The following is a 72089-nucleotide window of genomic DNA, read 5'->3' on the forward strand; positions in this document are numbered from 1 at the left end:
AGTTTGCATCTCTGAATGAATAGAATAGATAATAGACTATCATATTAGAAGCAGTAGACTAGGATTGTTTTCTTTTGGTACTTACAACTGCACATTTCTCTCAACAACGTATCACTTTGCTGAAAGCGTTTCTCTCTCATTTTCAGGACCGTCGACAAGCTCATCTTCCACTCCGTATGACATTTCACGACCACCATCACAGAAACTCAAACCGTCTCTACACGGACATTCAAGAGGTTCAGCGCAAGTACAACTTCTTTGTCATACAAAGAACACGTAGCACGTTCCCGTGAGAGATGAGAATCCAAGTGTAGCTCTAAATGTCTTTCTAAGAGGCCTGGTCTTCCGTAGAAGGCGCAGAAGTTAATGGAACCTCTTCGTCTACTAACTTTAGTAATGACTCTGATGAACTGCATTTTCAAGATTCCAGTGACGCGGAGGTGCAACCAACCAGAAAATTGAGATGTTACGTGCATCTTTTGTGACACTAAGTTTTCGGACGATATTCGTGGGGAAGTGTGGGTTAAGTATGTGATTTGCAGAATGTGTTTTCATGAAGATTATTCTGGGTCCGACAAGGACATTTACATCTGCAATTTCTGCAGATAGCAACGTGAAGAGTATGTTAATTGAGAAAAGCTGCACAATGTATATGTATATTTTCTAGAAAAACATAAATTTCTAATGTACTTAGTTACTATTCCATAAACTCCATTTTATTCAATGTCCCCTACCTTTTCTTCAACATTCAGTATTTTAATTTTATGTTCTTCCTGTGTCTGCTATTAACTTCTAGGTGTCATTATAGTACTCATTTCATTTCCTTCAAGCCAATATATTAACTATTTATTTAGCATGTATCTTCGGACAGTTATTTTCACATATGTAAACGGTATTCCGTAATTCCTTGTTTATCTCTACCAAGTTCTTCAATGTTTTATTTGCCACTTCACAGCAAACTGTATCATTTGTGTTAAAAATGCTGTGTAATTATTGAAGTTTTACAGGAAGGAGAAAATCAGAACTCATTGTACTACGCTAAAAGTCTATATAGTAAACTTCCACATCTATGTAACATCGCGTATGTATTTGCATTAACAAAATGTTTGAAATGACGTACGTACTGAGTGAATTTCTCCAAGATAAAGATATTACTCTAGCAGATGCTTATGCATTAATTACTCCAGAAGAAAGAAATACTAGAGGAAATACATTCAGGAGAGCCTTTGCTAAATCTTTTCCAGAATTAAATTGAATTTGCTTGTGAAAATAGCATTGATCTACCAGAATATGAGTCTAAGATAAAAGATATTTGAAAGCAATAAATTTTACAGTTTCGTTATTACTACCAAGATCTGAACAAAAATATCAGCACATGTTGAAGAAAACAGTTTTCATCTATTTTGTTTCTGCTGTGTTGATGCTATTGTAAAGGAGCTATGCCAGCGCTTTAAAAATTGTATCAAAAATATTTTGTTTAAGATGTGCAAGCTTGCTACCGTAAATAATATAAGTAAAGAAATAATGGAAGCTTTTACGAAAAAAAAGGGAATAGATTTCAGTTACCTCGAGATAAATGTGGGGCGAAATTATGTCAAAAGTATAGAAATTTCTCTGAAGTCAATGATTAAGCTTTACTGATAACTTTATTTTAAATTTCGTTGTCGTCAGCAGCATCATCATATGCACACAAACGACTCATTAGTGTTAAAAAAATCCTGCCTGTGCAACAGATCAGAAGAGGACTGGTGTGACTGATTTGACTGTTTTACAAATCTTACAAAAAATAACCATTACCTTATCTGCTGATGAAACAATTGCTACCCTTGCACCGACAACAATAATACAATATGTTTTCCTTTCAAATTCATAATTCTCAGGGAAGCTACTCTTGTTTTCCTTTCACAACTAAGCATTCTACTAATTCTATATTTAGCTATCTATTATTAGCTTCCATGTTCAACTCTCCACCAAAACAAATGTGTTAGAAACGATCTATTGCATTTGTTTCTAATGTAGATCCAGATAGAACAAAAGCAATAGGAGACAGTAAGAAGCATTCTCTTGGAATCGATTTAGCATTCTAAGATAGGATACTCTTTCCTAGTCCCGTATTTAAACCGAAATATGTGGAAACTACTTTCGATTTCGGCATTGATAGAAACAAATCAAAGACAACAATTTACAGTGCAAAATATTTTCTGTAATCAATGAAGTGTTCCAAGAATATATAACGTTTTCACTGTCTTGTGTCCATTAAATTCAGAATTTGACATAAATAAAGCATTTGAGTGTTATGAGATAAAAACAATAAGAAATAGCAAAGTACGTTATTCTGTAGTCAATGAAACGCCATAACGTATGTATTCCAATACCTTTCAATTCTATTGAAACCAGTAGCAACATAAATCAACCACATTAACACAAATCGTTTTAGAGTAGAAACGGTAATATGTAGAGATGAGCTGTTCCTTGTAATGAATTTATCATCACAGGAAAATATTTAATTCTCTAAGAAGGTCACAAGATATAGAATCACCTATCACCTTTGGATTCAATATTGAGAAAATCACGCAATACAAACCAAACTCTTTCAGGTGGTGCACATCTGACACTGTTACTTGTTTTGTTTATTTGGAAAAAGTGAAGCAGTAATAAACTTCTCAGAAATTGTATACATGAGAAAAGTCGTATCTTAGCAAAAACTTAGCAATATTTCCTAAGATGCTGAAAAATCAGATAGGTAAGCAATTGGCAATGAAATAACAAACTACCTTCCATAAATTTTAGTCAAGAAATTTGTGGGAATAAAATACGAAATATCATGAAGTGAGTTTATACAATTTATACCTGTACATTTTTAATTTCAGTCTAATCATTTTTTGATAATTGAGATAAGGGAAATGCAGAAATTGAAGGGATACTAAGGTAACAATGATAATTTTCAACTCAAAATCAGACGACATGCAGACTCTTATTTGTAAATCGAGGCGAGTCAAATTCTGTATGGTCTAGTTCAGTTTTGAAATGAAATGGAATGAATCCCACGTTTTTGCCCTGTAGTCTAAGGGAGGCGATGATTTAAGCAAGTATGATGATGGAAGAATTGGTTTAATGAGATAGTGGGAGGAAACGGAACCCGACCAAACCGCTTGGCACAATGTCGTCCACCACAAAGTTATATAGTCTGAGATCGAACCAGGGACTCAGCGCACCAGAGGTAAGCATTCTACCACTGAGCCATGGTGCCCCTTAGTTTAGTCTTGCTTCTGTTCCTTCATTAAGATAATTGTTATATGCTAAGATTAGTTACTTCTTAAATTAATAAATTTTAGTAAATTTTTTACTCAATTCTATTATTTAGTAGCATTAGTGAAGATACTATAGCCTATATACAGATCTGAAAGTCACTATCGAGCTCAACATGGATCATAAAGAACGTAAGAGTTCTCAACGTTGATAGATAGGCATGTATAGTACGTTACAAAAAGCTGTTACTATTTTAGGGGTTTAGTAACAATACTACAGTAATATATATATATATATATATATATATATATATATATATATATATATATATATATATATATATATATATATATATATATATAATTATAGCAGTGCATCAAGACGAATCTATAGATAACATCTCACACAATTTAAGAATTACCGACATAAACGCCTGCATTCTATATTAGACATCACAGTGCTCACGATTCACAGCTAAGTAACTATTTAAACTCTATGATAAGTATTGATATTCTAGTAAATTTTGGAATTCAATAACAATAACTTCAATGTAAAATATTACTTCTATTTTATTTCCTTAGAATACATATGTGATGATGTTTAAGATAATTACCCAAGATATCCATAACCTCCGACTCCAGCGTGAAGATTGCCACCAACTCTTCTCACAATGGCATTGAAATCATTGATGTCATCGGCTCCATAAGTAACAATTCTTCGGCTGCCATCGGGTTCAATAAGGCTGTATTGTCCTTTTACAACTGGACCATCACGAACTTCAGTCTGTTGCTTGTTGTCTTCAGTAAGGGCATCACTCACAGCATAACCAAACTGGTATCGTGGATAAGCCTTAAAGGAAAATAATTCACTTATTATCTCAAATGTTGTATATTTTTTTTCATTAAGATAATTAGTAGTTTATGATTCTCTCATGTATCGTGACGTACTGCTAAAATAAGTGAAAGTGAAAATCCTCTACATAATTTTAAGAAAAAAGGAAATGAAATATTCGAGTATTACGTCCCACAGTTATGCCTGTTATATTAAAGGAGACAGTGATGATGAGAAATGAATGAAATAGTGGAATGGAGAAAGTGCGAGGAAACGGGAGAACACCCGAGAAAACACAAAACATGATGTTTGTCCACCACAAAATCCACACGGCGCGAGCTGAGTTCGAACCACGGATCCCAAGCACCGGAGGTGAATGCTCGACCATTGAGTTACATAATTCTAGGATTTAGCTAAATATTATGTGATTTTACAGCTGGAAAATACGAGGGCTATCCAGAAAGTAGATTACGTTTTCGTCTGTGTCCGCTAGGGGCGGGGCTAGCGCGGCCATCTTGGGGTCAGAGCGTTGCGCAGCTCAGTCGGCATCTAGCCGTGCTAGTGAGAGGTTCGTGCTGTGCTCCGTTAAGATACTGTGACGGTTTGAAATGTCTGCGTTAATTGAAAATCCCGCGAGCTGCGAGGTGCGTGCAGTAATAAGGTTTCTGACAGCAAAAAACTGTAAACCGATAGAAATCTATCGGCAGCTGTGTGAAGTGTATGGGGACAACATTATCACTGAAGGTGGAGTGCGACAGTGGGTCATAAGTTCTAAAAATGGCCGAACCAATGTTCACGACGAAGATCGAAGTGGGAGACCCAGCAAAGTGACTGCCGAACTTGTCGAAAAAGTCGATGTTAAAGTCCGTGAAAATCGAAAGTTCACAATAACGGAACTTTCTTTGAGTTTTCCACAAATTTCGCGAAGTTTGTTGCACGAAATCATCAGCGAAAAGCTTGGTTACCACAAGTTTTGTGCAAGATGGATTCCAAAAATCTTGACAGAGGACCACAAAAATCAGCGAATGGCTGCAGCGTTGCACTTTTTGGACGCCTACAATAAGGATAGTGACTCTTTACTCGATCGCATCGTTACTGGTGACGAAACATGGGTGAAACACGTGAACTGTGAAACGAAATTGCAATCAATGCAGTGGGGGCACACAGGTTCTCCCCAAAAACCCAAGAAATGCATGCAAACAATGTCGGCAAGGAAGATGATGGCGACTGTTTTTTGGGACAGAAAAGGTGTGATTTTGGTGGACTTCCTGGAAAGAGGCACTACAATAAACGCTCAAAGGTATTGCCAAACTCTGCAAAACCTCAGAAGAGCAATTCAAAACAAGCGCAGAGGAATGTTGAGCTCTAAGATCTTGTTGATTCACGACAACGCCCGGCCCCACACGGCAAATGTCACGCGTGAAGTTCTTGAATCTTTTTAGTGGGAGTTGTTTCCTCATCCGCCGTACAGTCCCGACCTGGCACCGAGCGACTTCCACCTATTCCCAGCAATGAAGAAGTGGCTGGCTATGCAGCGTTTTGATGACGACGAACAGCTGCAAGAAGAGGTAACGAAGTGGTTGAAGTCGCAGGCGGCCGAATTTTTCGACGAAGGAATTTCCAAGCTCGTACATCGCTACGATAAATGCCTTAATTTGAATGGTGACTATGTCGAAAAGTAGTATTTGTGTGTGGCTTTCATCTGTATATAATAAAATTTGTTTCCTATACTTTGTTGAATTTTTATTCCAAAACGTAATCTACTTTCTGGATAGCCCTCGTAGTTATTTTGAAGCTTTACGAAGTATCGGAAATATTATAGTAAGAGACAGTAAGATTTAAAATTATATATTCAACATTCCTGGGAAATTACCACTGAATTCACTGCTTTTCTTGTTTTTTTTTTAAAGAAACATTGTGGTCGTGTTAATATATTTTCCAATATTGCATCTACTTAATACAAAACGAATATATTATAGCTGGAAACAATCTCTGATGTGATTGCAAAAAGTCAATGTAGGTTTAACCTTCGTTCTCAAGGCATTATAGCTATTAAATATGTAAGCGAATTTCAGGGTGGAATTCTTGTTGTTCTGAACCACATTTTAAATTCATAATGCGAAGCAGCACTCAATTGTTTGAAAATAAGGTGCGGATGTATACTTATTATTTGTGTAAATCACTTATTATTCAAAATACATATGTATTTGAAAATAAATTGTTAAAACAGTGCAGAAATGTCCACAGTGTAAACATTAGCAGTATATGTTAGTATTATTCTTATATATCATTGTCTTTTTCGATTGGTCAAAAAGCACATATTTCAAACACCAAGCTAGCAAAATACCCGCTTTTTACAAAATCAAATGTTATATTCGTAATAAAATCGAAAGTCCAAAAATTAGTTTGCAATGTTTTCAGGGTACATAATATTATTTAGCAATCTACTATATATATTTTTAGAAAGAATAATAACCCCAGGATACCAGAGTAAAAAAAATAGATTAGCCCAGGATCGAAAATGTTAACTCAAAATCAGTAGATACTGATATATTGCTTGACGTAAAAATGCCTTTTCCGTGACGTTTTTGATCTTTAAAGACGATCAAGTGGTATTATTTTTGTTGTATACCTCCTCAAAAGTGTAATTATTTCCAAAGCAAAGAGTTAGTCAACGTTAGGAAGATAACTCAATCATGGTTACATTATTACCATCTGCGTATTTTGCATGGAAGACCTAATTTTGATTATAGGGAGTAGCTCATGTCCTTCGGATCCAGTCTTCAGCTTAAAGATCATCTCTCATATGACATTCATATGCTGAATGGGACACGCAATTAACCAACCTTAGGAAAAGTCAGATGAACAAATACTAATTTCCTAAATGAATATAAGTTTATATCTACTATTTTTTAAACAATATAACAAATCAAGTACCGGAATATGTTTGAATTTATAAACGGTATGTTGATGAAAAATATGCTAATTCAAACTAATTACCTTAATTTAATTGACTTCAAATGAAAGATCAATTTGTTGTACAGTAAATGAGGTTGGAAAGTAAAAGTGATGAATGTAACTTAGTAATGCAAGCAAACTACGCAAACTCTAAGAAATATTTGACCTGCATTCTCATTGTACTTACATTATAATCAAGTCCTCCACCAATTCCGCCAAGGACACCAACTGCGTAAGCAGAGGACGCAAGAGCAATGAGAGCAAAGATAACCTTAAGTAGGAGTGAAATAACATTTTCATTTATTTATGAATTTGTACAAAATACTGAAATACTACGTTCAAGAAATATTTACTTACTAAAGAATTTAGTTTTGATTCAAAATTTATTTTTGTCCACAATTAGTATTGCATATGAACAGTGCATTGTTTCTATGCGTTACGCTCCTGATTTACACATTCCAGTAAACAGTTTTTCTAACAATCAATTATAATTTAGAATTAAAATCCTTTAGAATAGAAGTATTAAAGTTTTCGAACTATTGTTGAAATTGTTTTCAAGTTATTTCTAAGCCATGATAGAAAGTAACAACTTCTATATGGTCTCAAGGAAGTAAACAAAAATGTTGATTGCGAACATTAATTCTTCGTACTAATGAAAATTTTCTCTTGGCATATTTTAAACTTGTTATAACTGGTTTCGAAAAGCTATCGCATGGCAGGAAACAATATCCAACAATTTTATGTCGATGTGGATTTTCGTCACCCTTATAGCACATAAAGCAAGCACAATTGTTATTTTTAAAAGTTGTAGAGTTTCTCTATTTTATACTATTACAGCCTATTCAGTTCACTGTATTTTTCCTGTTCTACTGCTAATCACATCATATAGAGTTTCACTAGCACAACACTGTTTAAGATTGTGGTTTCCAAAAGCGCTCAAACATGATCTAGTGCCTCGTTTTGTAATTGAGTTACTTGCTATGAAGTTACGCCTTGATAACATCCGATGTATATCAATGTTTTAAAGGAGAGTCCAATATCGAGGAGTATTTGATAAAGGTAATTGTACTCTATATGACTTGTGTTTTGAGTTTAAAGTGAATATTCAATTTTCGAAAAATATATCGATTTAGGACTGCTTATAGATCATACGAAATTGATATCGGCGTATCTTGATGTCGGAGTGAAATGCCATTTTTCTTAGTTTTAGCATGTTATAATATTACAATTTAACGAATGCCGCATGTGTTCTGGTTCCATTCTGTTTGTAATGTATGTTATTGGTACGAAATCTATGTTTGGTAAGTTGGAAATTCACATCTGGTCAGTTTAGTAATTTGAATTTCTATCACGAGTTAAAGATATTTAGAATTCTTTGTATGAAGAAAATTCAGTTTGAAATGTATGAGGTATTATCTCACTACCTGGACTATTTTGTTTTACTGAATGAATAATTGTAGTATAAAGCCCTTCAGGCAAGTTGTGAGGAACTCTCTGACTAAACTGATGATTTATTATTCTTGTTCGATATTCCCAATGATATTGAATTTCATCTTTAAATTGTTATTATATTTCAAGATTATAGTTTTCTTCATATTACAGTTTGAAAATGAGAACCTGTATATTATAATTGATTATTTTATATGTAATGTGGATACTGTCCTCGTATGATTGAGGTTCTTGGTTTGATCCTATTATATGGAATTTCTTTTTGGATTTGAAGTTATGCCAACCCATTACCAAACCATCCCCTTGCATACCTACTCTAATTGTTATTATTTAATATAAAAGGTTGATGTTTTATACTATCGGTGCCAGTGATGATACTGAATATTATTTACTTAAGAAGTAGGTATGTTCCAGTTTGGAGTAAAATTTCATGCGAGAAATCAAGTATAACACGTGTCCATTAATTTAGGATTATCTCTTCGCTAAAGATGAATGGGCATAATATTTTGCGTTTTTGAAAAATTCTCTTTGCTGCAAGTAGGATTTTTAACAATTTTTGCAACATTGTAATCAATCTTTTTTCTTGCCTTTTACAGTAACACTGAGGACAAACCCAAAATTTACTTTTCAGCACAGTTAGTGAGAACAGAACTACTTTGTCTTATGAAATCTTATCGTTCAAAATATATATTCTAAGAAGGAATGCTGACATATTTACGTTACACAAAGTATAGTATCTCGCGACTCTCCTAAATTCGGTTGCACAATTAAACTCTTTATATAAATCACATATTTCAAGTAAACGGGAAATTATTGGAGCGTTCTTGAAAAGTTTCGCTTTAAGCAGGTGGGAAGGATATTTTCTACAATACAATTACAATATTGAAATGCGCTTTTTGTGTGGTTTTCAACAAATCACAACAACACAGATGAATAGTTTAAGATAAATTTCTAATCATCGTCAACCCATATTTCGTTCTAGGAATACGTATACGACCTATACAACCTTCATAGAAGGACGTATCTTAAGGAAATTTTGTCATTTTTTTGGCTTTAATCATTCAATTTTCATTGAAATGAGACTCCTATGTGAGAAGAAGGCACGCGTAGTTTTCCACGAATCAGTTCTCTCTAGCCAAAGAACGGCCCTTTTTGCTATACAAACACTGAGAAACGACTTAATCAATCGAAATTAATTTTTCAATATAGTCATCATATACCTCAAACTGGTATGTATCCTATGAGGAGTAGGCGCTGTCAAAATGTAAGCTAAACTTGACTGTTTCACAGGTTCGTCAACTTGAAAGATTTATACCAGCTGGTCTAGCGTTTTGAAAATTACTATATAAGTAGAACAAAGGGTCATTTTCTACTTTTTCTCTCTACAATGAGAGTGACTGATTGATAATCGTTTTTTGCATCAGGGGAAACTATCAAACAATTTAAAACAAACTATCGAACAATTTAAAATACATTTCGAACCACATTTATTGTCTTCCTTAGCTAAGTTGTTGTTATGGTATCCAGCTTAAAGATGGGGCGACAAAAACTGTTAAGGAGATTCGAAGTGTATGTAAAGGTGTCTCTAAACTCTCTCAAGCTAGAAAGATTAAACTTGGCAAATATATATTGATTATAAATAGGCGGTCAGATGTTCGAATATTTTCAAAAAAAAATCAATCGTTTTTTATGCGCACATTATAAGTAATTTTGACTGTTGTATTATGTCGTATAACAAAAAAACTGATGATTTGTTACAAATAGTTTTAACTTATAGTTAGTGTATCATTCAAGTTGGTAAAGTGTCATGTCAGTTTGATTGCAAAAATGAAATCCTAAGGAAAACTCAGGGTGACATTTTATGCTAAAATACAGTATAGTATAGATATTAATCGGTAATCTTTAATTAAATCCGGGGTCGCAGTGCCTCAGTGGTAGAGTGCTTACCTCTGGTTTGTGAGTTCCCTAGTCCAAACACCGGCCAAATGAAATTGTGGTGGACAACATTGGTACGTGGCTTTTTTCGGAATACTCCCGTTTCCTCCCACTTTCTCATTTCAAAAATTATTCCATCATCATTCACTTGCTTCAGTCATTGGCTCATAATCAAAGGAAGTTAAACAACAAGATTTCGTTTCGTTTCATTTCAACACTGTCTTTAATTAAATCATGCATGTTAAAAAGGGGTTAATCTTGTTTCTGTTCGAAGAATAGGCATTAAGGTAATTATTTTTAAAGATAAACTGTAGCTCATTCATAAAAAGACTTTTGATATCTAATGGAGTAAAATACCACAAAGAGTTCGAATAATTTTAATTTCTTACTGAAAAAGAGCGTGATAATCGGAATTACTTTACACATTGCTAGTTTTCTCAGTTAATGCTTGGTTGACGAAGTCATGAAATATATTCTACAGATTAAATACTATGCACATGAATTCACAAACAATGGCATCTTATGTTATGGTCATCATTTCAACATATGATAATTTACGACTAACAAAATTAAATAATGCTAACATTAACGAATTCAAGATACTTACAGTAAATGCGTTCATTTTTGTTGTTGTTCAGACCAGATTGTCTTAAACTGTAATTCAATAGAAGTAAATCGGGCAGTTTTATTCTTTAATGAACGGAAAGAAACCTGCTAGAAGCGTGTTGGTATGTACAAGGAAGTTTCTAATAGTTTTCCGATTTATTTAATTTAATATCAGAAGTTTTCAAGATTTAAAATAGTTTCATTCCACAATAATGCATTGATAACCTTCTAGTCCAGATTCCTAATAACACCCATTTGAAGAAATGCAAAAGAAAGCAATTTAAATAATTAATTAAAGGAAATCAATCGCTTCAAAATACCATGATCATTTTTTGCAACACTATAATAGAAAATGCTACAGCAGAGAAAATATTTGTTATATCTTTTGTAATTTCCTTATATATTGACACATAAAGAGAGCAACATGGTTGCCTTTTATAGTGCAGATCCAACAAGAGAAGCTATATTCAAGGAAAATTAAACCTTAACAAAATGGTAATGTACTGTATATTAATCATAATAGGATGGAACCTATTTGGTGTAGGAATTAATTCGTGCGGTTTTTAATAAAAATTGAAGCTTTATTTCAAAAACAAAGTAAATGAATACGTTAACAAAAATATTGTCCATCGCTAGCCACTACTTTCTCCCATCTTTCAGGCAATTTACGGATTCCGTGTCGAAAGAATTCCTCATCTTTTGAAGCAATCTAATCAAAGATCCATTTTTCGATATTTTCTGAAGAAGTGAACCGCTGTCCAATCAAATCGTTATTCATGCAATCGATCAAGTAGTAGTCAGACGGAGCAGTGTCTGGTGAATATCGCGGGTGGAGTAACACTTTCCATCCGATATTTTCCAAATAGGTTTTGACTGGTTTTGCGACATGTGGTCGAGCGTTATCATCTTGATAAATAAGTTTATTATGCCTGTTATTTCATTCTGGTCGTTTTCAGGCCAGAGCTTGCTTCAAACGCATTAATTGTTGTCGATAGCGGTGTCCATTAATAGTTTCACCAAGTTTCAGAAGTTCATAGTACACCACACGTTTCAAATCCCACCATATATACAGCATAATCTTTGCACAATGAATATCTCGTTTCGGTCGTGAAGGACCTGGTTCACCTTGCTTCACCCAGGCCTTTTTTCGTTTAGGATTCTCGTAATGAATCCACTTCTCATCACCAGTTACAATTCGATGCAAAAATCCCTTCCTTTTCTGTCTTTGAAGCAGCAATTCGCAAACGGTTTTTCTTCTTTCAACGTCTTTCTTTTCAATTCATGTGAAACCCAATAAGACATCTTTTGAATCATTCCTATGGCTTTGAAACGTTTGGAAACTGTTGTTTGCTCAACTCCAAATGCTTCTGCAAGTTCGTCCTGCGTTTGACACGAATCCTGATCAAGCAATGCTCTCAATTCTTCATCTTCAAATTCTTTTGGCTGTCCAAATTGCTTTTGGTCTTCCAAGCTGAAATCACCACCTTTAAACCGTGCAAACCACTTCTGACACGTTCGCTCAGCTAGAGCATGGTCACCAAACACTTCCACTAAAATATGATGACTTGCGGTAGCACTTTTCTTCATGTTAAAGCAATGAAGAATAACTCCCCGCAAAAACACTTTATCAGGCACAAAATGCGCCATTTTCAGTTGAAGAAAAAATGTTGTTGTTTCCGCTTCAAGCAACTGACATATACTAAACAAGATGCTCAATGACAGTAGTTTTAAACGCATGTTTGGATCAACGAAACTATGGGACAATAAGCTAGTTACGCCATCTTTTGTAAAACCGCATGAATTAATTCCTAGACCAAATAATATATTTCTTGTAACATAGAAAAATGTACTTTAAATCCACATAATATTACACTTCCTTTTAAAATACAAAAATGATAATTATCAAGTGCATTTTTGCGTTTTTTGCCAACTATCAGCTTCTGGTCATTTGTTGGATCTTACATCATTATTCTTCATTGCTCCTAACCTATGTTGATACTTTTGTAATTTTTTCGATGTTTTTTTTATATTTTTTCATTGATTTGATTTAGGGAGAAAAGTTTTCAAGTTTTATTTAATGTAAAGAGTTTTCATTTTCACTAATTATTTCCAAACTTAATGTGTACGTGTTTGCTATTTCATAAATAATTTCTTACGTTTAAATTTCGTAATTTTCTATGATCTGTGTATTTGAAAAAAGATATAACTTGCCTTTCATATCCCCTTTTCCGACTATGACTCTGATTTTCAGTTCTGGCAATTTTATATACTAATTATTTCTAAGGAATAATTAGATTGCATACGTTGAGGCATCATTTCTTTAGTTTTGGAGAAACGTGCAGGATGTGGAAACCAAAATGCCAAATGTTATGCTGAGATGTGGGAAATAAGTATATTTTACGCTGATAAATTTGCTGTAATTGTTTTAACTATTAAAATTGTTAAATTTATATTTTATTTTATTTGGATATTTCAATTTAAAACGAAACCTTAATATTAGACTAAAGTCAATTTTTTTAGTTTTTTTTATGTCGTGGTCACAATGCTCATTGTTTGATATGTCAGAAGTACTGGCTGATGATCTTCCATTATTTTGCTTTAAAGTTATATTGTATATCTTTCCTTTGATGACCAACAATGATATCCGCCGCATGGATTATGCATGTGTGAAGAATATAGGGTTGGATTGTCCAGCCAATTGATGCATATGGTCTTAAATAACTTGACCATATATATATTCGGCTTTTAGTGGTATTTCAGATACACTTCCCTGGAGACCCTCAATTTCTTTCACTACCAAACTTTAAAATCACTCAAGAATGATGGAGTGAATTTCATCTTCGCCACCCCTATTATGGGTTTACAAAATAGTTGTCCCGATAACATTAGTAACCGAAAATTGTATTCAGTTTCAGTAGAATACGATCTCTAGTTTCTTTGAGTTCCCACCCTCCCTGGATCTTAGAAAGAAATAATAAATTACACTCGCCGTAGGTGAAATAAATATTTCCCGGAAATTCCGTAAATACATGCCGACTTTTATAAATATAGTAGCACTACTACTTCTTCTACTACTACTACAAATAATAATAATAATATAAACTTTTCATCGCTTCTACAATCTCCATATCTACGTTTTCAATCTACATTATAATAAAATACGTCTTTATTTTTTTAAACATGATTTTTTCTGCAAATTCTCATTTTCATTTAAACATTTAAGCTAAAAAAATTCAACCTGACTGGAAACTTAAAATAATTTTAACATTTACATTTGCAACGCGGATGATCTGTAAATAGTTATAAAATTTTTTAACATCCTATGTTCTTCACTAATTAAACCTATATCGATTTATACCAGGCATGCATAAAAAGCGAACACAAGAAATTCATATAAACCATGAAAAATTCAAAAAGCGCCTTAGCAGTTTAATATTTCTGTATTAAACTTAAAAGTTATCAGAAATTGCAACGCCAATATATGAACTTCTGAATACTAATTATAGGTTTCTTTTGTGTCTAGATTTAACAATAACATGAGCAATAATATTGTAGATTTAATGAAAATATATTTTCTCGTTCACAGATGTCCTCTATTATCTTTTTGTGCCTCGCCTTGTTCTTCGGAACTTCTTATGGTATGTATTAAATAAATTATTTAACAATGAGTTAGTTATACATTACACTTTTGACATACGTATGTACAGTATTAGCTCAGTGTTCTCTAGTATATTAAATGTGTTACGAACATTTATTACCGGACAATTGCAGTCAAGGAACAGTTGTGTATGTTGTAGTTCTATTAATGTGATAATTCGCGATTGACTAATGCCCCTATGCAATCACACTGCTGCCTTTGTAAGCAGGGCACGCTTTACCACTAAGCAGGTACGTTCTTAAAGGCACATATTGGCTGAAAATTTAATGAGCAACAGGTACAGAATTTCAACAATTGAAGAAGAATAAATATAATTACAATAATAAAGTCATTTTCTTATATTGTTTTCTAGTTTCATTTACTTTTATGACTTTAATGTGAATAATGAAAAAATCAATATTGAAAAATGTTGCCAAGGAGATAAAAATACTGATTTTGTATTACAGTAGATAGTTTATTAATAATATGAGTGCATGTGCGAACGTATACATCGAAGCCGTAAATTTAAAGAATTAAAGTAAGCGAAATAGCAGTTTTTAAAGTATTACATAATAGTAACATTCTGTTCTCATTGTGGACCTATTAACATAACAATTGGAAAGTAAGGAATACCACATAATGGAATTTGGAACCAAACTTTGTCTGGCCTTTTCTTAAAAGTAATGTTTGTAGTTTATTTTAAAATCGCATCAAGTCAGCACACTAAACCGGACCTAGAAATAAACAACAGAGTTTGCTACATTGACATATTAGTGAAACCAATAAATGAATTTAAGCTTTGAAGATTAAGTACGCACTCACTTTAACTTATCTTGTAAAGAAGTTTAACACTATTTTTTTTTTAATTTTAGATATTATTTAATTCATTCATACCATTTTCATGTTTGTATTTTTTACAGCCGTTCTCTTCAGCAGTGGAGTCAGCAGCCAGAATAATAACCGTATCTCCATTGCTACAATTCCCGTAGTCGGTGCTTATGGTGGCTACGGACTTAGTGCTGGATACGGTCTAGGTGGCCGATATGGTATTGTAGGATACAGGCTTGGTGGATACGGTCTTGGAGCTTACGGACGTGACGGATACGGCGCCTGGGGATATGATGCACAAGGTCTCCGTAGAATCGGTTATCTTGGTTAGGGGTTTGACGAATATGTAACAATGTTCATTTTCTAAATAAAGTGAAAATTAAAAGCATCTTAAAATATTCACATGTTTTTTTTCTTTATTTTTTTTCTGTTCGAAATTTAAAATATAATCCTTAAACTTATGTATACTGGTAGGGTGTTGTGTTAAATAATTCATGTTTTGTGGTTTTGGAAATTGAGAAAGAGATTCATTATCAAACCTTTTAGCGAAATGAAGAATATATAATAACAGCACAATCACGGAAATCTTGTCTTAGTGAAGTTCCTGTCATATGCCATTTCTCGCCCTATCTGTAACGTGTGTTACTTCACTGTCTCCTTCCTCTTCTTACCTTTGAAGTTCACGTAATTGAAGTTTCTCAACCGTACTTCAACAGTAGTTTAACCCTTAATGTTTTAAACTCTAATGTGTTCCTGATTTCCTGAACTTTGCGAAAGTTAATGACAGTGAGAAATCCAGAAGGGGGTCAGGGCGGCAAACATCTTGACCCTGCAACAAAGCCAACACCCCAAGAAGGTCGTGTTTACTGGCCATTGTGCAAAGAGACCACTCCCATACAATTGATGTTACACTATAAAGAGTGAAATTGATAATGACGTCATTAGAGGGGGGACCTAGGTTTCTCGGGCACGCTAAAGTGTAACGTGCCCCCAAATGAATTTTAGTTTATTCGTTTATCATTAGTTCTCTTGTGACTTCGTTTCTAATTCATCTTTAGAGTTTAGTGTACAAGGCTTAGAGTGTAGGAAACAATTGACTCAGTACTTTCTCTTTATACTTAGAGATATCCATCAATAATACATAAGTTGATCTAGGGAACTAATTTCGAGACCTTCGGTTTTGTTTTGAGTGAGTTTGAGAAGGTAATACTTGTAATTTCAATTTATATCTACGACATCCAAGACCGGATTAACCCATCTGGAAGACGGGGCTAGAAAAAAATTGTGGCCAGTACTGATCTTGCCTAATACTTTTCTATGACAGTACAGTAGGAAAGTTAAGAATGTTAAATATTTTTGGTCATATTGATGATTGTATCATTATGGTTCCATAACCGTCACCATCTTATATAAGTAATTTTTTTGGACACTGTATATTTTGGAAAGATATAAATCATTCTTCAATTTATGCTTTATTTTTGCGACGCAAGGAACTTCTTTTCTTCGGCGGGAGCTGCAATTAATTTATTTCTTTACCACGAAGCAACAACAAAAGAGTCTTTCATAATTTACCTAAACATATATCTGAAACGTTTTTTAACCGTGAGAGAATTTATGTAACAAAGGCCACATACATTATCTGAACTATATGTATGATAATAGTATTTCTATTACTTGGATCCTCAGTGTTTCTTCCTTATTCCTTAATATACAAAGACTACGTTCTGTAGTTATTTGGAACTGAATTAAGTGTTTTCTTCAATTATTTATGTAAATACTGTGGCAGGCCAGAGCAGACCATGTGTTAGAACGACTCACCGGCGCCAACCATATGGCTCAGTCCATTTTTATCTCCACGTTCTCTCGACAAGTTATCTTGTTTTGCTCCATTGTGACCAGTGACCTGTAAATGAATGCAAATTATTTCAGCATTTAATTTGCATATCCATACAAGTGGCTTAACCTGATCACACTTTAAAAATGAACCGCCAGCATTGACCAGTCAGTCAATTCAGCTTACATCTGGAGCACCTCAAATCTAGGAGCTTTTCTTCGCGTATCAAGGTAGCGAACACCATCGTTTAAGTCGCTACAGAATTTAGAAAAGGGGCACACGTCTTGTGATTTATCAACATCTGCTATTATGGCTAGCCCCTGTTTAGTAAAGTCCCGGGTCCGCAGACCCTGTGCGTATAATTAGTTAACGGAAGTGTCAATATTCTAATTTACATAGTGCGACTGTCTGCATTCATCCTGCTGGATACTACTATCAACCTTTTACGAATTCTTCCCGCAGCTGCCAGTAACTTACGTCGTGAGATTGCTTTAGTGTTACCCCTCAGTGTTAACCCCACCGTGCATTAGTGAGTGGTACGAGAAAAAGTGTTTGTGGTGAAACCTTAAATACAATCTTTCATTCATCTATATGCGTGATACAAAAGGCCATTATCTCGCGAAATGTGAAGTGTAATTTTGTTTGTGGAAATAGTCAAGTGTCTGTATCCATGTCAATGTTTAGTGTTGTGATTGCTTTTCTTATATATATTGTATTTAATAAATAAGCATAGTATCGTTTTATTTAATGTGTTCTCGTTGCATGTATGAATGATATTTTTGTGTGTCGTGGTCTGAGCGATCATCTGGATGTTCGTGAGGATATCGAGACGAGACATTCAAATCTCTCGGTGCTTGATGCTCATATTGTTGAGACCCGAGGACGATCCGGGATGTTCTTTGATGTCTTAACCAGGTAAGTTTGGGTCTCCTGAAAGCACTCGTGGATGGGACAGCAGCTGGATGCAGATCCGGAAAGCGGCTACATTTCCTTTTAGATAGCCAATTGATATTTTGATCAGAGTTGAGGATCCTATGCAACTACAGGCCCGGGACTTCAGCCCTCCTAAGCCCCCTTTAATGTGGCCCTAGATTCATCCCATTTACATTTGATCCCTTCCTGAAAATATATAGATTCCGAGGAAATTCAACCCATCTTTCACATAAAAGTGAAAAGCCCTTATATTGTGTTGCGTTAAAGCAACGAATGAAGTTATTATTGCAGAATTACTTTTAGCAGAAAATTTCTGATGAAAGCCATTATAGTAATATGAAAGGACAGTTTAGTGTATGCTAAAGCTGATAAGCCAGTGGAATGTTTTCTTTCTTTCTTAAAAATTTGCAAAATTCAAGCAATTAAGTATCCAGGTAATATCAAAAGCATTTGTAAATAACTTCCGAGAGTGCCTTTCTTCATAAAGGCTAAACCTGTTTGATATTGCTGGCATTATGAACAGATATATTTCACAAGTTTAAGCTATTATCAGAGAAGATAATCCTTATCCTGCCAATGCACAATGTTATCATCATCTAGTTAATCTGGTATTATTGCAACCTTTTCAGTTGGAAAATGAAGGATTTTCTTTTAGTTTTGCACAGAATTTATAATTATTTTCAATCAGTGTTTCCTCGCGGGTGCCTTCAATACATGGAAACATCATTTGATCTTAAATACCTAAGTTATAGAGTTCTTCAACATTGCGTTGACCATTTCCAAGCAAACTGTGACATTCATGTTCAAAATACTGTAATTCTTGAAGCTTTACGGAAGGAGAAATTAGAATTCCTCGTACGACGCTAAAGGTTATACATCTAACTCTCATATCTACATTACATCGCGTATTTATTTGTCTTTACACAATGTTTGAAATGACATACGTACTGAATAAATTTCTGCAAGGTGAAGATATTACTCTAGCATTTGCTCATACATTCATTACTTCATTGGAAAAAGAACACTACAGGATGTACAAACGGAAGAAATATCACTAAGCATTTTTCAGAATATAATTGAAGTTGTAGATAAAATAACATTGATATACAGATCACCAGACAAAGAGAAACCAAATTATCAAACAACAAGTATTCAAGATCTCAACCAAAATATCGTGCCATCTTAAAGAAAACATTTAAGAAGCTATCTGAGCGTTTTAGTGATGGAGGCAAAAATATTTTACAAGGTGTGCAAGCTTGTCATCATACGTAAATGATTTTACAAAAGAAGGAAACATTGGAAACTTTTATGGAAAGAATGGAATATTACTCAATAAACCCGAAATAAATTTGAAAGGAAATAATTTTTAAAATGTGGAATATTCATTTAACACAATACCATTTCTGATGTGTATACTTTAAGTCGCAAATCGCATTTCCCCAGCGATTAACCTTTCTTCAAATGGTATTGACACCATCAGTGTCATCATGAGCATGCATGAAACACTTTTGTGTTTAGAAAAGATAAACTCCTTACACGCGCAACAGACTGGGACAAGTGGGAATGCCTGCTTTGACTGCTATACAAATCGAACAAGAAATAGACACTAATTTATCTGTGAATCAAATAGTGGATGTCTTGTAGAGAATATCAGGCTTAACACCTATTTCGAATTCTCCCTGTATGTTGTTGTTATAATACAAACCAAAATTGTAATCATTTAACAATAAAAAAAAGAGACTACCTCCTGTTCTCATCTTATCCTAATACAAATTCCTGTTGGCCATTCTCTTCCTAGTTTCTGTAATTTCTTCAAAACAAACTCAGTCACACCCTTTCAGCAATTCATAGACTTCCCCATTAACCGAGATAATTTTGATGAGCACGTGCAGAGGACCAGGGAGAAACTAAAGCAGAAAAGTCGAACAAACCAAGGAGACACAGAACACTCGAGGTGAGAAGTGTGACAGAAGTCGTTAGGAACACACTTTTGGACTGCTATTCTAAAGAGTAGTCATGACTGCGATTGGAAGTCCGTTTTTACCTCTGGGCTTTCACCATTCATTTCAAGCCAAAGGTGCCATTCCAAAGAGGCCAGGACATCTAGATGCTGTTGCCGTTAAGACGAGAGGCTCTTGATTCCCGAATGCGAGGTCCGGAATCGATTCCCAAAAGGAAACAATCAACCAGCTTATTTTAGCCGATTGGAGGACCAGGCATCACCAGGCATTAAGGAAAGCTCATCACATCGACATGGCAGAGGTAAATTAAAACCTTTCCTCCCATAACCTTTGCGTGACCTTTTTCATTAGAAAACATGCATTTCATTTCATTCATTCCCAGTTAATTAGTTAAGTGCTGTATTATCCAGATCCCTATGCGCTTTCTCTCTCTCTCTCCCCATATGTATTTAGAAAAAAATCTAATTGAGATAATTAACTGTGGTCGTAACCCCACATTACAGTACAGCGTGAATGAAAAAATGAAATGAAACATTTAAGCTTTACGTCCCACGCTTATGCCGTTTAGGCTAAAGGAGAGTTGTGATGATGAGAAATTAATAAAATGATGGAATGAAGGAAGTGGGAGGAAACGGGAGAACGCAAAGAAGACCCACGCACACGGCGTTTATCCATCACAAAATTCACTTGGGACGTACTGGAATAGAACCGAGGACCCCATGACGAGAGGTGAACGCTGTACCACTGAGCCACTGCGGCCTGTTACAGCAAAAGTGTTCGAAACGCAAACAGTAATACATTTTTAACAAATTCAAACAAAATGTAAAACTCATAGCGGATTTTTTCTTTTATTTCAATCGATTAATCATCCCACGAATTCATTTTATCTCCATGTTTAACTCTCAAGTAAATACAAATGTGGCAGAAATGGACTATGACTCCCTGTTTCAATGTTGATGCAGATAGAACAAATACCATAAGAAACAGCAAGAAGCGTTCGTTTGGAATCAATTTACCATTCTAAGAAATAATATTCTTTCCTAGCCTCGTAGTGGTACCAAAAGACCCGGAAGGAAACTACTTCCGGTTTTGGTGTTGATAGTCATAAATCAAACACAGCAGTATATAGCGGGAAGTCAGTTTTTGTAGTGAAGTAAGAACATATATCTCTTTCATATTCTATTGTCTCTACTAAAACCAGAATTTGCAAAAATAAGGCACTTGTACTGTTACAGAATAAAAGTGATAAGAAATAGCAAAACACGGTTTTTCGTAGTCAATGAAATGTCCCTACCATATATTTCATTACTTTTCAGATCTCTCAATTGAAACTGGTAACGACATAAATCTACCAATTTAGCAGTAATCACTGTAGAGTAGAAAATGTAATGTGGAGAGACAAACTGTTCCTTGTAGTCAATTAAGAATCACAGGAATGTATTTCCTGTTAAATCTAATTTCTCTCAAAATATTTGAAGTGAAATATTATGATCACTTTTGAAGTCAGTATTAATTGAGAGAATATTACGCTTTGCAAACCGTGGTCCATCACGTGGCACACACATGACACTGTTACTTGTTTTGTAAATTCAGAAGGAGTGAAGCAATAATAAAACATAAAACAAAATTGTATATATGAGAAAAGTATACAAGTATCTTACCAATATGTCTTAAGTTAGTGAGCATGGTTTCCTTTGGTGAATACTACAGTAAAAATATAACTTCCATATAGTAATGCTTGTATCTAAGTTACTGTGTTGTCTGAAAAAGATATTAAATAATGCTAATTCAACTGAAAGTAATTAGTTACAGTAACGGGAGAATTGATTAGAAATAACAGTCCCATTTCAGCACCAATGTTATTAGACATTTCTAATTATTGAAGTGAATTCCGAACTAAAATTTAGGATTTTTAATCCGAAACTTCTTACTCCTACTCGAGACCAATTTCGAAATAACGTGCGCACAACACAGTAAATTTCGTGCGTTAGTAACTTATTCACAAAATAACACATTCCTCATAATAATTTTTCAGTGGAAAATAAAGTGAGAAAAAGTACGAAACATCACGTAAAAGTTAGACAGAAATTTTAAGTTTTCAATTTCATCCTAATTATTTTTCGATAATTCAAATAAGACTGACATAAGCAAATGCATAATCCGAGGTGAGACCAAGACCGAAATGACAATTTTCAACTCTAGATCATTTGAAATAGAGACCAACATGTAGACGAGTCTCATTCTATAGAGTCTAGTTTACTTTTGACTTTTTCCAATTCCTCAAAAATCTTCATATTTTAACTTTCACTTTTTCAATTATAACATTTTATTATTATTTATTAATTGCTCCCAATTTTATATTAATTAGTAGTATTAGTGAAGATAATATATAATATAATACTGAGAACTTTTAACGAGCTAAACATGAATCAGGAAGGATTAATATTTTAGATGGTGTAGTGGAAGTAAACAAGTTCTCAGCGTTGATAGATGGGAATTACTAGAACTTTAAAAGTAATATTGCTATTTTCAATATTTAAGTTAGAGTTGTACTGCTTTTTTTACTTAGCTTCTTGAAAGAAGGTGATGTTTATTATTGAGCATTATGAAAAATCGGCCTATAAATAATTTTAGCAACGCGATATGATAATTCTATGGAGAATCTCTCACACACTTTCAGAATTTACAATATGATGGCCTGTATTTTACGAGTATGTCGGACATTATTACTACAGTGCTAATAAACTATTGAAACTCTATTAAATGTACTCTTATTCTAGTAAAGTTTGCAATTCAACAATAATAGGTATAATGTAAAACATTATTTTCATTTTATTTCCTTAGAATACATATATGATGATGTTTAATATAATTAACCAAGATAACCATAACCTCCGACTCCAGCGTGAAGATTACCACCAACTCGTCTCACAATAGCATTAAAACCATTGATGTCATCGGCTCCATATGTAACAATTCTTCGGCTGCCATCGGGTTCAATAAGGCTGTATTGTCCTTTCACTACTGGACCATCACGAACTTCAGTCTGTTGTTTGTTGTCTCCAGTAAGGGCATCACTCACAGCATAACCAAACTGGTATCGTGGGTAAGCCTTAAAAGTAAATAGTTTATTTATTATCTAAAATGCTGTATAAATATCTCATTAAGATAATTAGTATTTATGCCTCAATCATGTATTATGTCATAGTGATTAAATAAGTGAAAATGAAAATCATCTGCATAATTCTAGATACTTTCTAAATATTATCTGATTATATAGCTTTCAAAAGAGGCATTTAACAGACATAGGAGTAAGAGACAAAAAGATTTAAAAGTTACATATTCGGCATTGAAGGGATAGTATCACTGAATTCACTGCCCTTGTGTAAAATAACATTATTGTATGTGTATTAATTTATTTTCCAATACTACATTCACTTAATGCGAAACTATTATAATAAGGTAAACATACTCTTTTGTGATGGAAAGTTCAAGGTAGGTTTAACCTTCGATCTTATACTTATTCTCGCTATTAAATTTGTTAATGAATTTCAGGATTTAGATCTCGCTGTTCCCAAACGTCTTTTAATATCATAATGAGAAATAGAATCCACTTGTTTGAGTAAAAGGTGCCGATATATTCGTTTAAAGCAAAATGGTTTTAGAATTACGCGTAATAAACTTACGTGTCCGAGATCGAAGACTGATTACGAAATATGAAATGGATTGTGCTTCTTGTCTACGTAACTTCGTAGTATTATAGTGGAATGATATTAATAGTAATCTCTGCATTTACACAACTTTGCTAATTTCTTAAGAACAGTTTCTAAAATTTCAACTCATAGTTTAATTCAACATGAATCATTCTCATTACTAGAAAAGATTTTTTTGAAAATAGTTTTAATAAGAAGTGAGCTGGAGTAATCTACGCCTACATACATTTAATGCTGATCTCTTACAGCAAATTCAGAGAGAGCATTCACATACTCTCCTCTCGACTAAAATTCTCTTCCACAACCTAAAAGTTCATCTAAACGTATTCGCCCTCTGGAGGTATTATAACTTCAAAATAAAATCTTTTTGTCTCTTTTTGTCTCTTAGATAAAATGTTAAATGTTATCGTAATATCATTGCTATAGAACTTCAATACTTTCTGGTTTAAAAAAAGTGACATGTAATTCAATTCACACACTTAAACGAATTAAACTTTACATCATTCTGCAGGGTCAGCAACAAATGATAGTCAGAGTTTCCAGGTTTGGCCTATACAGTGTATGCATCAAAACCTTCCAGTCAATTTGTCTTTATTTCTAAAGGGTCCTTGAAAATGTATTTGTTCTAGCGTTGTCAACGAGATGTAACACATCATTTGTATTGACCAGTTCAGATCCTTTCTTTTCAATTGCTAGGTGAACTCACGCCATTTGTCAAGAGTACAGTTTGTGATGTATGTGAGACACGAATCCTCTCCAAGGCAACTGAATGCACAGTAGTGTACGCTTTCAGATTTACTGTGGCGATTCTCCTCACTTCGACCACAATATTTTTGACCTTTGCTTTGGGATATTACAAATTTTTATCATAGTGTTGAATCAGTTCAAAAATATATTTGGTTCGTTTGCGCACCATTACTAACTTTATGAAAAAATTGTAAAAACTAACGTAGTTCTAAGAAAAGTTCACTAGTTTTCACGACGCAATATAGTATTTCCGATTCTAAGAATTCCATCAATTTTGCAGATTTACTATTTTGGCTTAACGTCTGCTGTCAAAAGACGTTACGCTTGCAAAAAATACACCACAGAATCTATAATTTAGGACACTAATGCCATCTCGTATGCCAAAGACTCAATACTTTTTAGACTACCGTATACACCTTATTTGTTTTCTACATGTTATGTATTTCAAAATGCGAATATATTGTTTTTCTTTTTTATTGCCTTGTTTCTTAAGATTTTGATATGATACAATAAAACCAATGCATGTGATATTAATTAATCAGGAAATTTAAATCATTTCCTGATTAGGAAATTTAAATCATTTCAAAAGCGAGAAACTAATCAACGTTGAAAAAGAAATAATGTAATCACTTTTACGTTATCCCCATACACGCATGTGGCACTTCATATCTGGGTTTAATTATAGGTAGTAGCTCATGTCTTTCGAATCCCGGAGTTCAGCTGTAGCTCATGTCTCATATAGATTTTATGCTAACGGGACACCCAATTCGAAATAACTAACGATCGTCGGGAAAAGTCGGATAAAGACTTACTATTTTCTTAAATACATTCAACTTTATAACTACTATTTTTCTAAAAAATATATATGTAAAATTGAATACCAGAATACGTTTGAAATTATAAACAGCATGTTGATGAAGAAACGATGTTAATTTAAATTAATTGTCTCAATTTAATTTACTTCAAATAAAGTTGGATAGTAAAAACAATGAACGTAAATTAATTTGCAACGCAAGTAATCTACTTAATGTCTAAGAAATATTTATGACCTTAATTCTCATTTTACTTACGTAATAATCAAGTCCTCCACCAATTCCGCCAAGGACACCAACTGCATAAGCAGAGGATGCAAGAGCAATGAGAGCAAAGATAACCTTGAATAGAAGAAAAATAATTTTCAGTGAAAATTGAATTTCTACAAAATATCCAAATCAAATATACAAGGAGTATTTAATCACTAAAGATGTAGTTTTGATTTAAAATCCACTTTTTTACAATTAGCACTGTGTATAAACACTGCTTAGTTTCTAGGCATTATACCCACGATTTATATGTTCCTGTAAACCGTTTCTCTAAAGGAGTCAATTTAGCATTAGAAACTTTTGCAACAGTAGTATTAAAGTGTGATGAGCTACTATCGTTAAAATTGTTTCTAAGTAACTTTAAATCCATGATAGAAAAAAAAAAAACAAGGAAGTGAAAAAGTAATTGTGAACGCCACTGCTTAGCACTAACGACACTCTTTTCTTGGTATTTGCATGTTTTAAATTGGTTGTCGCTCGTTTCCAAGACCTACCACATAGAAAGAATCACCATGCAACAATTTTATTCCGTTGTGTTGTTGAACAAAGGCGCAACTGTAGAATTGTTCACAGGATATGGTGTCTTGACCATCAACATACATCAGCGAACGGCAGTTGTTTAGGGATGGACTCTGTAGACAGCACTACAATAAGCTGCTGGGCTATACTGTATGTGTACGTATATGAAACGGATAATCTTATGAATTTTTTGGTGAATCGGTATGAAATATGTTTTATCATTGAATCAGATGCAAGAGTAAGAGTTGAACTGTCAAACGTTTCTCTACAGTGAGTTTCGGGAAATGTACTAATTACTTAAAACAGAAAAAATATAACTTGCTGAAACGCTTATATGAGTACCATGAATGTTAAGGTGATAGGATTATTTAACAAAATTGTCACGGTAATTGAATTTGGCACGCCATTTTGACCTTGGAAACAAATGCTTATCCATGCAGCATAAAGAAAAAATCACCTTCACAAAATAGTTCAAAGCGGGGCCTTGGCAGACAAATGTATGCTTTTAGTCTTTCAGGACGTTTATTGTATAGACTTCTAGGACGTAATTCCAACCTGCAGATTTTACAAATAATTCTGATCAGATCTCTTAAACGCTTTTAAAGTGAAAATCACGAATCTATAAGTTTAGTGTGTCAGCTAGCACCAACAAAACCTGAGGGCATTAAGCGTTTTTGTTTTACTGCATTACATAATCCTCTACAAAGTCTATATCTGGATTCAAAAGATTTTATCTTTGTCCCAACCATAATGAGCGTCTAAGAAAACTTCATTTGGTTTCAGTATTACAGCGAAACCGGACGTCAGGCTGTTTCCATCGTGTTGAAAAATAACTACATCGACAATATCATTAAAATAACATCTTAGGAAGGCGTGTTAGTCACTTTCGAGATTTTGAGAAATTATAATTATTGTGACATTTAGACCTAAGTTCTAGCGGTGTACACGCATTTCTAACTTTTATTTTTGCAGAGGAGATAGAAGGTATTAGTTTTATTTCACAGTACGCCGTGGTAGCAATTTCATAGAATGAACTGGTCGTGGCATGAATGCAAAAGAAATTTTACGTTACATCTTTCAGAAAATGTGTTACTACGAAGTACATGATACAAGAAGAGTACTAAAAAGGCGTAAAAATTATGCATATATTTTTCTTCTCACCACCATGCCTGGCTACTCGCACTCGATGAGTGCGTTTCAGTTCCGTATCAGTAATTCGAGATAACCATTTACGAACAATGAATTCATAAGATATAGCCTTAATATTTAGAACGAAAGTAAGGAAACGGGAAGACCCTTAGAAAACCCACGCACAGGATGTTTGTCCATCACAAAACTCACTTGGCCCGAGCTGTTATCGTGGAACCCCATAAAATAGGTTTGAACGCTATACTACTGCGCCACCTCTACCCCCAGTCGGAATATAGACCTATTTAATGTACACCATGAACTTAATTTTCATTATTTCACTGTGAAGTGAAACTTCATGCTGGAAATCAAGTATACTACGAGACCACTAAGTTAGAATAAACTATTCACTAAAGATAAATTGGTACAATTATTTTGAGTTTTTGAAAACTTCGACAAGGAAATCGACCATTCTCACTCAAATGAGTATCCTCCGGGGTAAGAAGGTACACATATTTTCCATGAAACATATCTCCCCATGCAGAAAGAAAAGAAAACATTTTTGCTATAGACTCACTGGGAAACAACTTCATCAATTGAAGTTAATTTTGTAATATCGTCATCACATACCTCAAATTTGGTAATAAGCGGTGTCAAAATGTAAGAAAAACTTAAAAAAAATGGCTGTCTCAGACGTTCTTCAAGTTGGAAAGATGCAATTTGGTACTTATAGGACTATATCAGGTGGTCAGATGATGCAGCTATTTAAAAAAAAAAAAAAGTTACTGCATACGAGGGAAAAGTGTAATTTTGTATTCTTTCTCTCTACACTGATACCGACGTTGTCTGGCGCTTGTGTTGGAATCAGTAGAAATCGTCGAACAATTTAAAATACATTTTCAAACGCGTTCATTGACTTTCTTAAGCTAGGGTGATATCATGCTATCCAGGTTAAAGATGCATTCCCAACACGATTTGAGGTATTTTAAAGGTATTACAAACGTATCTCAACAACTTTTTAAGCTTGAAAGATTAAAGTCGACAAATAAATTTATTAAAAGTAGGTGATCAGATGTTTCAATATTTTCAAAAAATTCGGTTTTAATTAGCACACTATAAGTAATTCTGTCTGTTGTTCCTGGTGGTATAACAAAAAAGGACGATCTGTTATAAATTGTTTTGATTTATAGTTAATGTAAGTTGAAGTTGGGAAAATGTTATGTGACCGTTATTGAAAAATGAAACCCAGAGGAAAACTGAGGGAGAAATTTTATACTAAAATACAGCAGCTTATACATGTTGGTCGCTATTCTTTAATTAAATCCTGAGTGACTGAAAGGAGTTCAATTTTCTTTTCCGTCCGAAGGATAAAAATTTAAGTAAATTACTTTTAAAGTTAAGATGTAACTCGTGCAAAAAATAAATTTTGACTTCTAATGGCTACAGATAGAAATAACAGAATAATTTTAATTAATTGCAGACAAAAAGCGGTAAAAATGAAATACTTTACACATTGTTAGGTTTTCCAGTTAATGCTTCGTTGATCAAGTCATGAAATACAATCTACAACTTAATATATTTATGTATATAATTCATAAACAAGTGCACCATATTAAGTCCACCATTTTAGCATGTGATCATTTAAGTTATGAATAAGAAAAATATATAATGCTAACATTAAAAATCAAATACACTTACGGTAAATGCGTTCATTTTTGTTGTTGTTCAGACGAGATTGTCTTACACTGTAATAAAATGAAACAATTCTGGCAGTTTTATTCAGTAATGAACGGAAAGAAAGCTGTTAAAAGCATGTTTTTACAAGGAAATTACTAATTGTTTTCCGATGCATTTCAGTTAATTGTCAAAAGTTTCTAACATTTAAAATATTTTCACTCCGCAATAAGACAATAATAACCTTGTAGTCAAGGTTTGTAATCATGATGCCATTTGAATTAATGTAGAATAAAGTAATTTACATAATTAATTAAAGGAAATCAATCGTTTCAAAATATTTTGATCCTTTTTTTGCAACACTATGAGAGAAAATGCTACAGCAGAGAAAATATTTTATATATCTTTTGTAATTTCCTTATATGTTGGTATATAAAGAGAGCAACATAGTTACCTTTTACAGTGTAGTTCGAACAACATTAGCTGTATTCAAGGAATATTGAACATTAACAACATGGTAATGTACTGTATATGTAATCATTATAAGGCGTTAGTTGATGAATTGCCATATCCTTTTCTGGTATTGAGGACACAATGCCCATCAAATGTACATAATGATGCACTTCGTTCCGAAATGGACAATGTAATATAAAGTGCATTTTTACATAATTTTCCAATTTTCATCTATTAATTGATTTTTCCGACTGTATGATATTTTTGTCTTTTTCCTAAGTTCCCTGAATTCGTTTTGACATTTTGGTACGTTTCGTTATTTATTTTACTAGTTTTGCCATTCTTTTGATTTTGGCAGTATACTCGGATTTTCTTACAGACCTAAACACATTTTCTCATGAGAAGACAATATACGAACGAAAGAAAAAGTATGTGAACTACAGCATTAGTCCCTGTTTATATGTTTTCAAGACAATGAGAGTGTACTCCAATCATAGGCAAACTCAATGAAAATAATTTGAATTTACATTTTATTAAATATTTCTAAAATGAATATGTATGTGGGAAATATTTTACAAACAACTTCTGACATTTTAATTTGCTACTTTTTCGAAGATCTGTATCTTGCCGGAAAGAGACAAAAGGCAAAGAATGTTCTCTCCCCCTACCGAGTCCCTGCTTTCCATTTTCCGATATTCAATACGAAATTGTTAATTATAAAAATAATCACACGATTTATATTGAGAAATTACTTCTATATATTTGCTGCAAGTCATGGAAACACATCGTGTTACATAACAGGCCGCCAAACGGGAAATAAGTGAATTTTACGATGTTCAAATTGCTAAATTATCTTAAACATTAATTTCTTTAAATTTATATTTTATTTTATTTGGTTGATTTCACTTAAAATAAAACTTGAATACTTTGAAGAAGACGCTTCACTATTTTCTTTTGATATCGCGGACATGATGATTATCATCTGATATGTTTTTTAGTATTCTTTCAAAATTACACTTGCGAATTGTAATCATGTTGAAATTCTTGGGTATACTTTCATAACTTTTAAGTTTCTTTTTACATATTTTAAGAGCATTTTGTAGGTCATATATCTACAAGATCTACCTTGTATATTTTAAGGTCATGAATTTCCGCTATCCAATAATCATATTACAATAATTTAATTATGAATATAGTTTTCTTAATGCTGTGTCTTAATTGATTATTTGTTGTGGATTGTCAAACGAAATTATATATATCCAATAGGTCTAATGCGTTTCTTGGGACTCCTTAATCATTTTCACACTAAAGAGTCAGATGATTTTATTGGTATTTGATAGATTTTAAATGGTTTTGTCTCATCCTATTCGCTTGTTGTTTTCGTACATTGTACAGCACTTATACTATATTTAGTTAAACCAAATTGAACACAGTGTAGCAGAGCATCTATCATTCGACTCGTCTGTTTATTATTTCCTCATTAACTCTCAAACATTCATCCTATTTTATGGAGCATCGAATCCGTCTTTCTTCAAGGTGCAAAAATAACATGCTTTTGCAAGTATTAATCCCAATCACTTATTGCACAATATGTGTGTGAAATGGAGTAATATGCAACCTTCAGTTCACACTATGTAAACTTTATTCCATTTGGATAAAAAGAAGGGTTCAGAGGAGGACAATGGTAACCGAATTTCCGGTGAATACTTCATTTCGCACTCACTTTTGTTCTGAGATTTTCAACTGTATTTCCCATTCGGGGTTAAAGCCTATAAGGAATGAGAAGTTGAATATTACCACATGTCAGAAGTTTTTGATAATTCTTTTGCTATATTTGATCTGTAAGAGAGAGTGCACATGTTTCATTCCGTGAACCGCAGTGATCTCCACTGCATAGAATATATATGTGTGAAACATATATGAATAGAATAAACCAGCTATTTGATGCATATGTTCTACGGTAAGCTTATCATAATTATATTCTGTTCTTAGTGAAATTTGACATACCCTTATTTGGAGCTACAAATTATCTTCACTTCAGTGATGGAATAAACTTGATTTTGTCAGCACTACTAGCGATTTAGGAAACAGGTGTAACGGTAACCTTAGTAATTGACAATTGTATTCGATTTTGACGGAAAACGATTTCCATTATTTTTCGGAGGCTTTGGAGCTCAGGAACAAGTAATGAATATCACTCACCATGCATGACATGAATCATCTATTTCGTTATTAATCTTATAAGTTATCAGAAACTTGCAAAAGTTGCATATATGAACAGATGAATATTAATTATTACTTTTCCTTCTCTGTCTATATTTAATAATAAAAGTATAATATTAATGTAAATATGAAGAAAAATATATTTTATTCTTTACAGATGTCTTCTACTCTCGTTTTGTGCCTCGCCTTGTTCTTCGGAACTACTTATGGTATGTATTAATTAAATTATTTAACTATGTCTTAATAATACCATATACTCCTGAGATATATATTAGTTCAGTATTTTGTAATACTCTTAATGCATCACAGACATGTAGTAAAACTACAATCACTGTCAAATATGGTTAATATATCCTCTAGTTCAATTAATGTGATAGTTTGCTTTCGACTAATGTTTCTGTGCAATCACAGTGTTAAGTTTGCAACACTGTGTTAGCACTAGACCCTTACCAAACGCAAAACCTTTTTACATATTGAATAAAACATTAGTGAGCAACACGGAAAAAATGCACCAGTTGAGGAGCAATAATAAACATAATAAAAACCATAAGTATATTTTCTTATACTGTTTCACAAAACTTATTTCTACTGTTTAATTTACTTTTATGATTTTAGTGTGAAAAGAAAAAAAAAGATATTAGTAAGAAATGTTCTCAAGTGGATCAAAATAGTTATTTTGTACTATGTTAAGTAGTTAGTACATCACGATTGAAAATTCAAAGAATTGTAATAAGAAAAGAACAGTAAAAAATGTTTTAAAGTATAGAAAAGATAATAACATTATCTTCCCATCCTGGTGTTTTAAATATGGTCAATAGAAAATAAGGATTAGATTTCAATACAGCATATTAAAAATTGGAGCATAATTTTCTCGATACATTTTTTTTAAAAAATACGCCTAAGTTTTATTTTAAATTTGATTCAGTCACTGCATTCAAAGCAGGCCTAGAAATAAACAACAAAGTATGCTAAAATTGCCTATTAGTAAAGAATCGACAAGAAATGTATTTAGTAGTAAACTTTGAAGATGTAGGTACTTGCATACTTTAACTTATCTTGTTAAATAATAAGTAGAGATAAAATATTTTATTTTAACTGTTCTTAAATTCAATCATATCATTATGATATTTTTATTTTACTCAGCCGTTCTCCTCAGCACTGGAGTCAGCAGCCAGAATAATAACCGTATCTCACTCGCTACAATTCCCGTAGTCAGTGCTTATGGTGGCTATGGACTTGGTGGCGGATACGGTCTTGGTGGTTATGGACTTGGTGGCGGATATGGTCTTGGAGGATACGGACTTGGTGGGTACGGTCTTGGAGCTTATGGACGTCTTGGATACGGAGCTTGGGGATATGGTGCACAAGGTCTCCGTGGAATCGGTTATCTTGGTTAAGAGTTTCTCAAACATGTAACATTGTTCGTTTTTTGAATAAAATAAAGAATGAAGGCATCTTAAAACATTTTTTATACCTGTCTCTTTTCTAAAATTGAAATAACAACTTTAAAGTGATGTTTACTACCAGGAAATTTTATTAAATAATTTAGTTTTCGTGGTTGCATTAATTTTGAAAAGAACCGTAAGGGCATTATTAGGAAATAAAGATATAAGTAGAATACCAGTGAAATCACGGGAATCTGAATATCTCATTCTGGGCGTGATGTAGGAAAATAATTGCTATAAATATTCATGTCGAGCTTTGGCGCATTCTTATACGCCATATTCTTGTAACCTTCTTGCGTGCCGTTCCTTCCAAGTTCTGTAAATGATACGTGTAAGTCTGGAGTGGTAAGGCCAATGAAATAAGATATCGACCTTCACAAGCTCAGTGTTGTTTCTCCTTAAAATTAAAATTGATCATTGAAAAGAAATGGTATTAAATAAAGAACAATATTGAGAAGAAAACAAAAACTAGAAACTTGATTTCATATCAATTTGATATTTTAAATGAACATAACTGAGAAACATCATTTTTTATGTGTTAAGCATTAATCAATAGAAAATCAAATTTATTTAATTTAACATACTGCCTGCACAACTACCTACTTTATATTCTGTTTTATCATAGCTTTCACTCTACACGTGAACTACAGAAATTTGTATTTGTAAGGAAGTCTGTTGTTCTGTATGGTTGCGAAACATGGTCGCTTACTCTGAGGGAAGAACATAGACTGAAAGTATTTGAGAACAGGATCCTGAGAAGAATATTCGGACTCAAGAGGAACGAGAATGGGGAATGGCGGAAGCTTCATAACGAGGAACTACATAGTTTATACGGTTTACCCAACATTGTTAGGGTCGTCAAGTCTAGGAGGCTTAGGTGGGCAGGTCATGTAGCTAGAATGGAAGAAAGTAGGAACGCTCTCAAAGTCTTGACTGGTAGACCCATAGGAAAACGACCATTAGGAAGACCTAGGCGCAGATGGGAGGATAATATTAAGATGGATCTCGCAGAGATAGGAATACAAAGTAGAAACTGGATCCAATTAGCTAAGGATTGAAGTCAGTGGAGAGCTTTTGTGAACGCGGCACTGAACCTCCGGGCTCCATAGGCCATAGAGGTAGTTAGTTAGTTAGTTAGTCTTTAATTCTATCTAGCTAAGGACACTAAAAGAAAATGTAGGTTGCGTACTTAAAAGCGTAGGTTATATGCGTAATTGCTGTAGTTCGTGGAGTTAACGTACAGCAAACGTATTCACGGAGAAATTAAATGTCGACTAAAAGCAGGGAATTCGTGTTACTATTCGGTTCAAAATCTCTTGTCGTCGCGAATTCTGTCGAGGAATTGGAAGCTTAAAATATACAAAACGATAATCATGCCTGTTGTTCTGTATGGCTGTGAAACATGGTCACTTACTCTGAAGGAAGAACATAGACTGAAAGTATTTGAGAACAAGATCCTGAGACGAATATTCGGACCCAAGAGAAACGGGAATGGGGAATGGCGGAAACTTCATAACGAGGCACTACATAATTTATATGGTTTACCCAATATTGTTAGGGTCGTCAAGTCTAGGAGGCTTAGGTGGGCGGGTCATGCAGCTAGAATGGAAGAAAGTAGGAACGCTCTCAAAGTCTTGATTGGTAGACCAATCGGAAAACGACCATTACGAAGACCTAGGCGCAGATGGGAGGACAATATTAAGATGGATCTCGCAGAGATTGGAACACAAAGTAGAAACTGGGTGCAGTTAGCTAAGAATAGAAGTCAGCGGAGAGCTTTTATGAACGCGGCATTGAACCTCCGGGTTCCATAGGCCATAGAGTGAGTGAGTTAGTTAGTTAGACGTATAACTGAAAAAACCGTGCTTATAATACTTTCAGTATAAGTGTTCCATCTATACCCACTTTCCGTATGAAACAATATAGACGGTCAGGATCTCACATACATTTGGACGTATATAACACACTATAGCTGACGAAGGTAACATACATATATGTATGTAACATAAGGAAGACTGTTAGATGCCAGACATCCTGCAATGGCATGTTGTAACATCTAAGGTCAGTACCTATGTAGCATACGAATAACGTATGATCCGTACTTATTTCTCTAGTAAGCAAGAGGATTCTATACATTTGTACAATATACCGTGTCCGGAGAACGGATTTTCTCTCTCAAGTTCTTCATTTTTACTAATCTCAAGTTCTTCATTCATACGCGAAATATCTTCATCAAAGACAAGTTATAGGGAACCGTGAGCTTAGTATCTCTCTGCCACTAAGTGGCCTAGAATTGTGATCTCATTTATTTCACTCTTTTTTTTCAATATTAGTAACAATGTAGTTTTATATATTTTTCTTTTTTCGTTTCTAGTACGACATAGTTTGCGACATATTTGTACTACCTTCTCGCTTTTTTATAACTGGTAATAAAGTTTTCTTCTTAACATAGGCTAAGGTCTATGGGTAAAATTATTCAAGGCAACAATAGGACTGTCTTCCTTGTTCATTGTGGTGTTTGTGGTAGTCCTTTTATCAGTTTAAACCCTCATGCCTTTTAAACATTTCACACTGTTTATAAGAACTGTTGGTTTTCTTTATACAAGTGATTCCAGCCTTTTTTTTGAGGGAGGAATGTTTGGGGAACATTTTTATTGTTTAAAAAGCAGAAGATGAGATTAATCTGCCACTAGAGGGTTTCGCCCTCTCTCTTGGCATGGGGTGTGTGTGCATCAATTGTGCCTTTATTTTACTTATAGTTGGGCATTGAGCTGTAGAGAAATATACTGGTGTTTAATAATTAATAAATATCAAAGAAACTAATACATTACAGCAACATATATATTGATAAGTTAAGAGAAAACATAAATATAAAGAAAAATTAACATAGGAAAGATAAATATAACTAACTAATATATAAGAAATATATAATGAATGCAAGATAAATATAACTATCTAATATATATTAAATATATAATGAAGTGAAATGATAAAGAACAGTGAAGGTACTAAGAATGCGACGAAATGAATGTACAAAGATATAAAGCATTAATGGTATTGAATTGGAAGAACGACAGTCGAGTGATGATTATGAATGCAGTGCACTTGACATCACAACACAATACAATTAAATTTGTAAGTAACGAATGCAGGTTAGTCTTCTGTCTTGGGGCGGCTCAAGACTAATGCGAAAACACTGGGAAGCCCTTGTTAGTGGTGTGATAAATAAACAGTGCTATAATGGAAAAAGATGAGGAATGTCATGATGAATGAGTTGTCGTTGGAAAAATCTGACATGATGGTGATCATCCGGTAGAGTGCGAGCATAAATGGATAATAAGATGCTTAGTGGCGTATAAAAGTATCTGAACTGCGATTCTTGCTCCAAATCTATAAATATTGTGTCTAGAAAAATATCCTTGTAGTCGTGGAGGCATTTAGCTATATATTTTCTACGTAATTGGGCAATGTGTTGTACAAGCGGCGGAAAGTTTATCTTGTTGTAGAGATCGTGATTATGGTAAGGTAGTTTGATACGAAATGCTAGCCGAAAGGCCTGACGCTCGAGTATCTCTAATCTGTTATAAAACTTTTGAGGGGCTGAATACCAGGCGACATGACCAAAAGTGAGAATACTCCGCATAAATGCTTTATAAGTGTTCAGTAGCAATGTTGAATTTAAACCCCAGGTTTGACCTACAAGGCGACGAAAAAGTTGAAGTCTATTTTTGCCTTTTGTAACAAGTTTCTGTAGTTGTGCTGACCATCTCAATTTATCATCGAAAATGACACCTAAATAAGTAAGTTTTAGTTGGTCGGAGGAGATGATCGCCAACACGTATTTCAAGCAAATTCGGATTACGATGAACTTTACTGCGACAATTGGGCGGTAAAATAACTAAAGTTTGTGTCTTTTCTTCGTTAACAGTAAGTCTCCACTTATTGCACCAGCAAAGAAAGTCCGTAATTGTAGTCTGCAAATTGACGTTAATCTGCTGAATTATTTTACCAAGTGTAAGAAAAGCAGTATCATCCGCATATTGGAAGAGATATGTATGAGGTGCCGGAGATGGTAAATCGGATGCATATAGGATATACAGAAGAGGTAATAAACTTGACCCCTGTGGCACTCCCGTATAGGGGAAGATCGGATATGATAGAGAGCCATTGATATTAACATAGGCAATACGGTTTAATATAAAAGAGTAGATAACTCGAAGATAATTTAGAGAAACACCGAGCTTCAGCAATTTATTGAATAACCCATAATGCCATATACGATCAAATGCTTTCTCAAGGTCCATGAGTATGAGGCAGGACGGTAGTGCTTTGTTATAATGATTTGTGATAATAGTGGTAAGACGGAGTTATTGATCATTGAGACTGTAATATGGACGAAATCCTGTCTGATGAGAAGGTAAAAGGTGATGATCACTGAGATATGGATGGAGACGATGTACCAGTATTTTCTCAAATAATTTTCCCAAAGTAGATGTCAGTTGTATGGGCCGATATGACTTCACAGAGTGAGGTGGTTTGCTTGGTTTTAAGAACATGCAAACTTTAGACATCTTCCAGTCCGTGTGGATAATATCCAGTTCTTAAAATAAATGTATAAATCGTTGCCAGGAAGAGAAAATGAAATGAAATCTTTGAGTTTTACGTCCCACGGTTATGCCGGTTAGGCTAAAGGAGACGGTGATGATGAGTAATGAATGAAATGGTGGAATGAATAAAGTGGGAGGAAACGGGAGAACCCCGAGAAAACCCACGCACGCGGTTTTTGTCCACCACAAAGTTCACTTGGCGGGGGCTGGGATCGAACCCGGGACCCCAAGCACCAGAGGTGAGCGCTCTACCACTGAGCCACCGTGGCCCCTTGCCAGGAAGAGAAAAAACTGTATTGAGCACTCTTTAAGGATTCGATAAAATATATGTGATCAAAACCAGGTGCTGTATTACGTTTCCGCTTTAAAGCATCTCTTATTTCATCTGAGGTAATTTCGTGATTTAAAGGATGTGTTGTATCCAAATCATGGGTGATTGATGTTTGGAGCAGTTGGTTGATTGCTGGTTCACATATGCGGGGACTTAAACGATGTGCAGATAGAGGCGGCGTAAAGAGAGATGCGAAAGCATCCGCCTTCGCCTGATCAGTGTGCAAAGGCTGATCGTCCTGGACAAGAGGGTATGAAGTACTGACTTTCTGCCCAGTTAACAGGTGAAACTGTTTCCAGTATATTGTGGGGTGTTTCGGTGTTCAACTTGTTGCACGTTTTAGTCCACGTAAGTCTTTTATGGGCAACTATATAATTGTGAACTGTGCGTTGCCATCGACGTGCTTGGGCTAAATATTCTGGGTTTCGTGTCTTCTCATATTCACGAAAATACTGCCTGGATTTTCGTACAAGTGTAAGATATTGCGGTGGTAATATTGCCTGATATGTTTTCCCATGATACGTAGGGATGTTCTTTGCAGCACTGTCGTTAAGAGCAGTTGTAATGCTATGAACGACATTGTTCAGATCAGCTTCAGAGGTTGGTGGTTGTAACTGATCTATTGCGGTATTGATATCAGTCCGATATTGTTCCCAGTTAGCCTTATCATATAAGAAAACAGTTCTTGTTAATTGTGGAGGCGATGGTGGTCGTGCTTGGTTAATTATCGCTTTTACTGGTAGATGATCGCTGCCGATACAGTCAAGAACCGTGATAGAAGTTTTAGCAACTATTGAAGCTGTACTAATGATAACTTCAGGAGTAGTCTGACTACTCGGCCTGGTATGTTTGGGTAGTTGATATATATGGCCATGCAGACCTAGGGAAATATAATCAGAAAATTGAGTTTTCTTCCTGGTGGATCGACTGTGAATATTGATAACTGTAAGTAGGACGTGCATTACTTGAACATGTTGAACAATGTGGTGGCTTCCCTGTATTTGAGCAGTCCTTAGTTTCATGTTGTCCTGCACAGTACCCACATTTGGGGACATTTGGACACTTGGAAGTAACATGGTCATTGTACACTTGACATTTCTCACATCGAACCGGAAGAGGTGAACTGGTACGAGATGACTCAACACGATGTCGTGTTTTAAAGATGTAAGCAACATCTTGCAACAAAGTATCGATTGATATTTGAGACATGGTCAAAACACGGACCATATAAGTTGGACCATTGTTATTTTTGATTCGAAGACATTTTGCTACCTCTATGCTCTCGGCTTTAAGCTCCTCTAAGACTTCTTCGTCAGTTATTTCTGGCAAAATGCCTCGAATGACAACAGACATCATCGGTGAACGAGAGGGAGGTGGTTTTTGTGTGATCTTAGTACTGAGTTTGGTAAGCTTGGCATTTTTTTCGAATATTTCGTAGCTGGCTTTGTTACGAAGTGTGATACCGAAGCTTTCATCATCAGATTTAATAATAATGCCATTCCTGGTAAACACAATCTCTTTGACACTGGCGCGAGGAAGGTATTTCATTATTTGATTAAATATATGACGGCTATTGCTGTACTTGCTGTCGTAATCGGTAAGCAAAAAGGAATGTATCTTTGGTCGTGTGAGAGATGCAATAAAGTTTGGCTGCATTCCAGAAGTAGATGCCGATGGCAGCGACATATCTGTAGTGCATTGCATTGGTTCTGCTTGTACAGGTGGTTTCTGTATGTAAGCAGGTGAACGGGATCAAGAGCGTTTGTCTATAGATTCGGCACTACTTTCTGATAATGGTCGACCGCGCCGGTTCCTGCGAGGATCCCTTCCTGTTTCTTCCGAGGGGTTACTGGTGGGAGACACAACTATCCCCGGTAACCGATGCATGATCCAAAGGGATCAAGGTAATGGAAACAAAAAGTACTCAGCAGTGGGTAGTATATAGTCCAAGAGCACCCCGTTCGAATACGTGCTACAAAAGACAGAAGAGTTGGTCAGAGTATAACTGTAAACAATGACCTTCAAAAAATTTAGAGAAAGCCCTCCAGAAGATGAGGATCTTCTGTCAGACTCCTAGGTAGCGTATCTATCCGTTCTCACAAGTACGTCTGCAATACTTGATCACTGCTTAGTACAGTAACTAACTACAAGAGGAGTTAGGTTCGAAGTATGCCAGTCTCGTACTCCATGTTCTTATTTATTTAAACAACGTCTAAAGGCAATATGTGAGATCTAGAGCGATCATATGTTCCCCTTAAATTTAAAGATGCTCAAAGTATGTTGCTAGTTCCTTCTCTATCTCACAGTTCGACTTGACACATTTTTCTAATAATAGAAACATAAATTAGTACTGTGATTTTTTAGCAATACAATTGTCTTGGTATCTGCAGTATTCGACATTATTTGTATTGAACGTCGTAAATTCCTGTATATATATATATATATATGTTTCAGATAAAACGTCCAGTGCTTATATATCAGAAACGGCTGGGAATAAAAAAGGCATCTTTTTTATTCCCAGCCGTTTCTAATTTCTAAGCACTGAACGTTTTATCTGAAACACACACACACACACACACATACACACACACACACACACACACACACATATATATATATATATATATATATATATATATATATACAGAGAGAGTGAGAGAGAGAGAGAGAGAGAGAGAGAGAGGAAAGGGTGGTATGTTGAGCCCCCACTTTCTTTCCGGGGTGTAACTCACACAAATATGGCAATTGCAAAGTAAAACTTGGGGAAAACATACCTTGATATGTCTCTCACCATAATTCACATCATTTGTAATGATAAATAGATTGTGAGTTAATATAAAACATATTTTAGCAAAAGGTAACACTTTGTAACATATGTGACGTATGTGGGTAATATGAGCCCCCTAATGGAAGTTGATACCTATGTTATCTGAAGGTCTGAAATTCAACAAGAAATGAACTATTACTCAATTTTGTTTATAGTGCAATACGTGGAAGAAATTGGTTTCCAATGCACATAAGAAAAGCAGATTTGAAGTAATGTATCAAAAGTTGAATTCAAAATATGCTGGCAATGTGAGCTCCCATGTTTACATATGAATGAAAAATTAAAAAAGTTAACATTATCTAGTACTTTAGTTACACAAAAACTTGAAATGTGGAAGTAATCGTTGCATTTGGGTGTTAACTAGATTTATGTACAAAAATCGCACGCGTAAATATTTTTTCACAGCCATCGCATTCACTATGTGCCCACAAGCCACATAAAATACATTTTACCCACAATTCACCCATCGTGTCTTCAGAAAAGAGTCCTGCACAAAATAAACACTCTGCCTCGACATCATCTGGTTCTCTCAACACCTAAAGAAGGTTCGAGAACAGATTCTCCAGAATTAAACTCAGAGTCACTTTGATCACTATCAGAGTACACCACAGAAAGCATACGTTTACGTCTACATGACAGTTTAGGTTTCTTTTTAGAGATTTCTCTCGTTTTTTCCTCCTGTGCCTCATACATCCCCGTCTTGTGCTTCTTCTCTACTGTGATTCCTTTTCTCAGTAATTTCTTCTTTTCTGCTGCTTCCAAAGACTTTTTGAAGAGAGAAGAAGTTATCAATGCTGATTTGGTAGGTTTTTGTCCTCAATTAGTCATTTTCTTCTTAGGCTTTGGGATCGGCTAGATGTCCTTTGGTGAGACTGCATATTTACTGTTGCCCCCTGGTGGTGAATGTAATGCACCAGAAAGTCCTGATGGTCCTGCCTCAGCAATATCACGAGCACTTGGGATAGGAACTTCAGTAGGATTAGGTATATGTCCTGTTGAGCCACTTGAAGAATGAATAGAAACAGATGTCGTGTTACAAAGAGGTGAAGTATCAGGATTCATGTCATTATTCTTCTGGTCATCATAATCCATAGTTGCAATAGAATGGGAAGGGGTTTTGCGCCTTATTTGTAGCATCTAATAGGATACACGCATCTATGTCCTCGTTACCGAAGGTTTAAAATCGGCATGTGTGAATATTGTGCGGTTGCAGGGATAAATTCCGGTAGCCTTGAAACCATTCACTGCATTTGTGCCAGTTTGGCACAATAAGTAAGTCTTTCCAAACATCTCTGCAATGTCGTAAGGACCCAGTGCTCTTTCACTGTAACGTAGCCATGTCTTATTTGTTCACTGTACTGATGCTTTAAAGGGCCAAAAAGTGATTTGTCCAGTGGTTGCAACTTGTGACTTGTGTGGGGAGGGATACTGATGGTTGAGATGTGATTTTGACGTGCGAGTTCTATTACATCAATGTTTCTCGTATGTGTGTTATGGCCATCAAGAATTAAAAGTATGGGCTTTTAAATCTGTTGGTTTTGTTCTTTGAACAAAATGTTTCATCTACTCTGTAAATAACGGACCTTGAATCCACCCTGATGGATGACATCTTCCAATTGAACCCGGAGGTGCTCCTATCATGAGTGTTGGAGTCATGTTTTTTTCTAGGAATTATGAACATTGGAGGGACAAAGTCTCATCCAGCATTCATACAACAGACGACTGTAACTAACTCTCCCCTTTCTGCTGAAGTCAGTGTTCCCACTTGTTTTTTTTTTTTTTTCCTTTGGGACCAACCACTCGTGGTGTTTTGCTTTGCGCGATGGTGATCCCTGTTTCGTCTACATTGAACACTCGTTGTGGTGGATATTGGTGATTCTCGAATTCAGTCTCTAAAATGTCAAAAAACACATTCACTGCCTCGCGATTAAAGGAATTTGCACGTGCACATGATGTTGCTGTGGGTTTTAATAGAGATAACACATTCTTATGTCTATTAAAAAAATGATCAAACCACGCTCGCCCAGCCAAGCCATCTTTGAAAGGGTGTTGCACCCCGTTTTTTTCAAATAATTGGAATGCCAATCGTCGCACATATGCCCTGGTTAATCCATGGAATTTACTTTCCATTATCAATAGATAATTGACCAATTATTCTTCCAGGTCTTTCCTCATTACGGGTTTTCTTCCCATAGGCAGATTTACACAATCTTCTGGTATCACACCAAGACGGGCAAGTCTCTGGAGCGTTGATCTCGGAACTGAAAACGTTTTTGCTGCTTTTTTTAAGCCCATGTATTTACTTCTTATTACTCGAATGGCCTCAACTATGTCCTCTTTCTTCCAAGATCTTCTGTGCGAAGTTTTTGGTGGAAAGAGATTTTTCCTAGGCATCTATAACAAAAAAAGGAAGTAATGCAATGGTTGTAATATGAGCCCCTTTACGTAGGGGGCTCACATTACCAGCAGGTTTGGGGGCTCATTTTTCAACCCTAGCCATGCTGGCATTCAACACTTTATAACCTTAACATTTTACCGCCAATTTTCTATCACGATACACGAAACTATTCCTTATAGATGTACTTAGGCATAGCCCTAATTATTACACTTAGGCATATAAAAATATGTTGTGTGACAACGTGCAAAAACATACCTTACAAAGTTTTCAGCAGGAGAAAAAAACACACGTTCATACATCTGACAGCTCCTATCAATGACTGGCCCCAGCGCGCCACAACATGTCATCCAGTGCATAGCGCAGTGATATCAACTGTTGTTGCTACATAAAATCTAATTGTTGCCGAGAAATTATAGGGGCTCGAGATACCACCTTTTCCTACACACACACACACACACACACACATATATATATATATATATATATATATATATATATATATATATATATATATATAGTTTTTTCATACGTACAATTACCTATGATACATGCTACTAAACTTATATAATGCGTTATCTTCTGAAGGTAGCTCACTTCCAAATGGAATCAAATTACATATTCTTTTAAACTACATGGCATTGTACAAATATGAGAATTTGATTTGATTTTGAGTTTAAAGTTCTTTTCGACAGCGAAGCTATATGAAACGAGAACATAGAGCTTAGCAGAGGATCCGAATGACGTGAGCTCTGCCAGGAATAAAGGCGTGTACTCTAACCTCTTAGAAAAGAGGGAAATATGTGCTGGAGTTTGTATATAAAATTATGATTTATTTGAATACTTCAAGAGGAAGAGGAAGTATCGAGGAGATTGCAGAGCGAAAGGAGATTTATCTTGGAGGCAGCTCGAAGAATGCATGAAAAAAATGAAAGCGATGTAAGTGAATGTCAATTGGAGTGGAGTGGTCACTTTACAACTAGTAACAAAATTGTCTTGAGAAAAAGGATGACGCTGAGGATGCAGAATAAGAAAGTAGCAGTTATGTTTTAATGTAATTTTACATTGCATATATGTAGATGAAAATAGCAAGGAAGCCAGAAATAAATACATTCAGTGTCTTCGTGTAAAAATCCAGCGTCATTTTTTTTTAACGTGACGTTTATCGTTCAAAGAGTTCACATAGAATGATAACTTATTAATCCAATAAATAAAACAAAAATGTTTACTTAACCGTGGGATTTTGTATAAAAGGCACACAAAACACAATTCATATTTTTGAACAAGTAAAATCAGTGCATGCCTGACCCTATAGAAGTGTAATTTATTTTCACCGGAGTTAGTAAAGGGTAAGCTGATTTTTTCTTCTAAACTTGTATAAGTTAATGCCGTACTTTTATGAATACCGTGTTTCGAGTTGACTCTATTCTGTTACCTTCATAGCTAATGAGTGTGATCTTGGGCTCAATAATCGATAGTAATAATAATTATATTTAAGTACAAAGCTGAGTACACATTCATCTTATTCTAAGCCAGTACTACCATGCCATACTGCCGTGCGATAATCAATCAATTTGTGATGATGTTTCCTACATTAATTTTCAGTTTATCTTATACGTGTTATCAGAATATTCCGTTTTTACTCGAAGCAAAATTTAAGATAATCTATTTTGTGTTGGGGAGTTGATTCCTGACACCAAGATGAGACAAAAAAGATAGTGCATAAATGCTTCCTTTCGGAGTTATAGGCTGCCGAAAACATGAATAAAAATAACTTTAAAGGTCCATAGCTCCAACAGTATGGGACCTACCCTAGTCGGGTCAAGACTCCACTTAGGAACTATCCAAAAATACATGTTTCAGAATTCTACGTTCCTCACACAACGATTTTATGGAGTGTGTTCGGCTACGGGCATATAATTTGAAGTACTCAAACACTACCTCCATTAAAATTTTGCGGAAGTACCGCTGGATTTTGAAGCATTGATATTGGGTAGTGTACTAGTTCTAAATGAAGTCTTGACCTGACTAGGATACGTCCTGTAATTTGGGAGCTAAGGACCTTTAAAGTCCATTTGTTCCTGTTTTCGGCAGTCTATAGTTTTGAAAACAAGCATTCGTGCACCCAGGTTGGTCTATCCTTTTTGTCTTATCATTGGGTCAGAAATCATCTTCCAAACGTTGTCGTTGTTGTTTTGAAACACCCTGTATGAGAACCTGAATAAGAAAGCACCTTATGTCATATATTATTATTATTATTATTATTATTATTATTATTATTATTATTATTATTATTATTATTATTATTATTATTATTATTATTATTATTATTATTATTATTATTATAGGTAACCAGGACCTTTTACATAGAAGATACGAAATTTTAAGCAAAGTTGACTCATTATTTTAACGATAGTTAAATGAAACTTTAATTTCCATAGTTCTGTTAATAGTATGTTATGATATTGACTGTATCTATTTTAATGTTACTTTATAATCAGCTTTAATCTTGTAATGTGAATATATTAAACTTCTAACAAGGGTCTTAACCTACTAATATTCATTCTATATCACAAATTTTCTGGTCTGTTTTAAATGATTGTATAATAGTCTTAAAATAGTGCTGTATTTTTGCCAATGAGCTTTTCAGGGCACTGAAAATAAAGTTATTATTATTATTATTATTATTATTATTATTATTATTATTATTATTATTATTATTATTATTATTATTATTATTATCTTTTTTTTCTTAGCACAAAATAAATTTAACTGAATATAACATCCCAAATGCAAGGACTTGGTATATTATTGAATCTTCAATGTACCTGCATATCATAGACGCTAACGTTCACATTTTGTGCGAGAGGTAGCTACTTCGATTTTCTGTGGGAACACTCGATCGAAAGGGTGCAACATTTTCACTTCTGCCATCCTCAGTAAGGATTTTTTAATTATTTTTCTTTCTAACTACGCAAATGCCGAGATGTATCTAAAAATGAAATGAAATCTTTGAGTTTTACGTCCCACGGTTATGCCGGTTAGGCTAAAGGAGACGGTGATGATGAGAAATGAATGAAATGGTGGAATGAAGAAAGTGGGAGGAAAGGAGAACCCCGAGAAAACCCACGCACACGGTGTTTGTCCAACACAAAGTTCACTTGGCGGGAGCTGAGATGTATCTAAGATAAAGGTCTCAAGTCACTTTCATATTTTCCTTTTTGAACTTGTTGGCAGTGTTTGGCATTTTTCTTAACTATTGAGTTAAAGTTTCGATATATTTTTATACGTATTGTATATAGTTAGTCTGCAGTAGCCTCAAGGTACAGCATCAACCCGGCCTCTAAAACCTCACCAATATACTGGTTACTGTTAAGATTGTTTAGATATGGACTAGCTGCGATCGTATGTTTAAACCAGTGATGCCCCACACAAGCACGCTGGGTGTTTGTCCGCTATGACCCTGAACATCTAAAGCTGCTAAATTGCATTCACCAGATTGCACTCGTACGTGTATGCGGCTATCACTGTAGTAAAGGTCGAAATAGGACTCGTCTGAAAACCCCACATTTTGCCATTCAACACGCCAGTGTCGGCATTCCTGTACCCATACCAGTCTCTAGCATTTTGTGGTTTCAGGTCAGTAGTGCCGTCATATGTGTATGCGAGCCAGCTACTCTGCATTCACCCAATAACGTTGAACAGTTCAAGAAGACAGTACCGTACAGTGCTCCAGCGTTGACCCAACACCGTTGTCCGTTCAGTGATGGTAATCCAGACAAGAATTCTGTTATTCCGTGCTGTGGTCGTATTGCGTGGCCGTATCCCTGCTGATCGATTTGTATGACCCTCTTCTGTTCACTACTTCCGCAACACGCATCACTATCACTACAGTGTGCCCTATATGAGCAACAATTTAGCAATGTGACAAACATGTTACCCGTTGACAGATCATTCTGTCCCGTTCGAAGTCACTCCACTGCGTATGTTGAGCCTTTTGACGTCGACTAGATATATCGACACTTGCCTACATGTTTCCACTTAGATTGTCTACTATCCACTGCCTCTCTGCAACATGCACTTATCTTGTGTGGTACCACTCCGATCACAAATCAGAGGGCGATGACTACACATCATATCTGCCAAATCTGTCATAATTATATTATTTAAATTAAATATTTCTTCTTGGAAACATATTTTATGGTGATGGTAGTTAAATCTACTAAGCTGACCATCCATTTGAATGTTACATTCATAAATCATGTTTAGGTCGCATTGGTTTGAGGTCACATGGGCGGCCCTAATGCAATCGGTTTAACAAATCCCAACATGAATTCCTTGATTGTTCTCAAATACAATAACCCAATTCTCGAACAGTAGCGAACATCTATTCCATTTAGTTAGTTATTACAATTTCGATATGAAAACTAGTCTTGTCTTTGACGCAAACAAGGTCCTTATCATTGAAAATGGAAACATCCTACCTTTAAAAAATCGTTGTAGCAGATGTAGAAGGAAAATTAAAAAAAATAAAGATTGAAAGATAACTACACTGGAATAGGAAACTTATACATTGGGAATAAAATTTGATATTAAATTCTATATAAAAAAAAGGATTACCATCTTTCCTCCTCAGATGTGTTTGCTTTATCTTCCACTAATGTAATAAATTATTAGGTAAAAAGCAAAGAAGGGTGTTGTATTTCTAGTGTTCAGGCTTTTTTGAGTTCGAGTATTCTTTCCCTCGCCTTCCTTGTTCGCTGATTGGATAGCGTACTTAAAATAATAGCTTATTTTAAAATTTAGTCTTTCTGGAGAAAGGGGCCGGCAAATGATGTCATTGCATGGGGCGGCAAATTGCCAAATAATTATAATCCGTTCTCACTCTTTTCTCTACTGAAATTAGAATTTTCAGAAATAAAACACTTTGATTGTTATAGTTTGAAAGAGATAACAAATAGCAAAACGCGGTTTCATGTAGTCAATGAAATGCTTCAAGTATATATTCCATCACCTTTCAAATCGTTCTATTGAAACCAGTAGCCATCTAATTCAACCACTTTAACAGTAATCTCTATAGAATAAGAAAATGTAGTACGTAGACATGACCCCATCAGGATGCCGCGGTCGGCAAGAGGGATTGCCGCCGTCGACGGTGGCAGGCCGCCGGTAGGCAGCCGGCACCCGTCCGCGGCGGCACGACGATCTACTTGTTCAAAATTGCCGACCTTTTGCCGAGGCGGCAAGCGGTCGAAAATCGTAAAGAATAATGCCCTTTGCCGGCTCTTTGCCGACTGTTGCCGACCGCCAGAGTCGGCAAAACAGTCGGAAAGACCTCTTTCCGACCCTCTGCCGACTCCTTATGCCGGCCTCTTTTCGACGGCGGCGCCGGCGCATTTACTGCACCTTTACGGCTGTTTGCCGACTGCTCGGCAAGGCAACTTTCCGACGGCGGCGCCGGCGTATTTAATGCTCATTTCCGGCTGTTTGCCGACTGCTCGGCAAGTCAACTTCTCGACGGCGGCGCCGGCGCATTTAATGCTAATTACCGGCTGTTTGCCGACTGCTCGGCAAGGCAACTTTCCGACGGCGGCGCCGGCGCATTTAATGCTCATTTCTGACTGTTTGCCGACTGCTCGGCAAGTCAACTGTTCGACGGCGGCGCCGGCGCATTTTATGCGCCTTTCCGGCTGTTTGCCGACTGCTGGAAAGGACCTCTTTTCGACGTCGGCTTCCCGATTCTCCCACTGGCGGCATCCGACTTCTTGCCGCCGTCGAAAAGTGGCCCTTTGCCGACTGGAAATCAACGCTTTAGGAAGGCAAAATTTTCATCAGCTTTTACATTAGTCTTGCCTAAGTCTTCCTCCATGCTATGATTTCTCGACAGGGAGCACCCTTGGAAGTTCTTGAAGTATAATACTTGCATTTTTTTGTGTGTCCCAGGACAAAATTTGTTCTTTTTGCTTTTTTGCAGCACTTTCAGCCAAAAAACAAAAAATTGAATGGGACATGGAAGTATTATATACTTTCAGAACTAGCAATTCTGCCCTTCATGAGAAATCATAGCACGGAGGCAAACTTAGGCAAAGCTACTCTAAAAAGTGGTGAAAATTTTGCCTTCCTGAAGGGTTGATATCCAGTCGGCAAAGGGCTACTTTTCGACTGCGGCAAGAGGTCGAATGCCGCCTGTGGGAGAATTGAGAAGCTGACATCGAAAAGAGGTCCTTTCGAGCAGTCGGCAAACAACCGGAAAGGCGCATAAAATGCGCCAGCGCCGCCGGTGGAAAGTTGCCTTTCCGACCAATCGACAGACAGCAGAAAAGATGCGGAGCACTGCAATGAAAATCATGGCGGATTCCCACCAGTAATAAAAATGAAATGAAATCTTTAATTTTACGTCCCACGGTTATGCCGGTTAGACTAAAGGAGACGGTGATGATGAATAATGAATGAAATGGTGGAATGAAGAAAGTAGGAGGAAACGGGAGAACCCCGAGAAAACCCACGCATACGGTGTTTGTCCACCACAAGGTTCACTTGGCGGGAGTTGGGTTTGAACCCGAGACCCCTAACACCAGAGGTGAACGCTCTACCACTGAGCCACCGCGGTCCCCCCCACCAGTAATATTGCACTCGGTACATACACAGTACATTTCTACAATTCTCAGTACGATTTAAGTGCTATATAGAGGAAAAGTATCTGGGAATGACTTACAAATGCTTAAAAGAGAACTAAAAATAACAACTGAGCAGCTAATAATGAACGTTAAGAATAATTCAATTAACACGTCTGTGCGCCTAATGTGAAAAACTTATAACAGTCAGTACATTTTCCCCCTGAAAGCACATCTTTCACTATCACGACCACTAGGAACAACACTGTTCTATGCAATCAAAATTTGCTAGTTGCAAACGCTTTCTTCGAAAAAAAAAAAAAAAAAAAAAAAGCCGCAGCAATCCGTCGGAAATACGGTCTTTTTAGGTTGTCGTTTTCCCATCAACTATTGGAAAAGGATTTTAAACGTCAATGATTTTCTAAATTTTTTTAAAGTACAGGGGTCACACTCCCAATGGAAAATGAGATTTAAATAACAATTAATGAAGTAAAAATTATAAATAAAAATACTGTAATAAAAGGTATGTGGTGGCGGAGAGATCAAACCGAGCCTACACGCAAAAAAAAAAAAAAAAAAAAAAGGATAAAGTAAACAAGAAAAAGGTGGACACTAACCATGTTAGTTTGTCAATATATGGAAAACAGAGACGTGTATCCAAGCAGCCAAGCCAAAATGTCTCTGCATTTGTTGTAACTTTGGTATTAAAAAAAAAAAAAGTGGCCGGAGCGATCACTTGTCTGCTTACACCCATGACTATATTCGTAGAAACCAAACACTGAAATGCACTAAACACAAGTTCTAACGACTAAGCTGTCAGTTCTAACTCTATGCCTTAAATATTTATTTAAATACACTTTAAAAGTGGAAATCATATTAAGATAAAATAACAATTAAGTAGGTAACTAATTGTTCATTTAATGTGTTCCTATATGATTTATACATTAATTGTATACAATGAAACAGAAAAATGTGAGAAAATAATTTATATCGTAAGTGAAACAGCCACATGTACAGTATACTCATAGTGCATACCCATTATATAGAGAAAAAAGGTTAATGAAGTCATTTACATAATAAATGAAGTGTTTTAACATAATACTTTGCAAAGATCCTTTGTTTTAAAGGAATTCTTTAAGAGAATAAATGAAGGGAAGATCACAATTTTTTCTGGTCTATATTAGCACTAAAAACACACCAAATTGTATTAACAAAATACAATGCACATCGTATTAACTTATATACATTAGCCTATGTAATGAACCTTATCATCATTTAGAAGTTATATGTAATATACCTTCGGATGTACTACTACTTTTTTTTTTAAAACAGAAATTTGTAGCATTCCATAACATTGAGTTTTAACACAGATAGCCTTCATACAGTATGTAAAATCAGAAAAGCAAATATATATGAAGTGATTACAATGTTCAAAAAAGCACTATATTATTCTAAAGAATTCCTGCTATCCATATTTTGTCTTGAATAACTCAGCCATTTTTCTTTTTTAGCCCATTGATATATACGAGGAAATCTTCCTCTGTTTCTTTGAGATTTTAAGGGTTTTACTTTTTATTATTTTTCTTCAGGTCTATTTAAATGTCTCTTACTTTGTGGAAATAAAATTCTGTGTTGTATGTTTTTAATATTCATAAATGACATCTAATTTAAATAATAATATACTTATATATACTAAAATATCATTTTGACAAAGCAAGGGACATTTAAATAGATATTCAGAAGAAATCAGTAAAATCAGAACATCAAAAATTTTATTCATTTCAAAGAAAAGGAAGAATACTTCCCCTACAAATCAATGGGATAGAAAAGAAAGGAGGCGATGGTACTGAACCTCACCGTTAAGGAGCTTGTACTCTGAGAAATATAATTACACTTTCTCTCTTAACTGATTCCACGCAAAAAAAAAAAAAAAAAAAAAAAGTTAAGAACAATATCAAACAACAGTTGTCTTTATAATTGAAGAAAACTTCAAACCTATGAAATAGTAATGTAGAATTTAAATAGCTCAGAATCAGGATTGTGAGAATATAGAGAGATACAGAAAATTTTACAACACTGCATAGAAAAGATGAAGTAATAATAAAAAAAGAATTTAACGACAAAAACCGGGATAGGGAGACTAAGGTAATATTGGCAAAACAAAAATCAATTTCAAAGCCGTAATTCTCAATATTCGCTTCAAAGGTAAGTGATGACCATAATTCCCGTGTGATTTGAAATAAACCGCATTAAAATGGGAAATGTTTTACAAATGTTATGATTGAATGAAATTCACCCGTTCTAAAAGGAAAAAAAAAAACTGTAGTCCCACATATATCCTACCACTCTTCACAAATATCTTTAAGGATGTTAGTACATATGATTTTTGTCAATACTCTCCGTTAGTGGCGTAGGGAAGGGGGGCCCAGAGAGGCCGGGCCCCCAAAGAGGTCCGACAATGTAGTTTGATGTTTGTAATTTTTTAAATATATTTTTATGTTTATATATTTTTTGTTTGGAATTGTTCCATATGTACCTATAACAGCACTTGCCCCACCAAACACACATCCTGGCTACGCTACTGCTCTCTGTGGGTCTTCTTCCATTGCAACACTTCTGTATTTCTTGAGCAACATTTCCCCTTCCTTCCAGAAATAAATGAACTATCTAAAATAGAACAAATATAATGCTTTGTAAAATATACTCTTCAATGTGTACGGCGTTGGCACATCACGTATATTTATTACAATCGAAAATATACTTCATCACACCAAAACCAAACCAAACTACACAGTGTAATAGACCTTGTTGCAATGAACCGGCTTCAACGCTATATGTTACAAGAAAACCTGTAAGAGTAATGAAAACTATAGTCACTGATGAAGAATTCAATTACGTCGAAACAGTTAACTTTTACTTAATCTTTTGTCACTCGCGCTGTTGGAAAAAAGCAAACAGGTGAGTAAAAACTAATGATTTTTACGAATGGGGTCGCATTAGCGGAGTCACCCTCACTGCTATTCCTCAAGTGGCTCCTTCCCCTCTTTCACCCTAAAGCTCGCTGACGTGCTGCAATTGTAGTAGCTTCCAGTACAGGTTGAGGAAATAGTTTCGTCTGCGTTTGCTTTTTTCAAACGCGCGAGTAGTTCCGTGATAACACTAGCAAACATATATTTTTATGGAGTTTGAAATTTTCCAACGCGCGATCGTTAATGTGGTAATTATTGTTTATGAGTGAAGTTTTGTTTTTCTAAGCAACGTCTCGCTTCTTGAATAGAAGTGAGATAGAGAAGTGGCTTGACAATATTAATGATGAGTCTGATGTTAACTATCGAAAATTAGTGGCTGCTGAAAGTGATGCGAATTGAAGTAATGAAAAAGTGAATGAAGATGATATTGATCATGATAGTGAAGCAGATAAGAACAGTGTAGATGCAGATTCAGATGCAAACGATATGGATGTGAATTACAGTTACAGTGAAAATATTGTTTCATTGGGAAAGACAGGAAAACAAAATGTAAATAGTAACTGGCAGCATCAGCAAAGACAAAGTGTAAAAACATTGTGAAAAAGATGCTAGAACCGAAGTTTACTGCTAAGGGTATCACTGAGTAAACAGTTTTTTTTTTTTTCGAAATTTATCGATATAGCTGTGATTGATGAAATTGTAAAATGTACTAACAATTATTTGGATAAATTACGAACAAGTTTCGGCGAAGAACGCACTGCAACTGTACAGCAACTTCAAGAGCAAAATTAATGACTTTATTTCGACGTCTTTATTTGATTGCCAAAAGAAAGGAGCACGTGATGATGTACGATCACTGTGGACATGTGACGGAACAGGAATTCTAATCGTAAGAGCAGCAATGAGTTACACGAGCTTTTTACTATTACTCAGGGCATTAGATTCGATGATTTCGAAAGCCGATCTCAGAGAAGAGATATTGACAAGCTATAGATATACCACATTGACTTGACACCTAGTTTTCTGTTCCAAGCGTTGCTATCGGCTGAAGGAATTCACTCCCTTTCGCCAAGGCTCTCTCGTTTAGCAACAGCTGAACCCTTATTGGCTCAACGCGTGGATGTGTCGATGGTTTGAACTTTAGTTCGCATTTTTGCCACGGATCAAGACATTTTGACAGCACTATAGCAACAATTCCAAATATCCTAAGTATTTACTCAACAATTGCATGCATTACTTCAAATAAGTTTACTAAATATATTGTTTGTATCTCAAAATGTCAATGTTGGAAAAAAGCAAACGCGCGAGTAGTTATGTTACTAAATTTGGCGCAAGTGACAAAAGGTTAATCTTTATTACAACAGTACGGTCGCCACCCCAAACGAGAATCAGAAAAGAAAAGAAATCCTGCCGTATATCCAATGGTAGGAATTTGAGTTTCTTGAGAAATCTTTGAAACATTACCTTGAAGCTGCATGTTAAACAATAAATCCCTAAGTCCCTCACCAGACAAAAAGATGTATTAAAATAGAATATTATATTTAGTGAAGATAGCATTATATTACTTTGAAATAGAACTTCGATACGCGTCAGGGTTTTGCGACACTATTGTATTGGCAATTGAGAATTTTGTATTCGGCTGAATACAAAATATTACATCTTAAAATAAAACCTTGTTAATGGAACAAATAAAATGCACATATACTTAAATAAACTACAGGTAAAATCGATCAGGTGGGCAAAAATGATAAAAGTTTCAAAACAAATACATTTTATGTTCTCCTAGGAGTCAATTTGAGTAACATATCTAAAACACAAACCATCTGTAATAAGAATTCAATCGAATGAACATAACTTTGAGAAACGCTATAAAAAAAAATCACAAAACTATAACTTTACATTTGTTCGTTTGTCTGCCGAGCTCCTTTATGGCTGAGCGGTTAGTGTACGAGTCTTAGGCGTGGGTGACCCGGGTTTGCTTCCCGGAGAGAGCTCACGTAGTTCGGATTCCACCTTAATCAGTAGGTCCCGTCTTATATAGCCTCGCTGCTGAAAGGGACGTTAAACACAAAATCAACTCAACTTTCGGCCTTTTAAGTTAAAATTTTCAGAGTACAAGCACAAGACACTCTAAATTCCCTGTTTAGATTTTGGCGGCATACCAACGTAATATATCAAAATGGCGGCCATTTTGTCAAATGCACGAGTATCTACGCTACGAAGCGCAATTTTCAGTCTTTTAAGTTGAAATTTTGACGGTAGAAGCACAAGATATGCTAAATTTGCTGTGTAGATTTTCTCGGCGGTCCAATGTAAAAAATAATAATAATAATAATAATCAAAATGGCGGCCATTTTTTCAAAACGGCAGTGAGTAGAAAATTGTTGCAAGTTGTGACAATGACAATATTGAAATATAAATCACATTTTAACACTTTTACCCCAAAGACATTGAAATATTTCGAAAAAAAACGATTAAACCCGAAAAAACCCAATTAAACTCGAAAAACACCCGAAAAAATGGGCCCAGGTGGGTTTGGCTTTTTCAAAAAAGCCCGGGTTTTTTCAAACCCTCGTTCATGATGAGCTTTTCTCCTCAAAAAAGTTTTAATAGTAGTCGCTAATGGTTTTCTACAGATGTTAATGTTAAATTGTTAAATTTTTTCAAACTTCCGATGTCCAAGTTTTTGTACCTACACATCGTGAAACAGTGTCAGGAGAAAGGGTTAACACTCGGAAAATGAAATATTTGAGTTTTACGTCCCACGGTTATGCCGGTTAGACTAAAGGAGACGGTGATGACGAGAGATGAATGAAAATGGTGGAATGAAGAAAGTGGGAGGAAACGGGAGAATCCCGAGAAAACCCACGCACACGGTGTTTGTCCACCACAAAGTTCACTTGACAGGAGCAGGGTTTGAACCAGGAATCCCATGTACCAGAGATGAACGCTCTACCACTGAGCCACCGCGACCAGCAAAAAATCAAAATAAGACAGTCTGGTGCAGGTGTAGTTTTGGTGCACTACATTTTGGAAGATTTACAGGTAAAATTCAATACTTTCCATGAAAAGACATGTTTATAAGGAACGAATTTCTACAGGTAACTTAATTACATACAATGTAATACAACTGTATCTTACGTTTACTAATGTTAAACCATTACAAGTGCTTTACGACGAATAAAACAAATGAGTGCATATGAAAAATGGCTCTATTAGATGTTATTTTCCACGGGCGGCTTATTTCTGCACCGTGTACACCGGCATCATATTTCTGCACAGCGTGCAGAACCTGTATTTTGTTTACAAGTGGAGAGTTACTAGTATGAAACAACAACAAGTGTTGTTGAAACTTGTATTATTCTCAAAACGCACTTCCTTCCACTACCCTCACTTATCCGCATACACACTATCGCAGACGTGCCTGCTCCCTTCGGACGTATTCCCGCGCGGGCCCACCAGCTTCGCCCTATCTGACTCGGTTCGATAGCATTTGTGCTATTTAGTGGCCACCCAGCACAAATTGTTTTGTGCTTTTTTGCGCTGTTTTTATGCTAGACATCTGGAAGCCTTATTTATACGCAAATCGTAAAAGAATTATAATTTTTCAACAATTACTTCTAGAGGTCCCCTTGAATTTTATTTATGCCAAGTAAAATATATTCCGCCCATTTGAAACCGACTAGGGGACAATAAAAAAGAAACTGGTGAAAGAATTATAATTTTTCATTTTTTTTTTTAGTATTGCGCCACAAGTAAACCTGTACACAAGAGCGTTTAACCACTACCTCATTTCTCCTTTTTTTTTAATTGGAAGTTTTCGCTCACATGTGAAACAAGTCCTGCAGTATATAATCTAGTGGATCTTATTAGGTTACTAAAGATACACTAAATACTAGAGAATACTAAAGGAACACAAACCTTGTCATGGCACAAGCATTATGAGAAATTGTCCACGTTTCTCTAAGATAATTTAGCACCAGGTGCTAGTTGGCCACTAAAGAGCACGAATTCTATATAACTGAGTGAGAGCAGGGCAACGCTGATGGGCCCGCGCGGTAGCGCGGGGATATGTCCGAAGGGAACAAGTGCGTCAGCGACGGTGGGTATACGCGTAAGCGAGGGTAGTGAAAACATATGGGCTTTGGTAATCATACATTTTTCAATATCACTTTTTATGGTTTCATACTAGTAACGCTTCAGTTGTAAACATAAAATACAGCTTTCGTACACTGTGCAGAAATACATTGGCGTTGAGTTAGAAGACACTTATCTTAAAAACTAAGACATGTAAACTTTTGCAATTTCAAGAAGAAAATAATGCACTACAGTTTCTTAACTGTCCCTCGTTTTGTAAATAAAAATTAAGTGAAACCTTTAAGTTTTTTGTCCAACGGTTATGCCGGTTAGGCTAAAGAAGACGGTGATGATGAGTAATGAATGAAATGGTGGAATGGAGAAAGTGTAAATAAACGGGAGAACCCCGAGGAAACCCACGCAGACAGTGTTTGTCCATCACAAAGTTCACATGGCGATGGCTGGGATCGAATCCGGGACCCCAAATACCAGAGGTGAACGTTCTACCACTGAGCCAGCGCGGACCCTACAATTGTAAGCGAGTTCTTGATATACCGGTAACTCTTTACTTTCGGCAAGGCAATGATATCCTGTCAGTACATAGTATTGCCGAACGAGCGTTAGCGAGTGAAGGCGGGTCAGAGCCCCGCAGGGCACTTTGTTTTCTGTCTTTCCTTCTTGGGAACTGTAACTATAATTGCGGGAACCAGTTCAGATGACTTGGTTATTGTCACTGCCTTGCCTAAAGTAATGACTTGCCGATATACCTTAGGGGGTTCGTGAAGGTAAGCAGCAAGGCAACAAAGGTAATAGTTAAGAACAGCTACTTCTCATCTCCCGTGCACGAGGATACATCTTACTGTTGCACTACCTAAACACCCTAAGTACAAGGGCAAGAACTCAGTCTATTACCTACTTTTTAACATCCTAGATAGTCATTGAATAATTCCTGAAAGTATGGCGTTTCTCGTCCTTCCCTAAATGGGAAGTACGTCTCCTTAACTATAACCGCAACAAATAGAATCGAAGTTAATACACAGGTTGGGCTAGGTAGTACCATTTAAATTACTTTCTTTGATACCCGCCCCCAAAAAATTTTATATGCCAGAGACGCCAGTGCGCGGGAACATACTATAACCGAATCTTTTTTCATGCGCAGCAACAATTAACATATGTAACACAACATATAAAATTCATGACAATTTGAAATGTATATGCATAATATTAAATTAACTCACCCCATGTATATGCATAATAACTGCAATAATATATGCAAATGTATATGAATAATATTAAATTAACTCACCACTCTCTCACTTCATGTTTTCGTGGTATTTGCTTAACCAGCAACTGCGTACAGTTCCAATGAATGAATATTTTTATGATAAACATTATTTTCCCAATTTGTAAACTTATCTCAACGAATTTTTTTTGAAGGACTTTACCCACACTGCATCACAATGTGACAAATGAAGAACGCGAACCGAACATACAGACAGCGCAACCAGACTACGATTTCTGCAATCAGGCTCTTCAGCGGCAAAGGCGGCTCGGCGCCTGTCCGAGCATCTTTTCAAGGTCGGTCCATCCGCTGTTTGCCGACCTTCTTTCGGCTCCTTTACTTGTCGGCAGGCCGCCAACGTTTCGGCGTCTTTCCGACAATATTTGCCGCGGTCGCCGTCCGCTGTTTGCCGTCTCCTTGCAAAATGTTTGTCAAGGATCCTCTCGTAGTTGTAATTTATTTTAAGTATTTACTTCTCATATACCCTTTACGTGCAGTCCCTTTACTACATTTCTTTTCATGCATTTACCTTTTTCGTGGTCGGCACGCCGTCAACGTTTCGACGTCTTTACAACCATCCTTTGACGATGTCGTTCCGTCCGCTGTATGCCGACTTTCTGCCGACTCCGTTTTCACAAGACGTATTTTATGGAATTAGTGCCCACCCACAAGAAAAACCTTCGGACAGTTTCAATTTTTACTTCATCATTAAAGAAGATACAGGCTCTATTCATTTTCCAAAATTCGACTCTTTGCCGCTGGTACGCGTTATTGCAACTTTCGCCGACGTCGTGCCGACGTCGCTTTTCAAGAAATTGCCGGCAGTCTCTTTTTGCAGTCGTCGTCCGACTGTCTGCCGACAGTTTCGAGAAAGCTTTATACGAGGGAAATATAAGCCCTAATTCGTATTTTAAAGCAACAAATTACCTTCTAACTCTCTTTGTTTTCTATTGGTGAACGAATTTTTTTTTGCTCGTCGCGGTCGAAAATCGAGCGGAAAGACGCCGGTGTCCGGCGCCGGCAATCCGACCGCGGCATCTGGTCGGCATGCACAAATTGTCCGACTATAGGCGGCAGGATCCTGATGGGGGAGTAAATACTGCAATCAATTAATCATCTCAAATATATATTTCATGCTCACTCATATTTCTCTAAAAAAAAGAAGTGTTAAAAATCTATTATCGCTTTTAGGTTAAATAATAATTGAGATTATATCGCGCTATTTAAACCATACTCCATCCCGTGGTACACACCTGACACTACAACTTGTTTTGTAAATTCGGGAAGGATAGAGCAGTAATAATCTTCAAAAGGAATCCTATGTGTGATAAAGAGCATACCGTAGCAGCAATTCATCAATATTTCCTAAGGTAGTTGTCATATTTTCTGTGGTGATTATGACAGTAAAAATTAAAGGGTAGTAGTGAAAATCATAACATTTTAAATTATTTTTAATTTCAGTGTAGAATTTCTGGTATCGTAGTTATTGTTTTGTGCGAAAAAGGTTTAAATTAACCAATTCAACGAGAAGGAAATTAATTACAGTAATTGAAGGAATTGATTTGAGTTGATGGTCCCATTTCAGTACCAGTGTCAAGTGAGACAAAATATAATCCTTGACGCGTATCCGAACCATTGTTTGAGACTTTAATCCAAAGCTTGATATGCCTAATCAGAATCGAATTCGCAATTACGTGTTCTAAAATGAAGAGGCTTAGCCATTTCGTCACACACTGCCTATAATATTTTTTTGTCGAAAATAAAGTGAGAAAAAGCTGAAAGCTGATGAAGTAAATCTATTTCATTCTAATTATTTCTCAATAATTGAAATGTGACTCAGGTCAGGTAATGAATAAACCGAGGAGAGATCAAGACAGGAATAACAATTTACAATTCAAAACGAGCATGTTTGTAAGTGGAGACAAGTCCCGTTCTATACAGTCTAGTTTATGTTTGTGTCAATTCAGTTCCTTATATAATTTTATAAATTAACTTTAGTTAATTCTTTAACTTATAAAATTTTAATAATAAATAAAGTCAATTTTTTATTGATTAACCCGTAACCGGCACACACAATTTTGTTACACTAAAGGATTAAATGTGTCCCTGGGATCCAGCATAAACTACTTATGTTTAATGTAATACACATGCATTCAAAAATGACTATAATACGAGGGTCACTACGAAGTTATGAGATGTGAAATAACTTACATACTTAAAATCAATTTAACACTTGCATTTTCTCAAAGTATTCACCATTACACTGTACACACTTTTGCATTCTCGAAAAACACTTTTGGAAGTAGTGTTGCCAGTCTTTTTCTTCAAGTGTTGAAAGTTCATTCTCGTAAGCCACTACAGCTTCTTTAGGGCTGCAAAATCTCATCCCACACATGCGATCTTTGATCCTGGGGAACAGAAAAAAATGACACGGGGCCAGGTCAGGGCTATACGGAGAATGAGTCATAAGTTTGACCTCCGTATATTTTAAAAACTGAATTGTGATGTTGGCCGTGTGTGCGGACGCGTTGTCATCATGAAGCAGGATCCCACGCAATCCAGTTCTTGGACGCCGTTCCCGAAGCTTCTGGAACACTTTTGTTAGGCAAACAATGGTGTACCACTGAGCAGTAACAGTCCTTTGTTCTTGAAATGGAACAGTTGCAAGATGGCCAGATTTGGAGAAGAAAGTTGCGACCATCTTCTTCCCCACACTTCGGGGTCGCTTCACTTTCGTGAGTGGATTTTCGTCTGGAAAGATCCAAACTATAGACTGGCGTTTATTTTCAGGGTTAAATTGATAGAGCCAAGTCTCATCACCAGTAACAATGTCAGAGACGCGTCGAGAATTGCCTCCATCAAATCTTGCAAGCATTTCTTCACGCCATTCCACACGCATGCGCTTCTGCTGTTCAGTCCAACTGTGAGGCACCCAACGAGATGAAACCTTCCTGAGCCGAAGTTGATCATGAAGAATTTTTGTTAGTGTTGGCGATCCAATGTTCACTGTATATTCAATGTCATTATTGTTCGAGGATTTTCTCGAATCATTTGTTCCACAGCAGCAATGTTTTCATCTGACACAGTTGTTGCCGGACGTCCAGCTCTCTCTTCATCTTTAAGCAATGTCCGGCCTCTTCTGAATTCACTAAACCACCGAAAAATTGTAGCACGGGAAGGAGCAAGGTCCGCAAATGTCCCCTGCAAACGGTCAAGGCTTTGTGTCTCGTTAAAACCACTTTTGAAATCGTAAAGGATCATTGCCCAAAAATGTTCCCTTTAGAACTCCATTCTAGACAGCCGAATACTGCTCACATCAACAAACAAGTGAAGGCGATACGGCTACGCGGATAAGCAAGGCGAGTTGAAACTTGCTTCGCTTCTTCGCTCTGGATACCACTAACGAACGCAATTGTTGGAATTCAAATACTGTGCCACAACAATGCGTATCTCAAAACTTTCGTACTGACCCTCGTACTTGTGCATGCACATGTGACTTTATTGAAAATATTAACAGTCTTGTTTTCTGAGTTTTTAACGAAACTCGAAATTTACCGATAAATATTCTATAACCTATTTTTTAGTGCTCGTAGGGATACATAATGAAATTGAGTGTAATTTGGCACCATAATTTTACTTTAGAATTTATAAAATTATTATTATTTTGAATTTCATAGTCCATAATCTCATCTAACTGCAATAGTTTAGTTGAATTCTTAACACAGTAAAAAAACTGCAATGTGTTCTCTAAGCAAATTAAAATTTGCAAGAAAGAGGTGGCAATTCTGATTTTGATATTTTAAGTGTTTTTCCTAGTAGGTTGGGTAAACTACATTTCATTACGTGTTGTGGTGTTCTATGCAGATCGAAGGCTTATTTGCCCAGTTGTATCGATTCTTTCCATAAAAATTATGTGAATAAATATTCACTTGACGATCACTTTCTTCCGCAATTGTTTCAGAATCAATTTCTTGTTCACTGCACTCAAAATCACTTTCAGATCCACTAATACCATCATCACGAAGTACACGTTCTACTTCTTCGACCACAATAATCTCAACACAAGTTATTCCTCTGATCTTCTGAAACACTTGCAAAAATGTTACACAAAAGGAACAAATGGGTCCCCAGGATCCGAACAAAGCCAGTTCACAGAAACCGTAGACACAACAAGCACCTACTTATACTGTTCAAATGAGAACAGCAGCGACCGAAAGTACTGCGATAATCACTGTATTGTTGCCAATACAAGTGGAAAGAGAGGCAAGACAAAATTGGCTAGGGTTGTCTGGACCCATATATTTCGGTTACGTGTTAAATATCACACTTGTATTAGTGAAGATAATATATATTATGGTAAAAACTATTAAGGAGCTAAACGTGAATAACGAATAACATAATTTTAAAAGTATAAGAAAGGAAGGAAAAGTAGTTTTCAGAGTAATGTACTCTTCAGAGAAGAATACAAGTTCGGGTTGAGGAAGCGGGGAACAGAGGGTGTAGTTGTTGCCCTCTGAAAACTTCTACGATAGTTTATTAGTCTCCAAAAGTAAAGATTTCTTCAGAGTTGCCTGGAAAACGGTGAATGTCATGTTTTTGTTGTTGTTGTTGTTGTTGTTGTTAAAATCCAAAGAAATATTCTCTTCTGATCGTTTGGAGGGAGGAGATGTTGTAAATCAAGCTTCAGTGATACCTGCCACATGGCGAGCCAGCAGAGAAATTCAGTCTTAGTCTTTAAAATGAAGGACGAAAAAAAGCGTTAGAAAAACTTATCAATGAATATATTGTATTTCAGAGTAAATATGTTACTCATTTCGCTATAGTTTAATTTATTAGACTACAGGGAGAATCTGGAGAGATTGTTTGAAAAAAATAAATACAAATTATTTGACACTTTTTTCAGTCTCGATACTTCCATAGCCAGAAAATAAAATTATAAATCAATTTACCTCGCATCACCATTGAATTTATACTTCTTGCATCTAGCGTTCATTATCGACTCAAACAACTTTATTATTATTATTATTATTATTATTATTATTATTATTATTATTATTATTATTATTATTATTATTATTATTATTATTATTGTTTAAACTGGTTTTAACTTAAAACTTTGACAGGGTCTGTGGTTAATGCGTTTCGTGGTGATTACCCGTTTGTTAATTTCTAGCTTTCTTCCTGAAGAAGAATATCATCATGGCTTATTACGTAAAGGAATTAGCTGTTATTCTTGTAGCTCCAAAACGTTCTCATAGCACTTAAAATAGTAATTAGCAATTAAAAATGATTAAAGAAAAGTAATTAGAAAACTTTTTGGAATTCATCTTTTTAGATTATGTTGTTTCAGTTTGCGGCTCACACAAACTCTAGACTAAATCATAATCAAAGGGAAAGGTTAGGCCAGTAGCCAGCCCAAAAAAATGTAGGGGTCCCCGGTAGAAGTTACGGGGGGCCCAACCCAACCATATTATAGTTCATCACCATATCATAGTTTCTTTGCAACCCTATTGTGAAAATTTTAGGGGTAGCAGTAAAAATTTAGGAGGGCCGGCTCTCTTGGCCCCCTTGGATACGGGCCTGGCATAGGCCATAAGTATAAAATAACTAAGAGGAACTTAAAGTAGAGCAAAACTCGTGCAACGATCTGACGGACAGCTATGTCTAATAAGTGCAATGGAAGAGTTCTCTAGAGAAATTTCTTACCACACGACCGGGATCAAGAAATACTTATTTTTTGTAGGTTTTGTTTAGAAAATGTTATGCATTTATATCTTTCAACTGTGTCATAATGCTTTTATGGGTAATAGATTTAGCTGAGGGTATTATTAATTATTATTCTTATGTGGAAATTCATATATAGAAAGGTAAAAAACTTGCGATTGTTGGACATGTCATAACATCAAAATGCCACTAGACTAGAGTTCACATTGTTTCCTTCTTTGGCATCTTGCAAGTATACTATTATCTCAAGTCCAAATACCGTCCTACACTTTATGATAAAAAATGAGGAAGAAAGTGGCTTGAGCTTTTGTAAATGCCGGTCTCAGCATTTGTCTGATATGAGAAAGGAAAACAGGAAGAGTTTGGGTATTTGCAGGCCCGTATTTAGGTAAGTGCTATTCTGTGCTCGAGCACAGGACGGCAGAATTTAAGGGGTGGCAAAATTTTGGATTTTTTAAAAACGATTCATAATAAACTAATATTTAAGACTAGCAACCCGCAGAGTCCCGCACAAGCGCAAGAAATATATTATTGTGTTTAATTACGATAGTTACTAATTAGCTAAGGTATCTGATCATTTTTAAAAAAAAAGTCATCCTCTTCTCCCCCCCAACCTCAAGGGGTAAGGATGAACTTGAACATCATGTAAATTGATATCGTTAAACTCAGCGATCTCGAAAACTATGAATTCATCACTAATATCTGTCGCTTTGGATTATTTTTAAAATCTCACCCCCTCCCTGGGGAGTGGAGTATGACCTTGAGGTTAAATTGGATTACAACTGTCACTTATTAATCTCAGTGACTCCAAAAACTGTGAATTCAATTCTAATATTGGTCTGTTTCGGAAGGGGGGGGGAGGAGAGAAAATTATTTAGAGCACATGGGCGAACAACATATAAATTCGGGCCTGGGTATTTGGCATCCAACATAAAAGCGAAATCTCGGTCAAATGAAACGAAAACGTTGCAGTTAGTGCTCTTAATTTTTCTCTATAGCAGGATACTTTATATGGATGACTTGTCAATAAGTGACTAAAGATAATACTTTATCTTGAAGCACGAATGGATACACACTTAAAAAAGTTCAGTGGGAGAACTTAAAACAAGTTCTAAATTATCGTTAAATGAGAGTATTCTTCCAAATGTGAACCAGTAGCCGTGCGATAAATATGAAACAGGTTGTGTCAAGTGCCATGCTGAGAATGGACAATGCACACACCTAACACCATATCCGTTGCTTCGTTTTCTCCAAGACCCTTCCATTTCAAGAAATAGAGTTAGTCGTGTGTTCGTCTTACAGTTAGTCAATAGGATTTGATCAGTTCAGTGCATTTTTCGAAGTGTTCACTAATATTCGCCAATTCAGTTTCCTTTGCTGAATTTTGTTTATTTATTTTTCTAAAGAATAAATCATCGTGTTACGTTTCGTTTAGCAATATTGGTGGCTAAGCATGATTATGAACTTTTAAGAATTAGCGTTACTCACAGGCTGAGACGTTTCCTTTTATACGTAATAAGGATTAATTACATCAACAAACTTTGCTTAAGAAAGTGAATTCAGCTAATGACAAAGATAATTTCGAAAAGAGTTATCTCCAGCTTTAGACATATATGACTTTACCCATAGTTTTCCTTTATTTTAACGAAATCACCTTATCGAGGTTAAACATTTAAATAGAAACTGAAGAGGGAAAACCATTCATTGGCTATTAAGGATTAGCTAGTTCATATAATGGATTCAGTTTCTGGTGTAATTGAAAGTACTTTTTACCTTTATTAAATTTTGTAATTACGTCATTACATTCTAACCATTTAATATTTATTCCATCTTTTTTGTTTCCTTGAATTGAAATTTCTAGAAGGAAATTTAGATATAAGACTGGCCACCCATTAAAATCTCTTCACAGCCAGGAGTAGGTGGAGAAACTCAGCTGGAAGGGACGCTAAGACCAAATTTCGTAGCCTTGCAACCTCCTGAGATGCGGATTATACACAGATAGACATATTTCACCTTACAAGAAGCGGTGCAGTAGACTACACACCTATTGCTCAGGGTTTTAGTGACATTACTACTGCTTTACTTACTTTTCAAAAGAAAATCTTGTATATTGTTGAGTAACTATGAGAAATCGTTGGATAAATGATCCTAACAATACTGCAATATGGATATGTTGAGACTGTCTCACACATCTTAGGAATTCCATATGAATTTTTGTTGTGAATATCGGAAGTTATTACCATAATGCTAATAAATGTATAGTAATAATAAATGTTAAGTAACCATTTGAATTCTGTTAAATGTACTGTCATTCTAGTAAATTTGAAATTGAATAATTTGAAATTCAGTAACATTAAACATAATTTTCACTTTATTCCTTTAGAATATATAAACAATGATGTTTAAAACAGTTAACCAAGATATCCGTAACCTCCGACTCCAGCGTGAAGATTACCACCAACTCTTCTCACAATGGCATTGAAACCATTGATGTCATCGGCTCCATATGTTACAATTCTTCGGCTGCCATCAGGTTCAATAAGGCTGTATTGTCCCTTTACAACTGGACCATCACGAACTTCCGTCTGTTGCTTGTTGTCTCCAGTAAGGGCATCACTCACAGCATAACCAAACTGGTATCGTGGGTAAGCCTTAAGGGAAAATAGTTCATTAATTATCTAAAAAGTTCTATAATTTCCTCATTAAGATAATTAGTGATGTATATCTTTTTAATGTATTGTGACATACGACTAACATAAGTAAAAGTGAACAACTTCTAAATAATTCTAGATATTTTCTAAATATTATCTGATTATATAGCTGAAAAGGAGGTACTTCTGAAATTTTAGATTAAATGTAAGCTGCACAAAGTATCGGAAATCTTATAGTAAGAGACAACAAGATTTAAAAGGTATATATTCAGCATTCCAGGGATATTATCACTGAATTCACAGCTGGTCTTTAAAACAAGAATATTGTAGATGTAATAAATTATTTTCCGATAATACATCCATTTATATCCAACCATATTATGATTTTATACCTTGGAATATTCTCTGATTTGATTGGGAAGAGTCAACCTACGTTTAAGCTTCGTTCTTAAAGTATTCTGGTTATTAAATCCAGTGACGTATTTACGTTTTTGTTACGGGAGAGGCTTTGCTAACTTTCGGTGGGGCTTTGCCTGGAAATGTGAAAATTCTGCAAGATATTTCATTTACTTTACGATACTAAGTAAGATTTCGGTGGGGGCTTAAGGCCGGAAGCCTTAATACGTCACTGATTAAATCTGTCAGTGAAATTCAGGGTTGAGTTTGTGTTGTTCTCAATAATATTTTAATTTTGTAATGTGAAACAGAACTTATTTTCTTCAATAGAGATTACAGATATATATACAGATATGGATATATAGATGGTTGTTATATATATATATATATATATATATATATATATATATATATATATATATATATATATATATATATATATACTGGTTATTTTCGTTCAAAGCAGAATGATTATCGAATATTTTTTTTTTTTAAAAAAAGACAACTTTCAAATTCGAGATTGAACACTGATTATAAAATATGTAATGGATCGTTCTTCTTTTCTATAAAACTTCGTAATATTTTAACGGAATAATACTCGTACTTATCTCTGCAATTGCATGTTTTTTGTTCATTTTTTTGTTATCCAAAATTTTGACTTACAACATATCCCTCATCATTATAAATAATTTCTTTTTAATAATTCTAAATAAGAAGTGGGCTTGACTAAACTTACCCTGTACGCATGTACTACAAAGCTAATGACACAAAATTCGGACATAACATTCACGAAGTGTCTCTTCCATATACTACGAGGACATCTAAAAGGCATTGATCATCTACAGGTATTGTGATTTGAAACTAAATGAAACTTCTCCAAATACAGTTGCTATAAAATTTCTGTGGTTTCTGCTTTAAAGAAAATATAATACCTCGTTTTCACATTCCTAATTGAATTAAAATAATTCTGCAGGACCCGCAGCAAATGATAGTCTGATTGTCCAGGTCCGGGCTGTACAGTGGATTCATTAAATCTTCCCATCCAACTTGTCCTAATTTCTAACGAGTCTTTGATAATGTATTTGTTCTAGCATTTTCAGCAATGTATAGGACATACTTTGTGTTAACCAGTTCAGATCACTTATTTACAATTTCTAGTTAAACTCAGGATATTTGTCAACAGCACAGGTTGTGATGCGCTGATGCATTAGTCAAACAGAACGCACAGCATAGCCTTCATGGACATCAATGCATGCTTTGAAGCACGCCATGGCGGTTCTCCTAACTTCGATTACTACCCTTTTGAAAAATTGATGTGGTAAATAAACCACTTTGTATCATTTGTGATTAATCACTTCATAAAAATGTCGGATTGTCGAATTTATCTGCGAATCATTAGCAAATTTATGGAAATAAAATTGTAAAGCATGACGGAGTTAAAAAGAAAGTTCAATCATTTTCACGGCCCAATACCTATTTCCTATTCTAAGAATTCCAACATTTTTCATATTTACAAGATTCGAGTGCTAGCTGTCATAAGATGTTAGGCCTGCCCAGCTATGCCAAACATACTTTATGATTAGCGACACTGATGTCACCTCGTACTCCAAAGACTCAATAGTTTCTAGACTACCTTACATGTCTCATTTGTTCCTACAGGTTATTTGAGAATGCGTCGTTACGAATATATTGCTTGATATAAACTCATATGATATTATAAAGACAATCCAACTGGTATAATTTTTTGCATGACGCTTCAAAAAAAAAAAAAAAAAAAATTCCGAAGCGAAAAGCTAGTAATTGTTGGAAAAATAATTTAATCTCTTCTACCTTATAACTATACGGGCATTTGGCACAAGAGACCTGAGTGTGATTATAGGAAGGACGGATTGGTGTCTTTCGGATTGAATTGCTCAGCTGAACATCTATGTCTCATATAACCTTTAAGCTGAATGAGACAATTACAAATGAACTAAACAGGTTTGGGAAAAGATAGGTAAACACATACTAGTTTCTTAAATATAACCTTATATCTACTATTTAGACAAAAAAAAATATGTAAAATCAAATACCGGAATATCTTTGAAATTACAAACGGTATATCGATCAAGAAATTAACCTTATTCAAACTAATTGTCTCGATTTAATTGACTTCAAATGAATGATAAATTTGTTGTACAGTAAATGAAGTTAGAACGTAAAACGATGAACGTAAATTAATATGTAATGTAAGTAATCTAGGGAATTTCTAAGAAATATTTATAACCTGAATTGTCATTTTACTTACGTAATAATCAAGTCCTCCACCAATTCCACCAAGAACACCAACTGCATAAGCAGAGGATGCAAGAGCAATGAGAGCGAAGATAACCTTCAATAGAAAGGACAATAATTTTAGTGATTTTTTAATTTGTACAAAACACCACAATAAATATTTAAACACTCAAGAATTCACTTTGTTTTAAAATTAGTTTTTGTTTACAAGTAGTACTGCGTATGACCAGAGCATTTTTCTATGCATGATACCCATGGTTTACAGATTCCCGGAAACAGCTTTTCCAGCAGTATCTTTTCTAATTTAGAATTATAAACTTTTGGAACAGAAGTATTAAAGTCTACTGAGCTACTGCTAAAATTGTTTCCAGATAATTACTAAACCATGATAAAAAAGTAACGGTGTGCTACTTTCTCTCTCTCTCTCTCTCTCTCTCTACATATATATATATATATATATATATATATATTTGTTTTCTAGGAAGTAAACAAAATCATGAGTGTGAACATGATTACATCGTACTAATGAAACTATTCTCGTGGCATGTTGCATGTTTAAAATGCTTACATGTGTCTCGTTCCAAGGGTCACCGCTAGCAAGAAGCAATATTCAACAATTTTATTTCGATCTGGCTTTGCTACTTTCGTCACACTTATAACACATACAGTAACAACATTTGTCATCTTTAGAAATCTTAGAGTTTCCCGATTGTATACTATGTAGACCTGTTCAGTTCATTGCATTTTTCTATTCTACTGCTTCTCACATAATATGGAGCATCACTAACACACCACTGCCTAAAATTGTGCTGTACAAACAGCGCTTGCTCATTGCCGACAAAAACATGTGGAGTTACATAAACACAAGCGTATTTCCATTAAAGTGGTAGGTAGTTACATACAAATATTATGCTGATATTTTGTAAGATCGATGCAGATCGGGAAGCCTGGTGCACAGAACCAAAGAAGAATTAGAATACAGTTAACATCCACCATGAACTCAGTTTTCACTCTGTCACTTTTGTAATGAGTTACATTGTGGCGCCATTAGCGGTGACTGCCAAAACTATTTCTGCATGTAGAGTAATATAGAATGATATCGCCACAATCGTTCCGAAAGCCAATTGGGAGCACTGTAACTGTATCTAAGTCAAATGTTATAAGATCTAGTACTTCGTTTTATAATTGACTTACCTGCTATGAAGTTGTCTTTATAAAATCCGATTTATACCAACATTTCAATTTTAACGTCGAATACCGGGGAGTATTTGAAAAGGATAAGTATATTCTATACGATTAGTGTTTTGAGTCAAAAAGAAATATTCAAATTTCTCAAAATATATCCATTAAGGTGTGCTTATGAATAATGTGAAATTGATATTGGTGTGTTTAGAAATATAAGTTACTGCATTTATCGTAATGCTAGTGTGTTATATTATTGCAATTTAACGAACACCATATGTGTTTTGGTTGTATCCTGTTTGTAATAGATGTTAATGGAACGAAATCTACGTTTGGTAAGTTGCAAATTTACATTTGTCCATTCAAAAATTTGAACTTCTATCACGAGTTTGGAATTCTTTGCATAAAGAAAACACAGTTTGTATGTATTAAATATTATTTCTAGACCGTTTTGTTTTCCTAATCAACAATTGTAGTAGTATAAAGCTCTTCAAGCAAGTTGTCAGTTCATGCTTGATTATATTGATATTTCATTGTTCTTTTCGATTCTTATCGAAATTAAATTCCGTCTATAAACTATTATTCTATTTCAAGATTACAGTTACCTTTATTACCTTTTGAGTCCCTATTTATTAATTGAAAGACAACGTTGATACTGTTGGCGTACGATTGAAATTCTTGATTCCATTCTATTGTATGGTTCACTTTATTTAAAGTTATGGAAACCCCAATATACCTGCCATTAGTTTTATTATTGAAGGGTGGAAGTTCTTATACTCTCTTTCCCACTGATGATATTGAAGTCCAATTTATTTAGGTGGTAGGTACGTTACGCTTTGGAGGGAAACTTCATGTGAAAAATCTAGTGTACAACTAGTCCATTAAGTCAGATTAATCTCCTCACGAAAGATAGATGGTTGTAATATTTTGCGTCGTTTTTTAAAATTTCCCTTTTCTGTGAGTAAGGATTTTTAAAATATTTTTTACTACATTGAGATCGATCTTCTTTGATTTTTATGACATAACAGAAGATCGGCTCGGAATTAATTTTTGATTATCGTCAGTACCAACAGATTGTATTACGAAGTCTGATTGTTTCAGGTATATATTCTAAGAAGGGGAATTGGCTTATTTTCATCAAACACTATATATCTAGAATCTTGGGACACACTAACGTTCGGTCAGACTATGAAACGCCCTACATAAATTACTCATTTTAAGTAAGCGGAAATTTACTACAGCGTTCTCGAAAAGTTTACAACAGCTTTAAGGGGTTAGAAAAATATTTTTACAGTATTTTACCAATATTATATTAGTCTCAAGAACTGCTCGAGCTAGAGAAATTAAATTCGGTAAATCAAGTAATTATAAACATTCGGTCAGATAGCTTGTTAGAAATAGTTTCGGTTTATATTTACTGTTTTCTTCTACCGGTATTATGTTGACATTCTCATAAAAAGAAATCTAAAGAAAACTAAAGGTGAAATTTTATGCTAAAATATATTACCACATATATTTTTATCGTTACTCTTTAATTAAATCGTTTGGCACGGTG

The 72089-nt window shown here is 35.2% G+C and overlaps 1 protein-coding gene across 1 annotated transcript; it reads right to left on the reverse strand.

The window, feature by feature from the left end:
• Positions 1 to 3858: 3858 nt before the first annotated feature.
• On the reverse strand, positions 3859 to 29123 carry LOC145685566 (uncharacterized). The gene is made up of 6 exons (XM_081757957.1): positions 29109 to 29123; positions 25752 to 25835; positions 23154 to 23333; positions 17322 to 17396; positions 7226 to 7309; positions 3859 to 4098 (listed from the first exon to the last, which is right to left on the reverse strand). The coding sequence occupies exons 1-6, from the start codon at positions 29121 to 29123 to the stop codon at positions 3859 to 3861; spliced, it is 678 nt and encodes a 225-aa protein (XP_081614083.1).
• Between the last annotated feature and the right edge of the window lie 42966 nt (positions 29124 to 72089).

Source organism: Thermobia domestica, chromosome 5 (assembly GCF_964235325.1).
Source record: "Thermobia domestica chromosome 5, izTheDome1.hap1.1, whole genome shotgun sequence".
NCBI classification, from domain to species: domain Eukaryota; kingdom Metazoa; phylum Arthropoda; class Insecta; order Zygentoma; family Lepismatidae; genus Thermobia; species Thermobia domestica.

What these genes read in the sequence shown, in the direction of transcription:
- LOC145685566 (XM_081757957.1), bottom strand. An exon ending in TCAATGGTTTTAATGCTATT is followed by an intron (nt 17,397 to 23,153) that starts GTGAGACGAGTT and finishes ATTCATTTACAG; the next exon opens with GTCACTGGTCACAATGGAGC. An exon ending in GTGGAGGACTTGATTATAAT is followed by an intron (nt 4,099 to 7,225) that starts GTAAGTACAATG and finishes TTTTCCTTTAAG; the next exon opens with GCTTATCCACGATACCAGTT.